Consider the following 72,089-nt stretch of genomic DNA (forward strand, 5'->3'; position numbering starts at 1 on the left):
CAATCACAGACTGCCTCATCCATTTCGACCAATCCGATCCGTCATCGCTGTCCTTCAGGATTAGAAAACGCTTCGTCATATTCATGTATACAGCATGACATCAGTGTGATGTAATCCAGGGGGTCCTGGGTGCATTTAAACCCTTTCTTTTTTTTACCGTCTCCTCATTTCAAACAGCACTTTCCACTAAAGCAAACTGTTGATCACCGAAGTAACTTCGTTCATTTTTCATAAAGTGATATTCTTCAGACTCAAAGTGTCCATTAAGAAGGAGCGACTACTTTTGTCAGGATACTGAAAATTAAAAACGGGACCGGCCGCCTTGTAAATCAGATAATCTATCATCGCCCTGACAGAAGATCCCTTTTCACAAGTGTTTGTGAAAGTCTGTCTGTTTCTTTTTTTTTTTTTTTTTTTTTTTTCCTAAACTTCATCCAGGTTTTGATCTGTTTAACAGTGCGCTCGCCTCTCACACTCTCCCGCCAAAGTAACGAGCTGTGAATTTACCGCATCAGAAGTATAAAAGCAAACGTCCATCATGAGCAATCATTTCGACGATCAGCCGACCCAATACTACCAGGGCACAGACCTCGGGGAAGAAGAGGAGGAGATGCCAGCTACAGAGAAAGACCTCGCCGAAGACGCGCCGTGGAAGAAGATCCAGCAGAACACCTTCACCAGATGGTGCAATGAACATCTCAAATGCATCAATAAGAGCCTCACTGACCTCCAGAAAGACTTGAGCGATGGCCTTAAACTCATCGGCCTTCTGGAGGTCCTCAGTCAGAAGAAAATGTACAGAAAACATCACGTCAAACCAAACTTCCGACAGATGAAACTGGAGAATGTGTCGGTGGCGCTGGAGTTTCTGGACAGAGAACGCATCAAACTCGTGTCTATAGGTAAGATCGGATTGAACTGGTTAAACAGGAATGATCTTGAATCTTACAATAACGTTTTAAGTAAAAATAAAGAAATAAATAAATAAAGACTCATAATTGTACTTGCAGATATCATCTCTCTGTACTAATTAATGCAATCACTGTATATGAAATATTGGAAGAAGGAAAGTCTTTCTAATGATCCAATTATTCGGTTTCTACTCCAAACCATTGTCGAGCTTGTGTCGAGATGTAATTATTGAAATGTGGCCTGATATTTATTCATTTAAATGCTTCTCTTTTTACTTTAGTACATAAATCTTAAAATGTGTTTCTGGGACAAAGGGACTCAAAATGATGGAGCAGGTCATATGTAAGAGTTACCAATTTTGGAGACACTATAGCTTTCATTAATAACATCAACAGACAATATAACATTAAAAAGAGCTTAAAATATGGAATACCTTTTTACAAATATCATTAAACATTGATCCAGATACAGTGTAAAATAGGTAAAATCTTTTATCTGGTAAAATAAAAAGTGCTTTACATGGGTACAACGGGGCTAAATGCACACCTTATGGAAAATGTGCTTTTTAAAGCAGCCTATATCAAGATTGAAAAAACAAACAAACATGACTTTTTTATTGATTATTGATGGAACAATATAATTAGTTTGAAATTAAATCAGAATGGAAATTTCTTTTTTTTTTTACGTGGGGTAAATAAAGGTAATATTGTGTAAATATAGGGACTATAATTATAGAACAACATATTTCAACTTAGGCAAATACATTTGAGACAGCAACATGCTTTTTTATGTATCAAATTAAGATAATGCTTATTCAAAATAACTACTTCAGAAAAGGGTGCACCATTTCCTGTTCATTTTAAACACTTTTGGCATTTCATAACATCTCAATTATTCTATAAACAAATGAATCTACATTGTGATTGGATCAGTCAGCGTGAGCCCACTTTGAACATTTTTCACAACAAATCTATTCCCCCCACTTAAGAAAAACAGTGTGTTTAATAGCAGCCTTTAGCCCCTGCAACAGGGGAGCTTTTTACCCCAAATACTATCCTTTCACTTATTGGACAATTATTGAAACACTTTTGATTTAATCACCTTGAACAAAACTGAAAATGATAAGTATTTTGTCTAAAAATAAATGTGATAATTTCAGGGATTCACATTAGCTACATAAATTAGCAATATTTAAAAAAGTATTAAATAATAGATCAAATGACCTCAAAATCAAACTTTAGACATTGCACAAAATAATTTCATGAAACAGAAATATTTTGCAGTGCATAGTGACACACAGGTGTTTAGGAAAGACCTGCGGTAGTTTTTGTTGCTGTTTAGTATTTTGGGAGAAAATCAAATGAAATGTGCCTTTTACCCCAGGGAGCCTCCTTGTACCCTACTATCTAGATTAATTGGTTTAAGTCAAGGTTAAAATATTATTATTATTAGGGCTTTTTCAAATTAATTTCATGACTTGATTATACATTATAAATCAAACTTTTTGCAAATATCATTATTTTCTAAAAAGGACTAAAATAAAATAATGAAATATAAATAAAACATAATAATTCAAATCATTATAAGTAAAATATGTAGGGCCTATAATAAATATACATAATAATTAATAAATGGAATATAATTATTTATTTATTATAATATATTAAATACAATAATTCAGATAATTTCCCATATTTCCAAATCACTTAACGTAAGCCTACACTTGACATTTTGCAACTGAGTTCGGCAATCTGTGACACGTTCTTGCGCTCTGTCAAATGACCTTTCTCTATTGTTAGGTTTACTGAATCCTCCCTTGTTTATATTACTCAAAAATGCATTTAACCAAGTGAACATAATTGACCCTTCGTTAAGCTCCGTCCCCCTTAGTTATGGTTGCTCGCTCTCTGACAAGTTCTGCAGAATGAATATTTGGAATGAATGGGAGATTGCCATGAACGACATGGTTTTTGGCAAAATATTCTCATAAACGGAATGGATAATATTTGTTCGTGGGCTGGTATGAAGAGTGATATTGTAATGCATATTTATCTGAAGTTTTTTGTGAAAGAAATGGTTAAATTACTCAGTAATTTGATTAAAAACTGTGGAGACTGAATCAGAATCAAGGCAAACGATTTGAAAAGAGAAAAAGTTCAGTTAATAGCGAGTACACATCTAATAACATTAGCGTAAGTGAACAGAGCTGTTTATAACGTCTCATTACACACTCATTTTGATGCTGTGAACTGTTTTACTATCGCTTTTACTCTGACTTGAATCAGTACATAAATGAATTAACTTCATTTATTAGCTTTAATTTACGTTGGAGCAAATGTAGGTGTTGTTGCAGATGTTATGCTCATTTGGGAAGGGCTGACAGTTTAATCCAGAACATGCTCTTCTCCAGATTTATTTAAAGATTATTAAAAAAAGAAAGAAAGAAAAACACTGCGAGTATCCTCTCTGGGTAACTCATGTCACTGTTACAGTTGACCTGGCAACAACACGCTTTACATTTTTTTTTTATTATTTTGATAAAATCCTGCTTAAAAGTACTCAAACACACATCACTCCCATAGGCTTTCATTGGAAAATAGCAAACACGTGTCAGAGTAATGGCGGCAGGGCAACAGTTGCTAAGACAGGATTGGTCTGAAGCACTTTTAAGGTGGGGCTTATTGAAGGGTCAAGTTAAAGGTGCACTCAGCGATTCCTGAGAAACATTGTTAATATTCGAACTTAACTGCCAAAACAAACACACCCCTCCCTTCAGTGCTCCTTTGGAAGCTCCACCCCCCCAGATTCTTACAGTAACACATACAAAACCACAGTGACCGAAGATAAATCTTCGTGGCTATAAAACCCTGTGCAAACATTGTGTGGAAAATACCATTAGACAATTAGAGCGAACAACAACACAGCAAGTAATGTAAATAACATTAGCTATGTAGTGGGTTAGCAAACTTTTGCTACAGTAAGTTGCTGCTGCTAAGATAAATTGTAGAGTTACTTTGACTAATTATGTTGGCTTTACCCAATTCAGTTACCCAATTCTATACACGAAGTGTTTGTGTTAAGATTACATAGTAATTTTAAGTTAAGAAAACTAATTCCGAACACGTGGAACCACTGTACACGATTGAATCAGGTTCAGCCAAAGAGTTTCTTTTTTGAGACAAGTTTTTTGGAGGAGGCTGTGTCAAGTTAAAGTAGTTGAAACGTGTCTCGACGCCCCTGCATTGTGCTTCGTACAGCTGTCAAGAGTGTATTATGTGTGACTGGTTCTCATTCATTGTTGAGGCGGGCTGACTGCCCCCTACTGACACGGCTCGTAAAAACACATGCATATCAAGCTTAGAGATCAAGCCTATGGTAGGAAAAAACACATTTTATTACAGAATTTACATAAGGGTCTGGGGGCATGATTAATTGTTTTTTTTTTTTTTTTTTTAATTTTATTATTTTAAATTTGTACATGTTATTATTTATATAATTAATTGCACTAAATGACCACATTAAATTGGCAGCCCTGATTATTATATATAATTTAATTTATATTTAATGTTTAATATGAATCAGTCATTATATTGGTCAGATCAAACACCACCAGATCATCACCGATCCTCCACCTGGTTGTCTAATGGTTAGACAGAGTCCTGGAGAGGCCTTCAAACCACAGTGTCTCGCACCCACTGTGAAATTTGGTGGAGGATCGTGATGATCTGAGGGTGCTTCAGCAAGGCTTTGCGCCAGGAGTGGCATAAAGTCACCCAACAGCAATGTGAATGACGGGTAGAGAGCATGCCAAGACACACAAGTTCCTAAGTTAAAACATTAGTATTGTGTTGTTTAAAAATGAATATGAACTTGTAGAATAAAGTACTGACAAAAAATAATTTTACTCAAAAACATTCTTTTATATATATATATATATATATATATATATATATATATATATATATATATATATATATATATATATATATACTGTATATATCAATAATATTATATATGGCTTTTGAATAGTTTGCAGTTTATTAGTGACTAATGGATGTGATGTAATTAGTTGAGCGTGAATACCTAGTAAATAGACTTCTGGCCATCTTAAATGCATAGAAATATTAACTTCTGACAAGCAGCAACAGCACTGAATTGGGTGTTATAGTTTAGTATTTTAGTGGTTATGTTTAGAACTGCTTTAATAGATGTTTAACAGTGCTCTGTGTGAAGCACTAGAGTGTGATGGTGTTCAGGGGAGTATTGGCTCTTAAACAGATATGCGTCTGGCTGTCAGTGTTGATGATGTTAAAGCAAAATGGGGCTTAAGAGTGTTTCAGTCATTAAATTATATCTCTCTACTGGTCTACAAATGGTTTATTTCTAAACGTTTTTTTCTGTAGTATTTCAACCCATTTAATCCCACCATTTTAATTTGTGGCCAAAATGTAGCTTTAAATTTGAAGGAACAATGAAACATTTGTGTCCATCTAATCTCATTGTCATGCTCTTGTAAGGAATCTCCATTACATTTTGTGGCTGGCTGACAGATAACAAAAAAAGTACTTTGAAGTACCCTGGAGTGTATAAATACTGTGGTGTATCAAAAGTAATCTTTGAGTACAATGGTATATTAAAATGCCATAGTTTAGCCACAGAACTGTTTTTGTAAATGCAATCTGCTAAATTTATGTTGACACCCCAGTTTTTTAATCTTTGCCATCTCTGAATGGTGGGTTAGTTAAACCAAGCATTAATTCGAAGAGTTGCAATAATGAAATTGATTAATGTTATTTGCAATAGCCATATAAGTTCATTAAAAACCTTTTGCTAAATCAACGCTTCTATGATTGTCTTTGTCCTGTGCAGACAGCAAAGCCATTGTAGATGGAAACCTGAAGCTGATTCTGGGTCTCATCTGGACACTCATTCTGCATTATTCCATCTCCATGCCCATGTGGGATGATGAGGATGAAGAAGAGGTTAAGAAACTCACTCCCAAGCAAAGACTGCTGGGCTGGATCCAGAACAAGGTTCCTCAGCTGCCTATTAACAACTTCAACAAGGACTGGAGGGATGGCAAGGCCCTGGGTGCCCTGGTGGACAATTGTTCCCCTGGTAAATACACATGCTGACATAATGAGATGGAGCTGTTTGCTTGGTTTTTGTCTGACTTTGGGTAGTTGTGCTTGGTTAGGGATGCATAACAAAGTCAATTTTAAAATATATCATAAACCTTTTTTCCCCCTCTATATTAATTCCTAAAACTTTCAAGCTAGACCCACTAACTCTGGTTTATCACTACTAAGTAATTTCAGGCTAAATTTAATCCTTCAGCCATATTTATTAACTTTTATTTATTAATTATATATTTTATAATATAATATACAGTATATTGACAGAGTAGTAATGCAAAATAATTAATTTTGAGTTTCAGTCAAAATATCACAACAAATTTTCAATGTATGATTGATAATTCAGTAAAATGAAAAAGCAAGGATATAAATTATGTAATAAAGTATAATAAATTATATAATAAATAGTAAAATAATAAATTTGTATATACAGTCGGGCAAAAGTGTGAATACATTTGTATCTAAAGGTTTGAATAGCTCAATCCATGAAGAAAACATGGTAACACTTTACATTAATGTTGGGATAAAGGGGTGCATTATTGACTAGTTATTAATTCACAAATACATTATAAATCATCAAAATGTGGCTATAACAGCATGTAAAGGTCACTGTCATGCAATACCTGCCAAATAATGAGCCATGTTACCTCAGGTGTTATAAATCTTTAATAACACTTATTCAACATTTGTAAGTATATTTGTCTACTTTGTGACATAAATAATGAATTCTGGCAATTTATGTTTTTAATTTATATAAGTATGAACAAGTGTATTTATTAAGCATTTATAACATACAAGTAAAATGCTCACTGTTCGGCAAGTATTTGATGAATGTTTCATGATTTATAATGCATTTGTAAATGACTTATTAGTCATTTATAAACCCCTTTATAAACTCTTATTATTGTTGTGTTGTCATTAGCTGGAAAAGTGTTCTTATGGTAACAATACACATTCTTTTTTTTTTCTTTCTTTTTTTTTTATGGTGGTGGGGCATGAAGTATTTCATGTGACTGCTGTGTGCATTTTCCATTTCCCTTTTTGATAAGTAGCACCTAATAAACAAGCACATTTTTTTTTTTTCTAGAGAAAATAGTTTTTCTAAAAAATTATGTCCACGTATGTGGACAGTGGGACTAAGTTGTGAAACTGTAAACAATACCAAGCTATAGAAAGTCAGTTTTTTTTGTCATCACATAGTTTATTTATGTGTCCAGGAGTGTTGGTTATTCATGTTTTTGTTACGTTATAGACATTACTGCTGATTTTCTATAAAGCTGAATAATTAATTCTGATTCAAAGTAATGGCCAGCATCATCCAATCACTGCCAACATTATTAAAATAAAACTTAGCATTATAATTTCTGACTGTATGTACTGATTATCACTGAATATCACCCATATCTGCCAAACATGTTGAGTGGTCCAAACATCATCTGCAGACTGAAACTGAACTTTCGGTCGGATTTTAGGAGTTAATGCACTTAGATGCATAGAAAGCTATATGATGTTCCTTTGCTCCCTGTGTAGTGAATGACTTAACCTCCAGTGTGCTGTCACTGATCCCTGAACAGTTTGAAATGCACCTTGTTTTTTTTATAACTCCATATAAAGCCTCTGAAAGCAAAATTTTTCAGCTTTTGCATGAATACATTGATTCTCAATGTGAAAATGCACAGAAAATAAATAGGAATGCATTTACTAATGTTAATGAATAGAACTGTATTGTACAATGATAACAAAATAAAAAATAACAAAATTTATATTAAAATGAAGTGAAATGACCACAGATGTGTTAATGTTGAAAATTATTCAAAATAAGTAACATGTTTTTTTGTTTTTTACTTTTGAAGGAATAATGTCCCAAAATCCATGTCTGTGGACATCATGTTTATCAGCGGGGTGGTGGAAGATTTTTGAATACATTTTTTAAAGCGGCATATCAAACAAAACTAGAGATGCTATTCTTTACATCAAAACAGGTTTCAATGAAAAAACGTAAAAAGGTTTCTTACCAGAGACACTTTTTTTGGCGCTCCGCCCGTAGAAGCACTTCACGGAAAATGAGGCCACGCTGTGTCACGTGACTCGGTATGTTAAAAGTTTAACCCTTAAATGACAGTCTAGAGTGTTGTGAACAGTATTCAGTCGGTTTAAATTCATTTAAATTATGCGTTGCATATAGCAAAGCCAAAATACAATGTCCACACATGTGGACGCTGGATCACACGAGGTTAAATGATTTAATACAGAATGAGGGCTTCATTTACAGTATGTACTGTGGATCATCATGACCTACTTTCACTCTTTGCTCACATAGACACAAACTAAGGAGAAGGGTATTGAACTAAAGTGTTTACTTATGTGTAGCTGACATGAAACAGTCCCCAGGAAACAGTCATGGCCATACAAGGTGCTGCTGGCTTTTGACAAATAGCAGCAATAATGAGGACATACACTGTGTCTGTTATCATTATATATTTATGTTACATTGTAAGTCTCTTCAAACACTTTTTGCAAACAATTTTAAAACAAAATACCAGGTTTATGAAAGGCCTGAAATACCAGTTAATTCCTTAAATGAGGTCATTATCGTTTCAGTACTAGAGTTTCTTGTGAAGAGTGTGCATGTGGCCTAACACCTTATTAAAGTATTATTTGCTCATATCATTTTCCCTCTTCTTGCAGGTCTGTGCCCTGATTGGCAAACTTGGGACCCCAACCAGCCCGTTGACAATGCGCGTGAGGCCATGCAGCAGGCTGATGATTGGCTCGGTGTGCCACAGGTGAACATCCACTTCTTCATCCAGTTTTATCCCCTACGTCAGTCATGGGGAAGTTTGTGTCTGGGTGTGGGTTAGTGTCAAATGTCACAGTGGTTTCTGCACTGACACACAGTGGTGCCTACTCCATTATCTTCGTGGGATAAGTGTGAGATTCCATGGATGGTGTAGCGTGTGTGTCATAAATTCTTGGGGCCGAATTCCCTCCTGACTGTTGAGGGGAGGGGGGAGGGGTCTGGCTCTTGGTAAATCCTGTCCTTGGCCTGTTGAGAGCCAAAATAGTATCTAAAGAGATTGCCACCAAACTGTGATTGTGGAACAAGCGTAATGGTAAAAACAAAATGGTGTAGCTGGAAGTTCAGGGTGTGGCTTGATGTTTATCTCATTGTAAACTCCTCCTGGTTCTGACACATAGATAGATCTGTTTTAAATCTATATTTTTGCTGTTCTCACCACTTTTATTTATAAAAATAGTGGAGAGATGTGTTCGGAAAAAGGCGAAAGCCATATCAGAACGTGAGGTGCCTGCATGTGACAATAAAGTGTTTTATATATGATAAATAATAATATTGTGTGGCAACAATATATTGTCACTTTCTCTGTTCTTTCTAATCATAACTGCTGTTCACATGAATCGCCTTTTGGACATGTAGACATAAATAGATTTACATGTTCTGAAGAAAATATGAGTAGTACTTGCTCATGTAGAAGTTGCCATTAGAATGTTTAGGTGCTGTGGGTGGTTGCCAGGATATTGCTACAGTATGTGGTTGCTAACATGTTCTGAGTGTTTTTAGTGCATTACTATGCAGTTTCATCATGATTACACGGGGAGTTGACATGCTGTTACTGAATATTCCAGTACCCTGACATCGACCCCATTCTGCCATGTTACTGACAAATGTCTCCCATCAGACATTTTTGCATTAGTTCAGTTGTGTTTACCTTTTCTTGTGACCTGTGTTCTCGTCCTGTGTTGAAACCAGGAAGTAATTATTTTCACACAATCAGTAACGAGCACAATTTAAATGTTGCATTTTCCGTTTCAGGTTTAGGGCTTGGGGATAGAGTTAATAAAATGTGCATTCCTCTTTACTGTATTACATAATTTATGTCTTAAAACATCTAACTTTACAGCAGTTGAAGTTCTTTTTAAATTGACATGACATCTAAAAATATGGCACTCCTGCATGGGATGTTGAAAAAAAAACAATAATGCGACACAATGGGGCAACGGTCAAAGATGTCTGTCTAGCCCATGTTTACAACATAGCTCAACTGAAAAACAGCACAGACAGTCCGTCCCAAAATTTGAAACTTAGGACTTGTTTAATCACTAAGTATTAGTACTGGCTTAGCAAGCACCACTAACTGTGTTCCTCATTGTAGACACATCACATTTTTTAATATATAGTATAATGTTTTTTTTTCTTCAGGTGATAGCCCCAGAGGAAATCGTGGATCCAGATGTAGATGAGCATTCAGTGATGACGTACCTCTCTCAGTTTCCTAAAGCTAAACTGAAACCCGGAGCACCTCTCAAGCCAAAACAGCTGAACCCCACAAAGGCCAAGGCCTATGGACCAGGTAAATGAATAACAGCAAGGCTTAGATTCCAGACCTTATAAGAACTGTTTTCTCAAGACAAAACCTAATAAAGCATTTATGAGCTTCACGCAAGTCTGTTTTTCAGCCATTTTGAAAATTGAAGAGAAAAGCCATTTTGCTTTGTATGGATTAAGGCTGTCAATTTAACGTTGTAATACAGTGCAAGTAATGATATATAAAAAAATAACACTTAAAAAAAATACACAATTAATCATGCCTCTTGATCATAAGTAAATTCCATAATGAGGGCTTTTCCTACCAATGGAGTAACTCAAGCTTGAAGTACCACCACTATGTTTTTGCGGGTCGCAGTCCAGCTGTACAGGCAATGTGCATCTGTACAGGCAACAAACAACTGTACTAATACTGATGGACAGAGCACAACAGTATGCAGGGGTCTTCAAAGATTCAAACTGCATTTAACTTCACACAGATGCCTAAAAAAGGCACTCATGGCTAGAGACACTGAAAACCAATAAAACACAATGCAACCACAGTGAGACGCTGCATAAAGTTCTGTCTGCAGGGTGAACATAAAAAACAGCAAAGGAACGCAATAATGCATCCTGCAAAAGCCCTATATTTCTTGTACAGATCAACAGAAATAAAACAAGTAATATAGAAATGATAGAAATAGAAATAAAAACAAGTAATATAGGCCTATTGACTATTATAATTTTTGTATAGTCTAATCCAGGGGTCAGCAACCTTTTTGACATGGAGTGCCATTTTTTTATTTTCCTGGTCAAGGGCTGTGCCGATGTGTACTGACATAACCTTCCAGAGAAGAAACATGACGGCGCAGTCCCGCGGGATGGCGATCGATATGAGTATGCCTGCTGCGTGCTGGCGACTTATATACACCACTACTGTTGTGTTGTCCGAATGAATCAGAATGTGGTGATTCACTATGTTGGAATGAAAAGCTCTCAAAGCTAGAAAGACAGCCAGTAGCTCTAAGCAGTTGACATGCCACACCCGTTTCGCACCTGTCCGGGTGTCAAAAGTCGGGCATCCATCACACACCATGCCCCAAACTGTGTTGGATGCATCTGTGGTCAGCACTTTCCTTCTGAAAATTTGACCCAGCATAACACCCTATTGGTAGAAGGCCGACGCTGTCCATGGTGCTAGAGCAGCCAGTCAGCATGCGCTGAGGCTCCAGGCGCAATGTGGAACATCGCTTGAGTCAGTACTGCAGAGGTCTCATGTGTAACAGACCTAACAGTATGACAGCAGATGCTGCTGCCATAAAACCCAGCATTCTCTGAAATGACTTCAGTGGTAATGTTTATCCAGTTTGAACTGAGACAGACACCGAAGAATGGTCTGTGCGTGCTCGTTCATGAGGTGCACACGCATGCTCACGGAGTCCAGACAAACTCCTAAAAAGGAGATTTACTGTCTGGGGAAAAGTGTGCATTTCGCCCAGTTGACATTACAGATTTTCCATATGGAAAAGCAGAAAGCCTCATTGTTCGCTCAATAGTGCCTCTGATTGGCTAGTAAGAACCAGTCTCTGAGGTGATTCAAAACACGCACTCCGTTCATTTTCAGTGGGGCAAGCGCTGCATCGATACATTCCGTGAACGCACGGGGAGCCAGAGACAGACTGAAATGAAGCACTTTAAATTGATACGCAGTTCCCTCGAACGCGAATCTAAAAAGCCGCCTGTAACGCAGTACAATTGGTACATGAAGTACGCATCCTTCAGATCTATTGACGCAAACCAGTCCTGAGGACAGATGTGTGATAATATCTGTTTCTGAGTTAACATTTTGAATGGGTGCGTTGCAAGCGCCCGATTCAAGCGTCTCAGAACTAGAATGGGCCGAAGTCTGCCTTCCTTCTCTAGAACGAGGAAACAACGGCTGTAAATCCCGCTGTATGTGTCGCAGTCTGGGGCAGACACTATCGTGTTTTTGTTTTGTTTTTGTGAATCTCTGCGCACAACATCAGCACATATTGGTCGGACCACAGATTGCAAAGCGCCGGTGAAGCAAGGTGGCCGGCATACAAACTGAATCGTATGACCCTGCTCGATCGTTTTAAACACCCAGTTCTGACACACCCGTGAGAACTCGCCACGCATTCGCGCAGCAGGACAGCAGGCTTATTAATTAATCTGAAACAACCTCTATCGCATTCTTTGCGAGAAGATTGTGTATTTTGGCTCTAACACCGGCGCGTCTTCGGATGGAACCGTGGAAGACAGAACACCATTGAAACGGGGCGGCCGACATGCAAATTGGATCATATAACCATATTAGATCGTTTTTAGCACTCTGTCGGAAATGCCCGAAAGGGCTCGCCATGCGTACGCGTAATGGGATAGAGGGTAATTTGGTTTGTTCATTGTACGATATAATGCACCACTCACCATTGGTTGTGCATAATGTGTGGGCTTTGAAGTGGGAAAGCTCTTTATTGCGTCTCGTGCATGTGCAACTAGCACTGTACTCTTTTTTGCATTCTTTATTGCATGTGATTGAATGTGAGACACAGAAACAACATATTGAACAACATTTTGAACAACAATATTCCTTTCCCGACAAACAGCAATGGGGAAGAGGGGGATAGCATTGTGTGTCAGGAGTGCTTTTGCTGCGCGGGCGTTTTTTTCCCCCTCGGCACTGAGGCAGCAGGCGTGGGTTTTTAGCCGGGCACTAACCCGAGACAGAATGGGAGCGAGCCGGTTGTGATGAAGTACTGCTCCGTTTTGGCATAAAATATCTCATAGCCTGTGAGTGTTGCTGAGTCGTGAGGTAGCGCTCAGCAAATCTATCCACAGGGTTGCTAAAAAGGCTGGCTGGAGACACTGGAGCATCAAATAGAGCGGCTTTTTCCATGTCACGCATTTCCTTGATGGTCAGCCAGATGTGATGATCCAAAACCACCAGGTTGCTCATTGACTTGCCAATGGCCTGTGCAGTGACTTTCGTGGCTCACAGCGCTAAGTCCATAGCGGTGTGGAGCTCTTTGAATGCCTTTGGATCTTAGCATTGCTTGTTCATTTGCTTGAGGAGCTTAGCTTGGAAAACTTGGAGCACCACCATCCTGTGGAGTGCTTAACCAGCTTGGCCTGCCACTGAGTATGCTTTTCTAGCCAGTGCGGACGTCAGTCGACACGGCTTGAAAGGATGAACGGGGCGTGATTTCCACACCCTGCTACTCGCTGGGCAGAGATGTGCCGTTACTGCCTCTTCCACAGGTGAAGTGATTGTGTATGCACTGCTGTCACATGATTGGCTGATTAGATAATGGCATGGATGATTGTTGGTGCCAAACAGGCTGGTTTGAGTATTTCGGTAACTGCTGTTCTCCTGTAAGCTTTAATCTTGACCCACAGATAAATTTTGAAAACTAAATATTAAAATGTACATCTGATGAACGAAGCAGAGATTGTGTAAAAGAAATGTATCGTTCTGCATAAAACAATTGCAAAACAAAATGCAATTATGTGGTGAATTAAGTTGTACATTTAAGATTTTTTTTTTTTATATTTCCAGTGAGCTAAATTACAAATGTTTTTAAAGTTACGCACAAATATAATGAAGTTGCAATGACGAGCAGCACTATACGGTCACATTTCAGCACTTCACGTTTATGGACGTGTGCTCTCTTAAGTAGCACTTAAAGCGCGCCTTCGCACGTTCATGTTAAGTGTAGTTTTGGGAAACGCACGTAAAAAATAACGAACGTTCGTAAAATTACTCGTAGAAAACGCTCTTAACCGCTAAGATCAATTGTTATTGGGAAACGAGGCCCAGACTGGTTCGAACTGACAAAGTCTACGGTAACTCAGATAACCGCTCTGTACAATTGTGGTGAGAAGAATAGCATCTCAGAATGCTATTCTACGAATAGCATTCCTCTGTCCATGAGGAGGACCTACACAATATTAGGCAGGTGGTTTTAATGTTGTGGCTGATCGGTGTATGTATAATATATATATATATATATATATATATATATATATATATATATATATATATATATATATACACCCATTCACCAGTGAAGCGTCAAGCGGCGAGGCGGAGTAAATGTTCACCAGAACACTCCAGGGGAGTGGAGAGTCTTCTCGTTGCTGTGAAGATCCCGCCCACTGACTCGTATATGTCGACGGTGAAGTAGTAGAGGGCTTCTAGACGAGAGATGAATCGCTGTCTTGAAGGAAGAAAATTCTGAGGAATGGTGTTTGCGTGCCCACTTTTATACTGGACAGCTTCGTGCCTAAAAGTACAGGCTTAAACACCATAGCCAATTTTAGAATTGCCGTTATTGCAGAAAGGTTTCAATTAGGTTGTTTAGAAAAAGTGTACTGATTCATAAGGGAACCTGTCCTTTTGCAGAAAATGAGTTAACACAGTTAATGTCACAGATTTGCTTATTTGATTACTTAACTGATTCACAAAATTGTGTGGAATCTTAAAATTACTAGCACACAAGCAACAGCGAGAGTGGAGCAGGCTATTTTATTTATATAAGTTTTTCGCACCTGCATTCCAATCTACATCTTGATGTAATCCTTCCTCATGATCACGCAGTGTATTTTCATCAGCTGAATGAGAGGCTAAACATTATTAAAGTGTGACGAGACTGTGCTGTGTGTACAAGCCATTCACGCATCACAAGCCGATCAACTATTTAGCCCTTTTCGGTGAATCGCACCTGCAAAATCCTAAAACATTATTTCCAGGTTTAATTTATATTTTGAATAGACTCCGATTTTTGAACTCCATGATGTGGGTTTATGTTTTCTCTTTTAATCATTTAATGTAATTTTGAGAGTTACTATGGTTTAAGGAGGGTGTACCTGTATGCTGGGTTGGAAATCTCAAGAATTAATAGTGGTGATTTCCTTATTACATCACGTGTTGTTCTGAAAGCAAAAAGAAACAAATGAAAATCGGAATGCAGGCTGTCATCCGCACAGCTTGACTGAAGCAAAGCGAGCGCGTTTACTCGCTCGATTAACCGAAAGTGAACCGCTGCCTCCTCGTGATGTGCGAATGGTTTGCACATACCGCACAAGTCTGTTGGGTATACTGCAGTCTTGTCACATTTTAACTTTTTGTTTAGCCTCCCTTTCAGCTCATGAAAACATGCTGCGTGATCTTGAGGAAGGATTACATCAAGATTTAGATTGGAATGCAGGTGCAGAATTTATATAAATAAAATAGTCCACTCATCTCTCGCCGTTGCTGGCGTGCCAGTGATTACCCCTCCACGTGCCAATGCTGGCATGCGTGCCATAGGTTGCCGACCCCTGGTCTAATTAATGCTTTACTCATCTGCCACAATAATGTAATGTCTTTGAACTATCTTTATTATTATATTTATTCTATATATATATAATGATTTTGGTTATTATATATTGATTTCTTCTTTTTCTGGGTCTATTTTGGCAAACACTGACATACAGTATGTTGATTAATTTGATTAAGTAATCAGCATACCAATGTAATTAATTTGATTAAAAATTTTTAATTGATTGACAACCCTATTATGGATACATCTGACTTTCAAGAAACAAAGCAATATTTACATCCTGAAAGGCACTGTATTCTTCATCCATGTAATTGCCCTTAAAAGACTTTTACTACCATCTTCTCAGTTTGGATGCTACAAGTATATTGTTGAAAATTGTTAGTTTGTCTGTTTTCTTGAACAAAGGTGTTGAGACCCAGGGCAACATGGTTTTGAAGATGGCTGTATTTACAGTGGAAACACTGGATGCAGGACTTGGTGAAGTGATTGTATATGTAGAAGACCCAGAGGGTCACACTGAGGAGGTGAGGTATAACAGATGTGATTCTGGAACATTCAATAAATGTGCAACAATGTGTAACAAACCATAAATGACATTTTTTGTATTTTTTTTTTTACTTGAATACATATTTTACATATTTTGTTAGGCTAAAGTAGTCGCCATCAATGATAAGAAAAGGACATTCTCTGTCACCTATGTGCCCAAAGTCGAGGGCCTCCACAAGGTACTCAGTACAAGAACAATGTTGATTTCACAGTGACTTTTTTATTTGGATATAAACCAGTTTGCTTTCATGTTGATGGTTTTGTTCATTTAGTGTTATATATCTCAGGTGAAGGTACTCTTCGCTGGGCAGGACATTGATAAGAGCCCTTTCTTGGTGAACGTGGCGAAAGCTCTGGGTGATCCCAGCAAAGTTCAGGCTCGAGGTCAAGGTTTGGAGCCAGTGGGCAACGTGGCCCATAAGCCAACTTATTTTGACATCTATACAGCAGGTTAGTAGAAAGTGAAAGCTGTGTTTTTTGTCATTAAGAAGGAACACTCACAATTCTAACTCATTCCAGGTGCTGGGGCTGGAAATGTTAGTGTGGTCATTGTTGACCCTCAGAATAAAAACAACACTGTGGAAGTTCTTCTAGAAAACAAGGGTGATAACATCTTCCGTTGCACCTATAAACCTGTGCAGGAGGGGCCGCACACTATCCATGTGAGCTTTGCTGGGCAGCCAATACCCAAGAGCCCCTTCAAAGTGAACATCTCTGAGGGTGAGCAATGATCTTTCTTTCTTACAAATCTCTCTGTTTTTCTCCACTCCATATTAAAACAGTGGGCAAACAGTGAAAAAACGGACAAAGAATATTCCCCCTCCCCCAAAAAACCTTTTTATTTTTATAGCACACCCAAAACCCACTGCTGGGGCTCCGGTGCAGATACTTCCTCATAAAAAGAAAGGTGCGCTGCTGTTCATATTAGCTTTGTCCATGCCTGTGGACCATACCTCTGTGTCTGCACCCCTGTTAGGGGTACAGTGTAACAGCTCAGCTCATTGCTCTTAGCTCAATGCAATGATGATGGGTTTGCTTGTGGCAGCTTGATGCAACCACTTTGAGGCATGATAGGAAAGGTGCAAAACCAAAGTTATGGAGTAAATACTGTATGTGATTGTACTGAAGGAACATAGAGCAACAGAGAATGATTGCATGATATTCAGTGATCGTTCTTTCTGTTGTGGAAAGAGACAGGATATTTCATTTGCATGAGTGTCCTGTTTATGGAGCTAGAACCACGACTAAAGTATTTAAATCTGAATTTTGTTCATTTGAATTCTAGACATGTGACAGTTAACAAAATTGAAGATTTTTATGGCATATTTTATAGATTTGTATTTTTAAACAGCAGATTCTTTATTTAGATTTTTTTTAAGGTGGAATAAGATGTACATTTTCAGATTATAAAATTCTAGGTTAAAATTTTGAAATTAAAAAGAAATTCAAAACTAGAAATACAAATCTCTCAAATTCAGATATCAGAAATTCAGATTGTAAAAAAAACTAGGCCAAAGGTCAATCTTCCGTGTTCCACAGGCAAAAGTAGAGGTTATCAGAATAGTCAAACTTAGCATTTTGGCCAATCACAGAGCCACCAGAATGCTCTGGCAAGGTCCAATGTAATATAGGACTGTATTGAGTAATTATTGAGCCCGTGTTCATTTATAAATATTATTGTTCACTGTTAGTTCATAATGCATTAACTAATGTTAATGTATATAACTTTTAAGGTAAAAATGTATTAGTATATTAAGAAATTAACATTTGCTGAGATGAATAAATGCTGTAAAAAAAATAAAAAATTAAAAAATTTAATTGTAGTTCATGTTAACATAATTTATTCATTTTGTTCATTTTAATTAATGTATACATGAGACTTCTGGTAGCTCTTTAATTGCAAGACATGAATTTGAGAGATTTGTATTTGAAGATCTGAATTCCTTCTTAATCTGAAAATTTTAACCTGTAATTTTAAATTCTGAATATTTACATCTAATTCCACCTCTAAAAAAATCTGCAGTTAAAAAAAATGCTAATTTATAAAATACGTCACAAAAATCTTGAATTTTGTTAATTGTCACATGTCTAGAATTCAAATGAAGTAGTAGAGCAAAGTATTCTCTTTCAAGTAACATTTTGGGCATATCAATGCAAGTATTATTAACTTTTTTGAGTTAACATGAGTCTCCTGTGTGCTGTGTGGAAAAAATAAATAAATGATAGAGTTTTCAGGTTGGTCTGCAAAGCTGCTCACGAGGAACTCTGCATATTGCGTGATCTTACTAACAGTGCTTCAGTTTGTGCATTTGTAACAGTGTGTGCATTTGATATCTATTTATTTAATTTTTTTTCCCCCATCAGCCAGTAATGCCAACACTTGTCGTGCCTCTGGCCGAGGACTGCAGCCTAAAGGTGTCCGGGTTAAGGAGGTGGCAGACTTCACTGTTTTTACCAAAGGAGCAGGAACTGGAGATCTGAAGGTTTCTGTCAAAGGCCCAGGTGAGTTATTTCTAAACTTTATGTCTTTCTTGCTCTTTTCACTCACTGCATTCATTAAAGGTATAGTTCTCCCAAAAATGTACATTCTGTAATCATTATGTATTGAATTTTAATTTTGGGGTAAACTATCCCTTTAATATGGTCACATGTTTCAGGTGGAGCAGAGGTGCCTGTGAAAGTATGTGATGTTGGTGATGGAGTTTACAAGTGTGATTACTGTCCTGTAAAACCTGGAAAATATAATGTAATCATCACATGGGGAGGCCAACCTATCCCACGCAGGTGAGAGCTAGTAGTACAACCTATTTTACCACTCCATTGCACACCTTATTTTGTGTCATAGGTTCCTCTCATATATTATGTTTAGTCTCAGCACTGTCTAAAATGTGTCTGATGTAGCCCATTTGAAGTGGAGGTCAGCACGGAGGTTGGACCACAGAAGGTGCGGGCTTGGGGTCCTGGTCTAGAGACTGGAATGGTTGGCAAACCAGCTGACTTTGTTGTTGAGGCTATTGGCACAGAGGTTGGAACTCTTGGTAAGACTCTTAGACAGAAAAGAATAACAATAATTTATTTAACCCTCATGTTATGTTCAGGTCATTTTTGACCAGTTTAAGTGTTAAAAACTGTGGAAAAATTAATCTTAATTTTGTATTTGGTTAAAATGCCTTTGAATTCTTCACAACAATGAATAAAAAATAAATAAATAAATATATATATATATATATATATATATATATATTAAATTTTTTTTATGATACTAGGTTAGTTTTATGGAATGTCAGGGTGTTTTGCATGGTTACTAGGGCATTACTAGGTGGTTGTGAGGGCATTACTAAATGGTTGCTAGATGGTTGCTTATTGCAAGCCATAAGAGACCATCCCCTATTCTCTATGATATCCTGATCCAACATTTCTATTCTGATCGGACATTTCTATCCTGAAATAAAAATCTTTTAGAAGATAAACCATAATTCTGTTTATTTATTTATTTTTTAATAGATACAATATGTAAGTATTCCAATTATCAGCTTCTTTAAACTCAGAATGAAGAGTTTACTGCATACAGTAGGCTTTACTGTATAGTACCACCACAGACAAGTAGGTGGCGCTCTTTCAGATGAAATGCTATTAGAAAAGCGTGTGTTCAGTGTAAAAAACAAGCATATGTCAATGTTCATGTTTATAGGGGGCCTGGGTAGCTCAGCAAGTAAATACACTGACTACCACACCTGGAGTCGCAAGTTTGAATCCAGGACATGCTGAGTGAATCCAGTCAGACTTCTTAAACAACCAATTGGCCCGGTTGCTAGGGTGCGTAGAGTCACGTTGGGTTAACCTCCTCGTGGTCGCCATAATGTGGTTCTCACTCTCTGTGGGGCACGTGGTGAGTTGTGCGTGGATGCCACAGAGAATAGCGTGAAGCCTCCACATGTGCTAGGTCCCCACGGTAACACGCTCAACAAGCCACGTGATAAGTTGCGCAGATTGACGGTCTCAGATGCGGAGGCAACCTCTGCCACTCAGATTGAGGCAAGTCACTACACCCCCACGAGGAGTTAGGGCACATTGGGAATTGGGCATTCCAAATTGGGGAGAAAAGGGGAGAAAATAAAAAAAATAAAAAATAAAAATGTTTATAATAAAAATGGAGGTGTGCTGTATATTGTATGTACTCAACTGGGGTCATTTTTTTGACCAGAACAGAAAAGTTCACAAACAGAAGGGTTAATGGAACAATGAAGGATGCTAATATTTATATATCTCTATTATTTAAAGGCTTTTCTATCGAGGGCCCATCTCAAGCAAAGATAGAGTGTGATGATAAGGGTGACGGCTCCTGTGATGTACGCTACTGGCCCACTGAACCCGGCGATTATGCAGTTCATGTCATCTGTGATGATGAAGATATCAAAGACAGCCCCTTCATGGCTCACATCCTTCCAGCAGCCAATGATGTCATCCCTAAAAAGGTGATTGACAGATAAAAAAACAAAAATAAGAGGAAGTCATCCTCCTCTTATTTTCTCATTTTTGCTCTTGGTGTTAATGTTATTGATGTTATGGATCTTATGTAAAGGTCAAAGCCTTTGGCCCAGGCCTGGAGCCTTCTGGAGTTATTGTCAATAAACCAACACAATTCTTCATTGATGTGCGAGAAGCTGGCAGAGGCAGTCTGAAGATCTATGCTCAGGTGTGTATGTGTGTGATATGTTCTCCATTCTCAACGTTCTCCATTGGTGATGGTGACAGATTAATGTTAAACATCTGTCAAGCTTGTAGTATTACTTTCAGAGTCACTGGTTGTGTGTTGCTAACACATGCAGCAGGTCACCTTTTTGATGTCAAAGACTTATTACATTTAAACTGCTTAAACCATGGATCATGTGAATTCCAATATTTCTGCAAACTGGCTAGATGGTGACTGACTATGCTTTTCTTTTAGGATGCTGATGGCTGTGTGATTGACATCCAGATTACTGATAAGGGGGATGGCACTTTTGTTTGTCTGTATGTTCCTACCAAGCCAGTGAAACACACCATCATAATTACCTGGGGGGAGGTCAACGTACCCAACAGTCCATTTAGAGTGAGTATCTCTAGTGCTGTATTTCTGTGTTTATGCCTGAAAAGTTGAGGCATCGTTAGGGGTCCAAGCATCAAAGGTATTTGTGCTGATCTTATTCTTCTTCTTCTTTTTCTGCCCTAAAAGTGTCTGGGCAACAAACAATTTCCCCCCACTACTCAAGGTGCATATGTACAGCCCCATCTGTCCCTAGGTGTCGCTATAAGACACACTTTTACATTTTCAATAATATCGTATTAACCGTATGGGCTAATATCAAAATATTTTTTTTTTCTGATTCCCTGAGTCAAGAGGAACAAAATACATGTCTGATTTTATAAAAAAAAAATAATTATAATAATTCGTGTGAATAGGACCAACGGTCTTGGCGAAGTTCGAAAAAGTAGGTTTTTCGGAAAACTCCAAATGACAGAATGCCTATAAAGTAACTAGAGTACTTAGTAATGAAATTACAATTTTGGTAATTTCCTCCACATTTCATAACTGCTTGGACCCCAATAATTGCCGCTTGCAGCTATATTATTCTTTAAATTTCACCTTGTCATTTGGCCATCCTTGTTAATTGTTACCACTTTAAACTTTTTCTTTAGGTTCTTGTTGGTGAAGGCTGTCACCCAGACAAAGTGAAGGTCTATGGGCCTGGAGTTGAGAAAACTGGCTTAAAAGCTAATGAGCCCACCTACTTTACTGTCGACTGCAGTGAAGCTGGCCAAGGTTTGTTTAATGAGCTTAATGAGTTTGACAGGTTTCCCTTTGTAAGGCACAATAAAGTGGTCTAATTGTGGCTTACCATTGTGATTAAATCATAGGTGATGTCAGCATTGGGATCAAGTGTGCATCCGGAGTGGTAGGTCCAGCAGAGGCAGATATTGATTTTGACATTATTAAAAATGACAATGACACCTTCACTGTCAAGTACACACCCCCTGGCCCCGGCCGTTACACCATCATGGTGCTCTTTGCAAACCAGGTAAAGCAATAAATAGTTGAACACATTTTTTAAAATGATATTTTTGAATATATAATGCATTCCATTATATTAAGACCTGAATATGACTTGTGCACATCCAACACTAATTAAACCATTCTTTGATTAACAAAGGAAATCCCAAGCAGCCCATTCAAAGTCAAGGTTGATCCCTCTCATGATGCTGGTAAAGTCAGAGCTGAGGGACCCGGGCTGAACAAGACAGGTGAGTGCAAGGCATTTAATCACAATAAAATACCTTAACTAGAGAGAAATCAATTAGAACTGACTCAGCGCTGCTATACAGGTGTTCAAGTGGACATCCCTGCCCATTTCACCATCTTCACCAAGGGAGCTGGAAATGCTAAACCCGAGGTGCAGTTTAACACTGCTATCAAAGGAGATGCTGTTAAAGACTTTGAGATCATTGATAATCATGACTACTCCTACACTGTGAAATACACCGCCCTTCATCAGGTCAGGGGTCACTACTGTCATCCATTTTATTTGTTCAGAACATAAGTAATGAGCAAGTTGGGAAATGCTACTTTTCACCAAAAATGAATGATTAATCCTCTCCAAATTTAGGGTGAGATGGCTATCATGGTCACTCATGGAGGAGATCCAATACCCAAAAGCCCTTTCAATATCACAGTCACACGTTCAGTGGATCTTGGCAAAGTCAAAGTTCAAGCCTTCAATGAAAGTAAGCACTTGAAAGGAATGGTTCACCCAAAAGTGAAAATTCTGTCATGATTTACTCACGACTTTGACTTCACATTTCCGTAGAACAGAAAAGGAGTTATTTGGCATTATTTTAGAAGGTGTTAGAAGTTTTGGTGGTTGGACATGTTTACAGTCATAAATCATCAAATGGGCACTAAACTGTTGCTTACTGTAATTGCATACTGTATACTAAAACTTTCTATACTCCTGTACTTTATGCAGAGGTGGAAGTTGGGAAGGACCAGGAGTTTATTGTTTTCACAAAAGGTGCAGGTGGAGAGGGGAAGTTAAATGTGAAGATAACCTCACCCTCTGGTAGACCAATACCTTGTAAGCTGGAATCAGACAAGACCAAAGGGGCTACCTGTGTGAAGTACATCCCACCCGAGGAGGGTCTTTACAAGGTGGATGTCAACTATGATGGGAACCCTGTTCCAGGAAGTCCATTCACTGTGGAGGGGCTCATGCCTGCTGATCCCTCAAAGGTAGGATGGGAATAACAGTTCTATTGACTTTGTGAAATGATTGGATGAGCTTTGTAATGTAATGTGACCGGGTTTCCCACCAGGTGTGTGCATATGGGCCAGGACTTAAGGGTGGTACTGTGGGTCAGCCGGCACTGTTCACTATAGACACAAAAGGGGCAGGCGCTGGTGGTTTGGGTCTGACATTGGAAGGCCCCTGTGAGGCTAAGATCGAGTGCCAAGACAATGGCGATGGCACCTGCTCTGTTGCCTACCTGCCTACAGAGGCTGGTGACTACAACATCAATATCCTGTTCGGGGAAGCTCACATTCCTGGTTCACCTTTCAAAGTTGTTGTCAAGCCAGCTCTGGATGCAGGTAAGGTTACAGTGAGTGGTCCAGGACTGGAGAGGGCTAAGGCTGGTGAGGTAGCCAGTTTCACGGTGGACTGCAGCAGAGCTGGAGAGGCTGAACTCACTATAGAGATTTTGTCTGATTCTGGGGCTCAAGCTGAAGTTTGCATCCAAAAGAACAATGATGGAACCTTCTTCGTCACCTACACCCCTCTCTTTCATGGGATGCACACCATCACCATTAAATATGATGGTCAGCAGGTGCCCAAAAGCCCCATACATGTTCAGGTGGAGCCTTCTGTGGACACAAGTGGAATTAAAGTATATGGGCCGGGAGTTGAGACCAGAGGTAATTTTTAGAATCAATCAACATTTACAGGAATAGTTTACCCAAAAATGAAAATTCTGACATTATTTACCCATTTCATATAGTTTCAAATGTGTTTGCCTTTCTTGCGTGGAACACAAAATGACGTCTTTTCAGCATATAATGAAAGTGAATATTAAATCTGGGCTGGCAAGTATTCGATTTGAGAACTGTTTAGAGGTGAAGTATTTAAATTCTGCACTACAAGTGACACCAAATGGAATTACAAAAATAAAGTGTGTTTTCAAACAACTTTGGCCAACACCCCTTAGACTCATCATGCCTTTCGCACTCTCTGATTCCCTATGAACAAATAGGCCATACTAAATGAAAGGTGTTAAGTACTTAATGTCATAATGAACCAGACCACTATAACATAAACACACCGGACAGAAAGCGTTGCAGAGGAATCATATCGTCCGGTAGCATCACTGGATTGAATGGCAGCTGGTGTGCGGGGGATCCAGCGTATGAGGTAGGATGGTTTTCTGGTAACTAGTAAGCGTAACGATACATATTCCGAGTATCTTATGAGTTTATTTGGAGCTCAACTGTAATGAGCTAACTTGTGTAGCAATATCTTGAGTGTAGCTTACCTGTCGAGAAGCAACTCAGCAAGTTGTCATCTCCATCGAACCCCAAAAACTCCCTTAAAGTCTTCCACCTTGTAAATGCATTGCCAACATTAACTCTGGTTTTACGCCATTCTCTTTCTCTGTGTCTTTTAGCAAGTCTTCTAATTTAGGCTTTTAACATCTGTAGGCAAAGCTTAACTTTTCCTCTGGAAGACATCTGCCATGGTTGTAGCCACACCGCAAACTTACGCAATAGGTTTAGATAGAAAGGGTTGGGTGGAGCTGAGTGAGCCCCTCAAAATATAAACATCAATGTTTTGATAGTGCCTGGGTGGCTCAGTGTTTATATTTTTGGGGGAGGTAAACCCACGAATGGTTTACTTATAGTTGTCAATAAACATTAAACTAGGACAATAGAATGTACTGTATTTAAAAAAAATAAAAAATACATACATTTGAGAGTGAAAAGCAACTTTAATTTTGTTCTGTTCACAAAGTGAATCGACTACTTTTACTGTGGTTTTAACAGCCTGATTACATGAATGTAGCAACATTTTTGCAAAATGAGATTGCATGGTTCATTACACATATCACTGCAGTTTTGAGGTGAAATGTCCACTGTGTGGCACTAAAAGCGAGTTAAATGTTCTCCCAAACAGATTTTTAAACATAGTTTTAAATCATCAAAACCAACCTCCCTACCCTAAACCTTAAACCTAAACCTAACCGATAGTGTCAGAAAAACAAATGTGAACAAAAATGTAAAAAAAAAACAAAAAAAAACCCCACAAGCTTCTTTGACATTTTCAGCTCACATGTCAGCTCGTGTGCTCTTCAGGACTCATACCCAGATCCTTTACCTCACAAGTGCAACGCTCTGTCAGTTGAGCTACCACACAATTTGATCACATTTGAACAAGCTTGTAGTTGGTTATGTAATGAAAACGTTAAAATCTATCACCTTACTAGTCATGCACTATTGTAAAGGAGTCATAAGATAGCATTGTGTGAGGAACAGGGCAAAAAGTGTTTATGAACTGATAATCTGCCATTTTACTGTTTGCTGTTCAAACGTAATTGGATTTGTGTGAAAGTAAATAAAAGTCTGTGTTGCAGCACCTTTAGTTTCCATTTCACCAGGAAACTGCCTTAATATTTACAATGACCAACATAAAAATAATTTTTAAAATGTTTGATTATTTTATTTAAAAAATGTAGGTATATTAATGTGATTCAAATGCGATTCAAAGAGACCAGGTTGGGTTTCATGGTGTTTTTTTGTTGTTGTTTTTTTCATGACAGGTCAGAGTCTCTATTCACTTTTATTATCTGGCAAAAAGACATGTGAAGATTTAAATATATATATATATATCATTTTGTGTACTGTAGTAAATTGGTAAATAAACACAGAATTGTAATTTTTGGGTGAATTATTCATTTTATTTTATTTTTCCAATACGAGCTTTGCAAATACCTAATACATAAATACCTAATTGTCTTATTATCCTGTGTTCAGGGGTCCTCAGGGAAGTGACAACACACTTCATTGTGGATGCTCGCGCTCAGACTAAAACCAAAGGAAATCATGTCAAAGTCCATATCATCAATCCATCAGGCGCCAACACGGACGCATACATCACAGATAAGGGTGATGGCACCTATAGAGTGGAGTACACTGCTTTTGAGGATGGTATGCCATTAAAACATTTTTGTAACACTTTACAATAAGGTTCCATTTGTTAACATTAGTTAACGACATTAGTTAACATGAACTAACATTGAACAATACTTTTACAGCATTTATTAATCTTGGTTAATGTTAATTTCAACATATACTAACACATTTTTAAAATCATTAGTTAATGCATTATGGACTAAATTGAAATAACAATGAACAACTGTATTTTTGTTAACTAACATTAATAAAGATGAATAAATGCTGTAAACAATATGTTATTAATTGTTTGTTCATGATACCTCATGCATTAATGTTAACGAATGGAACCTTATTGTAAAGTGTTACCATTTTTTTTTTTTTGAATTAATAGGTTTAAATAATATACTGTATTTAACAGTACAGCGACTTGCAGCTATATTTTATATATTGAAATTGGCATATATACAGATCAAGGCAGTTTTGAGAAGATTATAGGGCTTAGAAGAAGTACTGAATGAGAGTATATGACACATGTAGGGAGAGTTTATAAATAGGTGACATATTGTAAAAAGAGCCCATTAAATAGTTGTGTGTCTGACTAGGGCCCTTTGAACTGTTGGACAGAAATACAGCTTGTATTAATATCAACAACAGCTGCAAGCAGCTCACTGATAAAAAAACAGTCTATTATAAGTACATTCTAGAAGCACTACAGAAGCTATAAGCCAGCAAACTCTGAAGGTTCTTACTCATTGCACAGATGTAATTACAAATGAAATCACAATGATATGTGCACCTTGTAAGCTTGAATCAGACAAGACCAAAGGGGCCACCTGTTTGAAGTACACTTCTTGAATAAATATATTGAACAGCTGTGGAAGTAGGGTTAATATTAAACACAAAGCTTCAAATATCTGTAATTCTTTGCTTTGTTTAGGTTTGCACCTGATCGAGGTCTTTTATGATGATGTTGCTGTTCCCAAGAGCCCCTTCAGGGTATCAGTTTTAGAGGGTTGTGACCCAACACGTGTTCGTGCTTATGGTCCAGGCCTGGAGGGTGGACTTGTCAACAAACCTAACTGCTTCACAGTAGAAACAAGGTGTTATAGATAGATAGATATATAGTGTCTGAAGAGAATCTGCCATATCAGTTCTAAAGTTGTGGGGTTTCTATATCTCACTGTACACCCATTTGTTATGATCATCAGGGGTGCTGGAACAGGAGGTTTGGGTTTGACTATTGAAGGAGTATCAGAAGCCAAAATGTTCTGTAAGGACAACAAGGATGGTAGTTGCAGTGTTGAATATGTGCCTTTCACTCCTGGAGACTACGATGTCAACATCACGTATGGAGGGCAGCCTATTCCAGGTAAAACATTATCTACCTGTTTAATTGTAATGTCTATAACTATCCCTTTTATTTAGGGGTCCAAATACCAAATGTGCTGAAATGTGCTGAGCAAAAAATAAATAAATAAATAAATAAAACAATTATATATATATATATTATTTTTTTTTCCCCCAGATTCCCTGAGTTAAGTGAAACAACACATACTGTATATCTCTGATTTAATTATCATGTATACATCTTTTTCTCTACTTTTTCGAAACTCTAGTTAGTTCTAGACTGATTCATGTCAAATAGTTATCAAATTAATTTTGATTCATCAAATCATTAAGAAGATATACAGTATAGTAGGTTGATAAGTGAATTGGGCCATAGCCAAAAAATTAACTGACTTATATTTTCTAAAAACAAGCCATGGGGCTCTCTAGACAATGCATGCAAAATTTCGGGAGAATTGAACCAACAGTCTAGGAGGAGCTTGAAAAAGTATGTTTTTAGGAAAACTCAAAATGGCAGATGGAATGCCTACAAAGTAACAAGAGTACATTGTAATTAAATTACTTTGCCCCTGACAGATCAATTCTTTCAATTTTGGCAATTTTCCAAACTGCTTGGACCTTCATAATCAGCTTGCCACTGTATACTATAAATGACAGTAAAGTTTTATAGCTGATTTATATTTGGGATTAGAGTGCTGTTTTTTGTTTTGTTTTTTTGCTGCCATTCTCAGGCAGTCCGTTCCGTGTGCCCGTGAAGGATGTAGTTGATGTTACTAAGGTAAAATGCTCAGGACCTGGTCTTGCTAACAGAGTGACAGCACATGTTCCACAAACCTTTACTGTGGACAGCAGCAAGGCAGGACTGGCTCCTCTAGAGGTGCAGCTATATGGCCCAAAAGGTGATTGACACAAATTACACCTTTAGTCCTCCACAAATCTGGTTTCAGTCAGTCTTATTCAATAAATATTTTAGTGAATGGTAGTGCATGCAATGTAGAAGACATTCTGTTCTTGAGTTTTGACTGGTAGTGATCTTGTTCTTGGAAACAGGGGCGCAGGAGCCTATTGTCGTTAAAAACAACCGTGATGGAACACATACTGTCAACTACACTCCTGCACAAGAGGGACTGTACACTGTGTCTGTCAAATACGCCAACCAAGAAGTTCCCAGCAGGTTAGATCACAGAGCTGGACATTTTAGACTCTAGTTATAGTAGTTACCTTTTTTACAACAAAGAGTCATGCTTGTATTTTAATTCCCTTTAATTTTGTGGTTGGAAACAGTCCATTTAAACTCAACTCAGCCCCCTCACATGATGCTAGTAAGGTGCGTGCCAGCGGTCCTGGTCTGGATACTAAAGGAGTGGCTGCCAGTCTACCAGTGGAGTTCACCATTGATGCTCGTGATGCAGGAAAAGGCCTTCTGACAGTTCAAATCCTGGTGAGCTCTCTCTTACCCATTTACTAAATACAGAAAACAACATGGCTAGGCTTGTCCACTACCTTGACCAGCACCAAACCAGCATAAACTTAGACCAGAATTGGAATTCATTCATGTCTTCCATTCAGGATCCAGAGGGAAAGCCAAAGAAAGCCAGCATTCAGGACAACCAAAACGGGACCTACACTGTATCTTATGTGCCAGACATGACTGGCCGCTACACCATCACCATTAAGTATGGTGGAGATAACATTCCATATTCACCTTACAGTGTCCATGCCTTTCCCACCGGTGATGCCAGCAAGTGTCTACTCACAGGTATTTTGTCCAGTATGGTGCTTTGTGTTTGGCTTCATTCATGTCTTTGTTGGCAACTCTGGTTTTACTGAATTTTGTTTGCTTGCCTTTTGTTTCCAGTGTCTGTTGGAGGACATGGTGTTGGTAAGTCATCATGCCATTATTTTTACAACAATAATCTACCGTTGTACACATCAAGCAACGCGTGTTCTTAATGAAGTTCTTCTGTCTTTAACAATGCTGTAATGTGAGCAGAAAGCCTTGGACCCAACATTGAGATGGCAGAGGAGACGGTTATCACAGTGGATGCCAAGGCTGCTGGCAAAGGGAAGGTGACATGTACGGTTCTGACCCCTGATGGCATGGAGCTGGATATGGATGTTATAGAGAATCCTGATGGCACCTTCGACATTTACTACACTGCACCTGAGCCGGGCAAATACGTCATCACAATCCGCTTTGGAGGGAAACATGTTCCCAACAGCCCCTTTCAAGTCATGGTGAGTGACATTACTAAACAGGTGTGTCTATCTGTGTATCACGCCATAATAAAACTATGATAGAACTATTGATGTTAACCTTACCAGCGACAATACAACAGAATAGGATTTTAATGAAACAGTAAGAAGATTCAATATATTCAATGGTCTCATTCATTAACATCAGAAATCGAATGGGGTGTCTCTTAACTGTCAAAGTGGCGCGACATGACATAACAGACACATCCAGTGTAGCATAATTGATTTTAATGGGAGCAGTTAGCTTTTGATGTGTCACACAGCTCACGACCAGTGTAGACAGTGTGCAACATCATGGTCACACTAGGCTTTGAGCAAGCAAAATTATTTTGGACACTGCAGTGGAGAGGATAAGATGTCGTTCTTGATGGCTTCTGGTTTTAATAATTAATAAATCACAAATAATACTATATTCAAAAGGTTAAATGTAGATTTCCTGCAACAATAAAAACATGCAGCGTTTAATGAGCTTCTTTATATTGAGCCATACGAGTTCGCATGCCAAAAATTGACCAAATTTGAACTTTTGTCCAAAGCGGAATTTGAAATTCCAAAAGGGTTTGAATGGGAGTGAACGGAGAACAAATTGCAGTTTTACTGCACCTTAAAGCTGAAGTATGTAACTTTTTCTGTGTTAAAATACTTTCTCCTATCCCAGCTTAATATGCAGAGACAACTAATAAGTAAGCCATTCATATGTTAATTTTCTTGAAAACTGTAAGCACTGTCTTTCTGTAGCTCTATGAAAATGGCTCTGTTTGTTTTAAGCGACCCGCTTAGACCCGCCCCAACAATGTTACTCAACCAATGGCGTGAGTTGGAGGTGGGACTATCTCTTTGTTAGACCAAGGGCAGATGGGGGTGTATTCAGAAAGCTGCTTTGAAAACAATGTTTACTTTTGCAATTCCATTTGGTGGCTCTAGTTGCGCAGAAATTATAAGGAGTCTGTGATTTTTGCATGTGTGTGGTTTGAGTTGGTTCAAAATTTTATCCTATAATAAATTATGATTTCTGCATGAAAACAGTTAAGTCAATAACACACCGTATTGTTTGTCTTTTTCATGTTGTCTCAGGCTACAGATCAGCCTGTTGTCCAGAAAGATGATAGAAAGCCCATGTTTCAACCCCTGAACCTAGTTATCCCCTTCACTGTCCAGCAGGGGGAGCTCAGCGGTAACACCTTGAAACACATTAATTTAGAACAAAACCATTACAACTGTTACATAATGTTTTCTGGACTATACCACATTTGTTTTATTTGCAGGAGAGGTGCGTATGCCATCTGGTAAGACAGCTTGTCCATTCATCAGGGACAACAAAGATGGAACAGTCACGGTGCAGTATCAACCCACAGAGAGAGGTCTGCATGAAATGGACATAAAGTACGATGGCAACCACATCCCAGGTTGGAATGACTTTTGACGTGATTAGACCTTAAAAACCTTAAAGATATATAGTTCGCACTTTATGTGACTTAAGTGTCCAAATACTATCAGGGGCCACTGTAAATTGGGGAAACTCAAGATATCAGTGAAGTTTACAGAATCACGCTTTTAAATGCAATTACATTCACAGGAAGTCCATTGCAGTTCTATGTGGATGTAATGAACAGTGGAATGGTGACAGCTTTCGGTCCTGGTCTGTGCCATGGGACAGTCAACAAATTAGCCACTTTTACTGTTGTTACCAAGAATGCCGGAGAAGGTACTTGTTATGGGTGTTGTTTTGCATTGAAACAAATATATTTTTATAATAATAATAATAAAGTTGAAATGCCAATTAGCCCATTTTGTTCACTTTTCACAGGTGGTCTGTCCCTCGCTGTAGAGGGTCCATCTAAAGCTGAGATCAGTTGCAAGGACAATAAAGACGGCACCTGCACTGTGTCCTACCTGCCCACTGCACCTGGTGATTACAACATCATCGTCAAGTTTGACAGCAGGCACATTCCTGGCAGCCCCTTCACAGCTAAGATCACTGGTATTACATGAAACTGTATTACTTGATGACTGCAACAAAACCTATTCCTAATGAGTATTCTTGCTTTCCAGAAAAGAAAAAAAAACTAAAAAAAAAAACTTAATATGTCTTTCTGTTCACATAGGTGATGATTCACTCCGAAGATCTCAGCTGAATGTTGGCACAGCGGCAGATGTCTCACTGAAGATCACAGAAACAGACCTGAGATATCTGACAGCTAGCATCAAAGCTCCATCAGGAAAGGAGGAACCTTGCCTACTCAAGAGATTGCCCAATCGACACATTGGTGGGCACAAGAGGTCGTACATTGCTTTCTGCCTGTACTAGACTGGCATTGATTCATCTCAGCCTCTTTTCTGTCCTTGCCTTAACAGGTCTCTCCTTCACCCCAAATGAGGTGGGAGAACATGAGGTCAGCGTGAGGAAGAGTGGGAAACATGTGACTAACAGCCCCTTTAAGATTATGGTAGGGCAATCTGAAATTGGGGAGGCCAGCAGGGTCAAGGCATTTGGCAAAGGTCTAGTTGAAGCTCATACCTTTGAATTGGCGGAATTCTTTGTGGACATTAGAAATGCTGGTAAGACGTTTCACTCTTACGCTAGTCTATGCACAATATCAAATTTGAACCAGAAGTAATTCTCTTCACATTGCTGTCTCGGTCCAAAGGTTACGGAGGGCTTGGATTGTCAATCGAGGGTCCAAGTAAAGTGGATATCAATTGTGAGGATGTGGAGGATGGGACGTGTAGAGTGACATACTGTCCCACCGAGCCAGGCAACTACATCATCAACATCAAGTTTGCAGAAAAACACATTCCAGGTTATTTTCTCAGTATTTCAATACTATAAAGAATGTTTAGAGTGCCAAAGGCTTGGAATGCTTCATATTTAATTTGCCTGTCTCACTCCATAGGAAGTCCTTTCACAGTGAAGGTAACAGGAGAAGGAAGGATGAAGGAAAGTATAACAAGGAAGAGGCAGGCTGCCTCTATTGCCTCAGTTGGCAGTGCCTGTGACCTCAACCTTAAAATTCCAGGTGAAAAGAAATATCAGTAAAGTATAAAGTCTGAAAAGAATAGTTCATCCCAAAATTAAAACTGTGTCAATTTACTCACTCTCAAATGCAGTTTTGGGGAAGCTACAGATACAAAGTACTGTAGCTACAAGCTGCTCATAAAGAATTTAGACATTGATTTAGTTATTTATTTTTATACACAATTTACAATCATATTTATTCAAACTACACAATGATCACTCTAAGACTTCATAGATATTACAGTTTCATTTTATGTAAATGCATGATTTTCTGTAAAGCTGCTTTGAAACGATGTGTTCGAAGCACTATAGAAATAAAAATGACTTGACTTTAAATAAATATTCTGTGTCCAATACAAGTCACTAAAAAAAATCGACATTTCTGTCATAATGTTAATACAATAATTTTGACTTATCCCTCCTTTTCTTTCTTTTTTTTTTAAAAGCAAAAATGTGGGTTATAGTGAGGCACTAATACTAGAAGTAAATGGTGCCAATCTGTAAACATTAAAGGAATATTCTAGGTTCCATTCAAGTTTAGCTCAATCGACAGCATTTGTGGCATAATGTTGATTACTCATCCCTCCTTTTCTTTAAAAAAGTTAAAAGGCAGAAATGTGAAGATTATAATTTTATAAAAGCACTTAAATTAATTCTTCTGTTTAAACTTGTGGATTATTTAAGATGTAAATAGTTGGTTTTACAGTCCTTTTAGGGTTTTTGGCATTACGTTGTCATGGCAACAAATGTAAAAAAATTGGATATATCTTTACACAGATGTGGTTAGTAAGTGATTTTATCACAGTGAAATCATGTTAACACACATATTGTATACGTCTTGTGGCTATACTTTTGAAGTAGTGTGTATTTTAACATTTACAGATTGGCTCCCATTCACCTCCACTGTAAGTTCCTCACTGTAACCAAGATTTTTAAGGGATTTTTTTTTTTTTTTAAGAAAATAAGGAACCTGTCGAAATTATTTTTGGTGGTAATCAACATTATGCCACAAATGCTGTCGATTGAGCTTAACTTGTATTGAACCCATAATATTCCTTTAAAATACTTACTGTTACAAAAGTATAGCCACATAACGTAAACAATATGTGTGTTAACATGATTTTACTGTGATAAAATCACTTACTAACCGCATCTGTGTAAAGTTATATTACATTTTACAACTTTGTTACCATGATGACGTAACGCTGATAAACCCTAAAATAACTGTAACAAGGATGATTTAAACAACTTTAATGCTTTCTCCACTATTACAGAGAGGTGAGTTTAGGTGAGCACGTTTGATTACTTCATCGGCTCCATTGCTGCATCCACAATAATGAGACAACAGTGAAGCGTTTTGTCATGCTACAGCGCTACTCATTGGAAAATGTAGCATGTTACTTGAAAAGCAACAATATTGTGAAAATATCAGAGCTACTGTCAGGCTGCTGAAAAATGTTGTTACCTTAGTAGCATCACTGCTTTTAGTCAACACCAAAAACACAATGCTGATGGTTTGAGATGCTGAAAAAAATCGCGATGCAAAGCCAAAGACGTCTGTCTGTCTGATGTAATCATATACAGTGCATCCGGAAAGTATTCACAGCGCTTCACTTTTTCCACATTTTGTTATGTTACAGCCTTATTCCAAAATGGATTAAATTCATTATTTTCCTCAAAATTCTACAAACAATACCCCATAATGACAACGTGAAAGAAGCTTGTTTGAAATCTTTGCAAATTTATTAAAAATAAAAAATGAATAAAATCACATGTACATAAGTATTCACAGCCTTTGCTCAATACTTTGTTGAAGCACCTTTGGCACCAATTACAGCCTCAAGTCTTTTTGAGTATGATGCTACAAGCTTGGCACACCTATTGTTGGGCAGTTTCTCCCATTCTTCTTTGCAGGACCTCTCAAGCTCCATTAGGTTGGATGGGGAGCGTCGGTGCACAGCCATTTTCAGATCTCTCCAGAGATGTTCAATCGGGTTCAAGTCTGGGCTCTGGCTGGGCCACTCAAGGACATTCACAGAGTTGTCCCGTAGCCAATCCTTTGTTATCTTGGCTGTGTGCTTAGGGTCGTTGTCCTGTTGGAAGGTGAACCTTCACCCCAGTCTGAGGTCCAGAGCGCTCTGGAGCAGGTTTTCAACAAGGATGTCTCTGTACATTGCTGCATTCATCTTTCCCTCGATCCTGACTAGTCTCCCAGTTCCTGCCGCTGAAAAACATCCCCCCAGCATGATGCTTCCACCACCATGCTTCACTGTAGGGATGGTATTGGCCAGGTGATGAGCGGTGCCTGGTTTCTTCCAGGCATAAAGCTTGCCATTCCGGCCAAAGAGTTCAATCTTTGTTTCTCATGGTCTGAGAGTCCTTCAGGTGCCTTTTGGCAAACTCCAGGCAGGCTGTCACGTGCCTTTTACTGAGGAGTGTCTTCCGTCTGGCCACTCTACCATACAGGCCTGATTGGTAGAGTGCTGTAGAGATGGTTGTTCTTCTGGAAGATTCTCCTCTCTCCACAGAGAAACGCTGGAGCTCTGTCAGAGTGACCATCGGGTTCTTGGTCACCTCCCTGACTAAGGCCCTTCTCCCCCAATTGCTCAGTTTGGCCGGGCCGCCAGCTCTAGGAAGAGTCCTGGTGGTTCCAAACTTCATCCATTTACGGATGATGGAGGCCACTGTGCTCATTGGGACCTTCAATGCTGCAGACATTTTTCTGTACCCTTCCCCAGATCTGTGCCTCGATACAATCCTGTCTCGGAGGTCTACAGACAGTTCCTTGGACTTCATGGCTTGGTTTATGCTCTGACATGCACTGTTAACTGTGGGACCTTATATAGACAGGTGTGTGCCTTTCCAAATAAAGTCCAATCAATTGAATTTACCACAGGTGGACCCCAATCAAGTTGTAGAAACATCTCAAGGATGATCAGTGGAAACAGGATGCACCTGAGCTCAATTTTGAGTGTCATGGCAAAGGCTGTGAATACTTATGTACATGTGATTTTTTTCGTTTTTTATTTTTAATAAATTTGCAAAGATTTCAAACAAACTTCTTTCACGTTGTCATTATGGGGTATTGTTTGTAGAATTTTGAGGAAAATAATGAATTTAATCCATTTTGGAATAAGGCTGTAACATTACACAATGTGGAAAAAGTGAAGCGCTGTGAATACTTTCCGGATGCACTGTAAATAGCACAAATGAAACGCAAGAATGCAAACTGTCACAGTGCTACATTTCTGAAAGTTCAGAAAACAATAAAACTAATCATGTACTCTGATTCATAGGAAATTGGTTCCAGATGGTGTCAGCACAAGAGCGTCTGACTCGTACCTTCACACGCAGTAGCCACACTTACACACGTACAGAGCGCACCGAAATCAGCAAGACCAATGGAGGTGAGACCAAGCGAGAAGTACATGTCGAGGAGAGCACACAGGTTGGCAGAGACCCTTTCAGAGATGTTTTTGAGTCCTTCCTAGGAAGAGAGCGACTGGGTAGCTTTGGTGCTATGCGACAAGAAGGTAAGCATACAACATATTTACATTTCATTATGTGGTTCTAACTCCTCTTTAAATCATTTTTTGTTTTATTGGTAACCTATGACCCCTTTCCAGGTGACACCGGGATTCAGGGGATGACGGCCCAGGTGACAAACCCTAGTGGAAATGTAGCCGATGCAGAGATCGTTGATAGCGGGGACAGTACCTACCGAGTTCGCTTTGTACCTACTGAAATGGGCTCTCACACCGTCAATGTTAAATACAGGGGTGAACATGTCCCTGGAAGCCCCTTCCAGTTCACTGTCGGGCCCCTTGGGGAAGGAGGTGCCCACAAGGTGCGGGCTGGAGGCACAGGCTTGGAGAGAGCAGTTGCTGGAGTACCAGGTATGTTTGTAATAAAGCTACTCCTCATTTCTGTGCTGAATTATTTTCATAGATTCATTCTCTCATATGCTGCATCTCGATTTTCATTAACTGTAACAGCTGAATTCAGTATTTGGACAAGAGAGGCTGGAGCAGGTGGTTTGTCCATTGCTGTAGAAGGTCCAAGCAAAGCTGAAATCTCTTTTGAAGACAGAAAAGATGGATCCTGTGGGGTTATTTACATAGTGCAAGAACCAGGTAAAGATTAATAGGAACATGCTCTGATTTAACCCTTAAATGCATGTGTGTTTCGCCAAACATTATTACATATTACATGTCTTTAGTGACCCGGCATGCAAATCTATCTCAAATGGATCTACAAAATGCCCAGATACCGTGGTGTAAAAGTTTCAAAGAATTTTCGAGGCAATAAAAATTAAGCAATGTCAAATGTAAATCAAGTCAATCACTGAAATATCAGCATCACCTTGAATAACAATAAGCATGGATTGTATGTATGTTTACATGCATATGGTTTACTGATAATTCACCATTGTTGTGCATAAAATTGTATGATACACATGATACTGTATTTATTTTTATCAATATAGTAAAACAATTTTTTTTTTATTCAAATAAGATTATGAAAATTATGATTTATGGAAGCGCAAATATATCTTGTGACACTATTACATATCTCGGGTCACTTTTTGATAGTTAGAAAGAAATATTAGGTAAATAATTTTGGCCTTTTTACTGTTATACTATTCATAAGAGAAAGGTTTAGGAATACTAAAAAGGTTGGGGGCCAAAAAATGGATGAGGTAAAGGGGGTGGAACAAAGTCCCGGGTCACTAAAGACCTGATCAATGCATTTAAGAGTTAAAATACACTCAGGGGCAAATTCTCTAAACAGTTGTGCCAATTTTGCACATGGTATGTCAGAACAAAAGCCAGCATCTCATTTACTAACCACCTGCTATCCAGTTTAACCAAGGGTACACCATGAATATTTAAATCATTGGCATTCATTTCAGTGCAAATACGGCTCCTCGTGTAAATTCACAAAACTCTGTGCTATTTGCCCAGTGTCGTTAAAGGGATAGTTCACCCAAAATGAAAATTCTCTCATCATTTACTCACCCTTATGCCCAGATGTGTATCACTTTCTTTCTTCTGCAGAACACAAATGAAGATTTTTAGAAGAATATCTCAGGTCTGTAGGTCCGTACAATGCAAGTTAATGGGTGCCAAAATGTTTGCGCCAAAAAAGCACATAAAGGCAGCATAAAAGTAATCCATATGACTCCAGTTTTTTCATCTATATCTTCAGAAGTTAAATAATATACAAATCTGGGATGGCATGAGGGTGAGTAAATGATGAGAGAATTTTCATTTTTGGGTGAACTATCCCTTTAACATTGTGCTACAGCTCATGGATAGCAGCGGAAAACTAAATTTAATTTTAAAGAGATGTTCATGTGCACTTTTCTACTGATCATGGCAGTAGTAACTCATCAAATGAATAATTAAGTGATGGACAAGAGTGTCATTACCAGGCACATATACATGTGTGTAGTGTAGATAAACACACTTTCTGCAAATTGTGCCCAGCATAGATTTTGTGGGCATGTTTGCACCGTTGCCAGATTTGCATTCTTTTAGTGAATTAGGCACTGAAACAAGACAGAAACTGTGAGCAAATAAATGACACTTTCAGAGGCAGCAATTCATTCTTAATGATTTCTCCCCTCAGACATAATTTATTTTTAATCACTGGATTCTCCATTTCTCCTTTCAGGTGACTATGAAGTTTCCATCAAGTTCAATAATGAGCATATCCCAGACAGCCCCTTTATCGTTCCAGTTGCCACATTGTCTGATGATGCACGGCGACTGACTGTTACAAGTCTTCAGGTGAGCTCCAAGTTAATGACAGTAAGGGAAAGCCCCTTTCAAGACTAAAGACTAAAGAAATACAGCTAAAAAGACAGGAAAGCAAAATTCATATTATATTTGCATTGAACACAGGGTAGTAACTACAGCAACAGTGATATGAAAGCTTGCCAGAACAACTCTCCTTTGGGTTATGACTCGTGGCTTATTATCTCACTGAGTTATGTTTGTCCTTGAACTGTAACTGGCTTTTTTTTTACATGGCTGTAATTTTGTCCAGGGCGATGTTGTTAAGCAGGGTTTAAGTGTTCCGAAGTGCACACTGCATAGTAGAGTATGTATGTCTGTATGTATGTATGTATGTATCTATCTGTCTGTCTGTCTGTTTCCGTGTGACACTTCATAGTTCATTTTTCAGACCATACCAATGCAACGGTTTGAAACTTTCATTTTTTCCCAGTTATTTCATGAATGGATAATTGACTGATTCTCTTCTTTTCTTCAATTTGACTTTTTCTAAATTGTGACCACTTTTTGAAGAAACAAATTCTCACCATCTTTTATTTTTTCTTGCAATCTGTGGGCTGTACCATTAGCATGAGGGTGTGGGTTCGGAACAGACTGCTGACTGCATGAACCTCAAGGAGTAGTTTAAAAGGCTAGCCCAGGGGTCAGCACCCTAAGCCCAAAGTATACTTTGATTTTGATGCGAATGCTTAGCGTCTGCATACAGTCGAATGTAAGCCTGTCAAAGTTTACTTCATATGACGGCGCCTGCATACACAGGCGATTGCCGCATATGCACTACGACTGCAATGAGATGCTGGACAATTTCTCTTTAGGAGTTTAGACACATAAAGATGTCTTTTTATTCCTTCAGACTGGAGTTAAACAAATGCAGGTATCTCCTGACCTCCTCACACGCAGGCTCTTGACGTGCACATCCACTTCAGTTGTTTTTACCTTTGTCTCTTGTTGTTTAGCGGCGATTACATCTAGCGTTTCTTCGTGACAACAACACCTCAAATGTGAGTGCTGCCACCTTGTGGACACACTAATTAGTGCAAACATTGCAATTAAGCTTCATATAAAGGACTTAAGACATACTAAAAGATTAATAACCCTAAATTTAAAAGCAATTCAGAAGAGAACACCAGATTTTATTGTGAGTATGCTTTGTAAACTTAGAGGGGGAAAAAAACATCGAAGTGACAGGTGGACTGACACTCAAACCAACACCATCTGGATCGCTAGTTTTGGTCATTTTTACATTGCTTCTTGAGATCAGAAATGGAAAAGAGGCAGTTAGAATCATCATGGTGCCACCCAGTGATTGCCCTGGAAAACTATGGATACTTGTGCAACCCACTGAAAGTGTAAAGACATGCTCTGTGCTCTGCTGGTTGCGCGAATGGTTTGTCCATTCTCTCACTATTGAACGCGTGCCAATAACTACCCCTCTGCGTACCAATGGTGGTGCATGTGTCTTAGGTTGCCGACCCCTGGGCTAGACATTTAAACTACTCCTCAAGGTCCATGAAGTAATCAGTCCATTTCCTAACCCACACCCCCATGCTTATGGTACAGTCCACAGATTGCAAGACACAAAAATGGAAAAATATAAAATTGGTGAGAATTTGTTTATTCAAAACTTTTCTGAAGTCACAATTTAGAAAAAGTAAAACTGAAAAAAAAAAAAAAGGTCAATTATCCAGTCATGAAGTAATCAGGATTGGTTTTTTTTTATGTTTTTTGTTTTTTCTATTTTTGCATTTGGATTGGTATGGTCTGAAAAATGAACTGTGAAGCATTAAACAGACCTTTCTATCTATCTGTTGCATGTTAGTATAGTTGTGCATTTGATAAACTAAATTTGATTACCTCTCTTCCATGTTCCTGTTCTTTCACCACACCTCTTCTTGGTCTAAATGCACCAGTTCAAAAATCAAGTTTGTTTCTTTTCTCTTTCAGGAGAAGGATTTGAAGGTTAACCAGGAAGCGTCATTTGCGGTTCAGAGGAATGGGGCGAGAGGTGTGATAGATGCTAAAGTTCACGCTCCTTCTGGTTTGGGAGAGGAGTGTTATGTCACAGAATTGGATAGTGGTGAGTTGCAGACTTACCAATCAAATATCAATCTGTCTTAAAGGGATAGTTCACCCAAAAATGAAAATTCCCTCATCATTTCCTCACCCTCATGCCATCCCAGATGTATATGACTTTCTTTCTTCTGCTGAACACAATCGAAGATTTTTAGAAGAATTTCTCTGCTCTTTAGGTCCATAAAATGCAAGTGAATGGGTGGCAAAATTTTGAAGCTCCAAAATCCACATAAGGGAAAAATAAAAGTACTTCAGACAACTCTGGTGGTTAAATCCATATATTTTGAAGCAATTTGATAAGTGTGGGTGAGAAACAGAACAATATTTAAGTCCTCTTTTATTTATTTTTTACTATAAATTCTCCTCCCTGCTCAGTCAATTTCCACTTTAACATTCACTTTCACATTCTTCTTCTTCTGTTTTTGGTGATTCACAGTCTTAATGCATATCGCCCCCTAATGGGCAGGGAGGAGAATTTATGAAGAAAAAAAAATGACTTAGGGCATTTTCACACCTAGTTCATTTGAGCACTCCAAGCGCTCTCAAAGCGGTATAACATGTATATGTGAACAACCCAAGTGGTCTCAGTAGGTGGTCTGAGTATGGTCTGTCTGTGGGTCTTTTTGTGGTTCGATTGATTTGAGTGATGTAAAAGCGAAGAGGTACCAGTCCGCTTTCCATTTTATGACATAAGTACCTCGTGGCTTGCCATACATAGTTGCATTACATACTTCATTTTCCTGTCACAATTTACTGTCGAAATATGGGAATTTTAAGCGAATATAGATATACCATGATTACCATGACGTGTTTTTGTGTCTCATATTCCGTTCTTGTATTATTTGAGCACCTAAAATGAACGGACCGGCTGCATTCAGAGCAGAGCAGCGCTTTAAGATGAACCACTTTAAAATGCTCTGATGGGCGTGCTGTCTACGGAGGTTCCTGCCAAACTCCCACGAAAATACAAGAGAGGATTTTTATAGTTTCTCTTTAATTTTATTTGCGCAATGGCAAATGTTCTTGGCTCATGCACACAATGTAACTGACACGTAGGAGGAGATGGTTGCTTACTACATTACTCTCGAGATGATAAAGAAACATATTTTCAAATGCACATAAAATTTCAAATGTTTTCCTTCATGCGAAATAAGGGCTTGTAGGTTTTATCGAAGAGCCTTAACATAATGTGAGAGAGTGAAGAATTTTGGACAGAAATAAAGTATACATTATTACTATTGCATAATGTAATATAATTCGCGGTGTTGTCTGTGTTTCGTAAATGATATAACATACATTTTTTATGAAAAATTCAATATTCTTTAAAGCCTTAAAAGTATTCATATAGCCCCATTTTATTATATGATTTCAAGTTAAATATCAATAAATTACTACTTAAGGTGTGGGCCTATCTGTCATAAGCATATGTACACCTTAAGAAATATAACAATTTGTATAACAATTGCTTATCATAATAATTGCAATTATTTATGAACAATTATTGTCAGCCAAATTTCATAATCGTGACAGCCCTAGCTACAATGGGGTCTGAGTTCTTAAAGAGCTGTGGTGTGAACAACAAGGGGTCTGAGACTACATTAATGTGAAGAGGACCAAAAAAAGAAACTGGGTCCTCTTTTAATTCCACTTACATTGTGAACACCAAAAGCACTGAGGTAATTTGCGCCTGGTTCCCTTTCTGGTTCACTTTAACTGAACTGGGTTTGGTTAACTTAAAATGTACTATATGTGAAACCACCCTTAAATATACTGATCTGTTTCTCACCCACACCTATCATATCATGTCTGAAGATGGATTTAAACAAGTGGATTTTGGAGTTTCAAAATGTTGGCACCCATTCACTTGCATTATGAGGACCAACAGAGCTGAAATATTCTTCTAAATATCTTAATTTGTATTCTGCAGAAAAAAGAAAGTCATACACATCTGGGAAGAATTTTCATTGGCTGAACTATTCCTTTAAGAACACTGGTTATTCCCTGTAATGTTTTCAAAAACAATTTTATTTATTTTTTATTTTTTATAACTTACTTTAATTAAACATTTACATAGTAACTTAGGTTTTTGTTCAGTGATATGGAAATAAACTATATACTGCCTTCTAAAGCCACTTTTTTATTCCCTAATCAATGCTGTACTTGTCTGCAACAATGATGTAATGTATTTTAATTAACTAAATTATTAAATTTATGATATCTTTTATGATTATTTAAATGACAATTATCTTCCTATGCAAATATATGCAATTTATCTGCATATAATGTAATTCATTCGATTATTTTTATTTTATTTTTTTAAATCAATAGAAAAATTTAGGTAACTTATAACAACTTCAGCCGACAAAAACTTTTGCATTAGGACAGTTACTCTAATGCAAATTTTAAATGATGGTAATAAAAAGGCAAAATAATTTTTACAGTGTACTTTGTTATTCTGTTCTAGGATAATATTGGCAATAATTAATTGTGCCAACATAACAATTTCCTTATTTTCATAGACAAAAGTGCGATTCGCTTCATACCACGTGAGAATGGTGTTCATTCCATTGATGTGAAGTTCAATGGAAGCCATATCCCCGGTAGTCCATTCAGAGTCCGTGTTGGAGAAGTAGAAAATGTAGGAGACCCAGGCATGGTGTCTGCTATTGGTCCAGGACTTGAGGGTGGCCGCACAGGTATTGGTCCACTGTAAAATTATGTTTGATAAAAAATACAAAAAGTAATATAAAATGTGAAACATGTAATATACTGTATGTAAAATGTAATCATCATTAAATGTACAGTAAATCCAATTGTAACCACCTGTTCCTGTTGTCCTGTAGGGATCCCATCTGAGTTCATCGTCAGTACATGCAAGGCTGGTTCAGGTGCCTTATCTGTTACTATTGATGGTCCCTCAAAGGTGAAGATGGACTGCACTGAATGTCCAGAGGGTTACAAAATATCTTATACACCTATGGCACCTGGCAACTATCTTATATCCATCAAATATGGTGGACCGCAGCACATTGTTGGCAGCCCCTTCAAAGCAAAGGTTACAGGTAGAATGTACACAAATTTATTTTTCTAAATTAAACTTCATTAATGCTTTTAATTGAGACTAAATTAGATGAAATGAAAAATGAAAGTAAACCTAAACGAATGAAGAATTAAAATAAAATTAATTAAAAATGACTGAAGACAGTGTTTAACAGCTGCTCTTGATTTCTCTTTTCTGTGTTAAACAATCCCACTGACACAGCTGTGTTTCTGCAGATTGTGTAAACTTGTGTAATTGCTTGGAGAGTTATGACTATGCTTCTTGACCAGTCTGGCCATCTGTTTTAGGTATGCGTCTGTCTGGAGGCCATAGTTTACATGAAACTTCATCAGTCATTGTGGAGACTGTTACTAAAACATCCAAGCTGGCTGGAGCTTACAGCTCTTTGTCCAGCTCCAAGTCAACATCAGATGCCAGTAAAGTTGTATGCCATGGTGCAGGCCTCTCTAAAGCATCTGTGGGTCAGAAGAACAACTTTACCATTGATTGCAGTAAAGCAGGTAAAATAAACAAGTCAATAATGGTTTGGGACCAACAAAATTGTCTCGGTTACATACGCAACCTCGGTTCCCTGAGACAAAGGGAACGAGACATTGCGTTCTCCTAAGTCATATGGGAAGTGTACTTCTACACAACCTAGTTTAAATCTCTCTACAATAACGGCAATATTCTAATACTGGCTATGGTGATTGAGCCCGGCCATTTTAGGTGTGAAACTGATCGCTTTAAAAGCAGGCGCGCAAACACCATTCCTCAGACTTTTCTGACTGAGGGACAATGAGCGCATTGCTCGCACCTCAAAGAACTTTGACTTTTGTAGTGCGGTTAGCATTCGCAATGTCTCATTCCCTTCGTCTCAGGGAACCAAGGTTACGTACGTAACCGAGATGTTCCCTTACGACTCAGTACACTTGACATTGCATTCTGCTAATGCATATGGGGAACAGAATCCCATCACATCGCACTACACAACATAACCTTCCCAGAGAGGAAACATGATGCCGCAGTCTCGCGGGACACCGACCGAAAGTGAAAATAAAAAGTGCTTGTGACTTTATGGTAAATTACGATGGCCTGAATGCAGGCGGTTGTGTAAAATGATGGGGAGCCCGTACTTAAAGGGAGGGGCATAAGTATATGTTTGGCAAACGAAATAGCAAGCGCTCTAAACAAAGAGTACTTGTGAAGAGAGAGACGTTACGTCTAGGTTGTAAAACCTTGCGAATGTGTTTTGAGAAGACCATCCTGCTGCAAAACATATGTTTTGTAAAGACACAGTGTTCGTCCATGCCCATGAGGAGGCCATGCCTCTAGTTGAGTGTGCTTTAACACCAATTGGGCAAATCTTACCCTGCGACTTATAAGCCAGGGCAATCTCATCAACGATCCAGTGAGAAAGTCTTTGCTTTGGGATGGACATTCATTTGTGCATCCTCCATAGCACACAAAGGGCTGATCAGACAGTCTGAATTGGTGGGTGCGTTCAACATATGCATGTAGCACCTGCACATGGCATAACAAATGCAAGGATTGTTCCTCATCTGAATTAAATGGAGGAGGGAAGAAGGCTTGAAGGTGAATCACCTGCGCTCTAAAGGGTGTGGTTAGAACCTTAGCAATATGGTATGTTCATAACATGATATAATGTGCCGCTAACCATTGGGAAGTGGTTGCGCATAATGTCAGGCTTTGAAGAGGGAAAGCTCTTTATTGAAAAAGTGTGAGCATCTCGTGCATGTGCAACGAGCACTGTAATCTTTTTGTAATCTTTGTAATTCATTACATGATATAATGCGCCGCTCACCATTGGGAAGTGATTGTGCAAAATATGTGGGCTTTGAAGAGGGAAAGTCCTTACAGAGTGGGAGCGAACCGGTTGTGAGTGTGAGCGTCTTGTGCGAGCACAGTACTCTTTTTACAATCTTTGTATGTTCATACATGATATAATGCGCCACTCACCATTGGGAAGCGGTTGTGCATAATGTTTGGGCTTTGAAGTGGAAAAGCCCTTACAGAGTGGGAGCGAGCCGGTTGTGATGAAGTACTGCTCCGTTTTGGCATAAAATGTGTCATAGCCTGTGATTGATGCTGAGTCGTGACGTAGTGCTCAGCAAAAAAGTCTCCGAAAAGGCCAGCTGGAGCCACCAGAGCATCAAAAAGAGCAGCTTTTCCCACGTCACGCATTTCCATGAGGGTCAGCCAGTGGCCTGTGCAGTGACTTTCGTGGCTCGCAGCGCTAAGTCCATAGTGGTGCGGACCTTGGTCATAGCCTTGCTCGTCCATTTGTTTGAGGAGCTTATATTAGAAAACTTGGTGCACCGTCATCAAGTGGAGTGCTGAACCAATTTGGCCCGCCACTGAGTATGCTCTTCCAGCCAGTGCGGACGTTAGTTGACACAGCTTAGAAAGATGAATGGGGCGTGAGTTCCACGCCCTGCTACTTGGGCAGAGATGTGCCACTACCGCCTCTTTCAGGGGGGGTAGTTGGGCATAACTCTTGTCTTCCCTGTGGTCCAGTTTATTGAGAAGAGTGGAATCGCTGTGCGAGCGAGCTGAATTGGGTGTGCGCCAGGATTTTGTCAGTTCATTATGAACTTCCGGGAAGAGCAGGGCAGATCTGCAGAACGCGATCACTTGACTGCATCTGGACTGCACGAACCATTCATCGAGGCAAGGTTTTTCAGGCTTCTCCAGAGATTACTTGAGACCGAGCTCTTCGATCGCCCTTGAAAGGACGCGAAGTATATCCTTTTCAGTGGCGCGTGCACGCACTTCGCCCTCGCTGGGGTAAGTGGCGGCAGCATCATCCTCTGACCACTCGCCTGATGCAGAGAGAGACATAACATCATCATCCCCAGCATCAGAACCGCCAAACATGACAAGGCAGCACGCTCTTACAGAGGGCCGAAGCTCGTCACGCACATACTGTATTGGCATAGGACATGGAGATTTAGGGGCTCACGGGGTGTTGTGTGATCCCTCAGGTGTCACAGATGAGGCGGGTGGAACGGCGCGTGAGGCTGAATCGTCCCTCAGAATGAGGGTGATTCGCGACCGAAGCATCTTGAGACTCATGCCCTTACACTGAGGGCAGTTTGTCCCTATGAGAGCTGTCTCTGCAAAGATTGTAAAAAGAGTACTGTGCTCGCACAAGATGCTCACACTTTTTCAATAAAGAGCTTTCCCTCTTCAAAGCCTGACATTATGTGCAACCACTTCCCAATGGTTAGCGGCACATTATATCATGTTATGAACATACCATATTGCCCTCTGTCCCATTACACGGACGTGTGGCGAGCTTTTACTGACATTCCGACTGGGTGCTAAAAAACGATCAAACGTGGTTATACGATCCAATATGCACGTCAGCCGCCCCGTTTCAACTGTGTTCTGTCTTACACGGTTCCATCCAAAGACACGCCAGTGTTATGAGCTGAAATACACAATCTTCTCGCAAAGAACGCGATAGAGGTTGTTTCATATGAATTAATAAGCCTGCTGTTCCACTGCGCGAATGCGTGGCAAGTCCTCATGGGCGTGTCAGAGCTGGTGTTTACAACAAACGAGCACAATCTGTGGTCGGACCACATAATATGCCAGTGTTGCAACACACACAGCGGGATTTACAGTCGTTATTTCCTCATTCTGGAGAAGGACGGCAGGCTTCGCCCATTCTAGTTCTGAGACGCTTGAATTGCGCGCTCGCGACGCACCCATTCAAAGTGTTAGTTCAGAAACAGATCTTATCCCATATCAGTCCTCAGGACTGATTTGCATCAATAGATCTGAAGGACGCTTACTTCATGTACCAATTGCACTGTGTTACAGGTGGCTTTTTAGATTCACATTTGAGAGAACTGCATATCAATTTAAAGTCCTTCCTGGTAAAGTACCCAGGGGCCTGGGTAGCTCAGTGGTAAAATACGCTGACTACCAGCCCTGGAGTTCGCTAGTTTGCTAGTTCGAATCCCAGGGCATGCTGAGTGACTCCAGCCAGGTCTCCTAAGCAACCAAATTGGCCCGGTTGCAAGGGAGGGTAGAATCACATAGGGTAACCTCCTCGTGGTCCCTATAATGTGGGCACGTGGTGAGTTGGGGCACGTGGTGAGTTGAGCGCGGATGCCGCGGTGGATGGCGTGAAGCCTCCACACACACTATGTCTCCGTGGCAACGCGCTCAACAAGCCACGTGATAAGATGCACGGGTTGATGGTCTCAGATGCGGAGGCAACTGGGATTCATCCTCCGCCACCCAGATTGAGGCGAGTCACTACACTACTGGGAATTGAGTATTCTAAATTGGGTGAAAAATAAAAAAAATAAAAAAATAAAAAGGCCTTCATTTCAGTCGGCTCCCCGCACGTTCACGAAATGTATCGATGTGGCGCTCACCCCATTGAAAATGAACAGTGTGTGTGTGTTTGAATTACAGTGAATGCAGCTCTCATGCTGATCTGATTGCGGGATGTGTCCCTCACATAAGAAAACACTTACGGAACGACATCTTTAAAAAGACGTGAACACGTAAGCAGCTCTTTTACACACACACACACACACACACACACACATACATATGCACAATAACACAATAGCTTATAAGGATACAAAACTCCTGCCGAAGCGCTGCGGGCAATCAGGAAGCTGAAGCGGCCATTCACCAGCGAAGCGTCAAGGCAGAGTAAATGTTTGCCGGAATATTCCTGCCCGCTGACTCGTGTATGTCGACGGCGAAGTAGTAGAGGGCTTCTAGACGTGAGATGAATCGCTGTCGTGAAAGAAGAAATTTCAACCACACCATAGCCAATATTAGAATATTGGTGTTATTGAGAGGTTTCAGCTAGGTCATGTAGAAGGACACTCCCCATATGAGTTAGCAGAACGCAATGTCAAGTGTACTGAGTTGTAAGGGAAACCAAATTACATGAAATGTATAGCATACAGTGTGATCTTTAAATGTTGTTCTTACAGGTACAAACATGCTGATGGTTGGTGTCCATGGTCCCAGAACTCCATGTGAAGATGTGGCTGTTAAACACTTGGGAAACAAGCTTTATAATGTAACCTACACAGTCAAGGAGAAAGGGAACTATGTTGTTATTGTTAAGTGGGGGGATGAAACTGCATCAGGAAGTCCCTTCCATGTGATCGTTCCCTAAAAACCAACTAATACTTTAGATTTCCTAATCAAGGCAAAACACTAAAGAATGGAATAACATTCACTGAATTCAGGAGAAAGAAGAATGTAGCCAAACTTCAGCCAATAAATAAATAAATAAAATAAACCTATTAACTTGTCACTCTCTGAGCAAAGCTTGTTTTTTGACAGCTACACATTGTATAAGCTGCTACACTTTATTTAATGCTAACATGTGTTGCGCAGATGCATTTTAAAATCGATTTTGATGCCACCATGTGCCATTATTTATCATTAAAAGAGTGAAGAGTTTTAATTAATAAAAAAATTGAATGTAGTTAAAGTAATTAGGTATATTGTCTCCAGTGCTTTTATATGCTTTATAGAATTTAATTTTTTTACCTTAACCAACTGTTTGCTAAGTGTTTTAAAAGTTAAATAAAGACTAAACCAAATTGTGTCATTTTTTTCACAGTCAATGGTAATGGAGTACTATGTAAATTATGTTGATAAATAGTACAGTATATTAGCTTTAGTTCTGAAAACATTAAAGGTGTTTTCCTACTGGGAACATACACATACACACACGTTGGTACTCCTATCATTACGAGGAATCTCCATAGACATAATGATTTTTATACTGTACAAACTATATATTCTATCCCCTAACCCCCTAAGCCTAACCCTCACAGAAACCTTTTGCCATTTTTACATAAAAAACAAAACAAACAAAAAATTGTTTACTATGTTTTAAAGCCTGTTGAATTACAGGTACATTAGGGGTGTCCATGGCCATATCCACCATTGAGGTCACCGAGGTCCAGACCTCGGAAATTTTTCCTAGGTGTATATAATAAAAGTTGTGAAATAATTGCCTAATAATAACTCTTCTTTGGTGCTGCAAAGATATTCTACAATGCCAAGACTTTCTCATCTGACTCTCTCATCTGATCACTGGCGTCATTGCTTGTGTGTGGGTGGGTGGAGTGGATGATCTTGTCGCGTTACTACAAAATCTTTACTCAACACGGTGGTTCTTTGATTATGTCAACAAATGTCTCGGTTATGTATGTAACCTCGGTTCCCTGAGACGAAGGGAACAAGACATTGACAGTGGCTTTGAAAGACCGGGACCAAACTCCAGACATGAATTGTCAATTGATAGTGCATGTAAGTCACCGATCTGTTTTACTGAGGCCAGAGCCAGCAGTAGTGGGGTCTTAATAGAGAGCATGCGCAAATCAACAGAGTCCAAAAGTTCAAAGCGGGGCCCTGTGAGCGCTTTTAGGACCAAAGTTAGGTCCCAAGTCGGGACTGTAGCCGGCCGTGGTGGATTAAATCGTCTTGCTCCTCAAAGGAACTTTATAATTAAATCATGTTTGCCTATAGTGGTGCCGGCTTCAGGTGCGTGATACACAGCTATAGTCGCCACATAAACTTTGAGCATTGACAGAGTGAGTCCTGTGTCTAATCGCTCTTGAAGAAATATGAGAATTTCATGTATGGGGTGGTTTACTGGGTCTTTGCCATGTGAAAGACACCAATCAGTGAACACATTCCATTTTAGCGCGTAGAGGTGTCTTGTGGACGGCGCTCTGGCCTGTAAAATGGTGTTCATGACTGAATGTGTCAGTTCTGGCGCATTTAGAGTATGCTGTTCAAAGGCCACACGTGTAGGCTTCGCAGCTCTGGCTTGGGATGCTACTGTTGTGTTGTCCAAATGAATCAGAATGTGGTGATTCACAAGATCGGAATGAAAAGCTCTCAAAGCTAGAAAGACATTCAGTAGCTCTAGACATGCCACGGCTGTTTCGTACCTGTTTCCAGGTATCGAAAGTCGGCGTCCATTACACACCATGGCCCAACCTGTGTTGGATGCATTTGTGGTCAGCACATTCTTTCTGAAAACTTGACCCAGCATAACACCCTGTTGGTAGAAGACTGCTGCTGTACATGGTGCAAGAGCAGCCAGACTGTGGTGAGTCACCACGATGCACATAAAAATGAAATTATTTCAGTGGTAATGTTTTTTCAGGTTGAACTGAAACAGACACCGGAGAATGGTCTGTACACGCTTGTTTTTTTACTGGCTGGGGAAAAGTGTGCTTTTCACCCAGTTGACATTAGACCAGATTTTCCATATGGCAAAGCAGCAAGTCTCTGTGTTCGCTTAGTAGTGCCTCTGATTGGCTCGTAATAACCAATCGCTGAGGTAATTCAAAACACGCACACCGTTCATTTTCAGTGGGGTGAACGCTGCATCGATACATTTCATGAATGTGCGGGGAGCCAGAGACAGTCTGAAATGAAGGACTTTAAATTGATATGCAGTTCCATCGAACACGAATCTAAAAAGCCACCTGTAACGCAGTGCAACTGATACATGAAGTACGCGTCCTTCAGATCTATTGACGGAAATCAGTCCTGAGGACTGATGTGGGATAAGATCTGTTTCTGAGTTAACACTTTGAATGGGCGCATCGCAAGCGCACGATTCAAGCGTCTCAGAACTAGAATGGGCGGAGCCTGCCGTCCTTCTCCAGAACGAGGAAATAACGGCTGTAAATCCAGCTGTGTGTGTTGCAACACTGGCATATCATGTGGTCGGACCACAGATTGTGCCCGATCATTGTAAACACCAGTGACACGCCCATGAGGACTTGCCACGCATTCGCGCAGCGGAACAGCAGGCTTATTAATTCATATGAAACAACCTTTATCACGTTCTTTGCAAGAAGATTGTGAATTTCAGCTCGTAACACTGCCGCTTCTTCGGATGGAACAGTGGAAGACAGATCACAGTTGAAACAGGGCGGCCGACATGCATATTGGATCGTATAACCATGTTTGATCGTTTTTTAGCAATCAGTCGGAATGTCAGTAAAAGCTCGCCACATGTCCGTGTTATGGGACAGAGGGAAATATGGTATGTTCATAACATGATATAATGTGCCGCTAACCATTGGGAACTGGTTGCGCATAATGTCAGGCTTTAAAGAGGGAAAGCTCTTTATTGAAAAAGTGTGAGCATCTTGTGCGAGCACTGTACTCTTTTTACAATCTTTGTATGTTCATACATGATATAATGCGCCGCTCCCCATTGGGAAGCGGTTGTGCATAATATTTGGGCTTTGAAGTGGAAAAGCCCTTACAGAGTGGGAGCGAGCCGGTTGTGATGAAGTACTGCTCTGTTGTGGCATAAAATGTGTCATAGCCTGTGATTGTTGCTGAGTCGTGACATAGTGCTCAGCAAATCTATTCACAGAGTCTCCGAAAAGGCCAGCTGGAGACACCGGAGCATCAAAAAGAGCAGCTTTTCCCATGTCACGCATTTCCATGAGGGTCAGCCAGATCTGACGATCCAAAAACACCAGGTTGCTCATTGACTTGCAAATAGGCTGTGCAGTGACTTTTGTGGCTCACAGCGCTAAGTCCTTAGTGGTGCGGAGCTCTTTGAATGTCTCTGGTTCGTAGCCTTGCTCATCCATTTGTTTGAGGAGCTTAGCTTGGAAAACTTGGTGCTCCGTCATCACGTGGAATGCTGAACCAGTTTGGCCAGCCGCTGAGTATGCTCTTCTAGCCAGTGCAGACATTAGTTGACATGGCTTAGAAAAATGAATGGGGCGTGAGTTCCACGCCCTGCTACTCGCTGGGCAGAGATGTGACACTATTGCCTAATTCAGGTGGGGGGGGGGTAGATGGGCATAACTCTTGTCTTCCCTGTGGTCCAGTTTATTGAGGAGAGTGGAATCGCTGTACGAGCGAGCTGAATTGGGTGTGCGCCAGGATTTTGTCAGTTCATTATGAACTTCTGGGAAGAGCGGGGCAGATCTGCGGAAAGTGATCACTTGACTGCGTCTGGACTGCACGAACCATTCATCAAGGCAAGGTTTTTCAGGTTTCTCCAGAGATTGCTCGGTCTCGAGTAAGTGTCAGTGGCGCATGCATGCCCTTCGCCCTTGCTGGGGGAAGGGGCGGCAGCGTTATCCACTGACCACTCGCCTGATGCAGCGAGAGACATAACATCATCATCCCCAGTGTCAGAAATGCCGAACGTGAAGAGGCAGCATGCTCCTACAGAGGGCCGAAGCTCGTCACGCACATACTGTATTGGCATAGGACATGGAGATTTAGGGGCTCACGGGGTGTGTGCCGGCACGAGGTCCACCTCAATTTCATCCTGCTCGACCTGACGGCCCCACCGTGCCTCCTTGTGTGATCCCTCAGGTGTCACAGAAGAGGCGGGTGAATGCAGCTCTCATGCTGATCTGACTGCGGGATGTGTCCCTCGCATAAGAAAACACTTACGGAACGACATCTTTAAAAAGACGCAAACGCGTAAGTGGCTCGTTTAGTTTTACATATATATATAAATATTATATAATTAATTACACATATATAGTGAAATTATTATTCTTTTTTTCACATATCCCAGCTAAGCTGGGGTCAGACATGATATAGTGCCCCTGGGGCAGATAGGGTCAAAGGCCTTGCTCAAGGGCCCAACAGTGGCATCTTGGCAGTACTGGGGCTTGAACCCCTGACCTTCTGATCAGTAACCCAGAGCCTTAACCGCTGAGCCACCACTGCCCCTATATATGGGTGCGCGCATGCACGCACACACGCAATAGCTTATAAGGATACAAAACTCCTGCCGAAGCGCTGCGGGGAATCAGGAAGCTGAAGCGGCCCGTTCACCAGTGAAGCGTCAAGGCAGAGTAAATGTTCGCTGGAACACTGCAGGGGAGCAGAGAGTCTTCTCGTTGCCATTTAGATCCCTCCCGCTGACTCGTGTATGTCGACGGCAAAGTAGTAGAGGGCTTCCAGACAAGAGATGAATTGCTGTCTTGAAAGAAGAAAATTCAACTACACCATAGCCAATATTAGAATATTGGTGTTATTGTAGAGAGGTTTCAGCTAGGTTGTGTAGAAGGACTCTCCCCATATGCATTAGCAGAATGCATTGTCAAGTGTACTGAGCTGTAAGGGAAACCAAATTACATGAAATGGATAGCGTACAGTGTGATCACTAAATGTTGTTCTTACAGGTACAAACATGCTGATGGTTGGTGTCCATGGTCCCAGAACTCCATGTGAATATGTGGCTGTTGGCCGTACCCACCATTGAGGTCATCGAGGTCCGGACCTCTGCATTTTTTCCTAGGTGTATATAATAAAAGTTGTGAAATAATTGCCTAATAATAACTCTTCTTTAGTGCTGCAAAGATATTGTACAACGCCAAGACAACCGACTTTCTCATCTGATCACTGGCGTCATTGCTTGTGTGTGGGTGGGTGGAGTGGATGATCTTGTCGCGTTACTACAAAATCTTTACTCAACACGGTGGTTCTTTGATTATGTTAACAAATGTCTCAGTTACGTATGTAACCTCGGATCCCTATCTATCACTCACTCGACGCTGTGTCGATGTAGTGACACTAGGGGTTGCATTTGGGACCCTCAAACATCTCTGATATTTGAGAAAAAGCCAATGAAAATTGTCGAGTAGAATTTGCATGCCACTGCCCCGGACATATGGGTATAAAAGGAGCCGGCTTGCAACCACTCATTCAGATTTGTTCTTCGGAGCCGAGCGGTGTCTATGTACTCCACTGCTTTTCCATTCACCTCTAAAAAAAGAGCATTTTAAGCTGTTGGATATATGGTGCATTGCAGCAGGTTCTCCCCCTCTCACACAGATAAGTGCAGAGAACGCCCCTGGGCACTTCGACAGCCACACTAAGAGAGTATATCTAAAAGAGTATATTCCTCTAAAAGAGTGAGCACTGATGGAAAGCGTCTTTTTAAAGATGCCTTTCCGTCTGTGTTTAGTTCCTGGATGCAGTCGATATCTCTCCGCTTCTGACAGCCAAGATTGCTGCCTCACGTATTTGGGCCATAGCCACGCGGAGACAGCGTTCGTGGATGGGTCATGTTCTCACTGCGAGAACATGACCATGGCAACGTTTCGGTCGCAGCTTTCCTTCTTCAGAGGGTTCATACCCACTCTTTCAAAAAAAGAGCGGTTTCCTCACTCCCTGGGTCATACACTTGGTGTTTACGGCCGTCGTTCTCATGACAGCCATACATCAAACATTTCAGTAAATCAAACGGTGTTTACTGCCTCGGGAGGAGGCAGACCCAGCCTTGTTGTTAGTTAGTTTCACTTGAGTGAATTAGCAAATGCAATACCCTTTACATTGGTAAAGAGAGAAGAGTGTTAGCTTTTAAGTTTAACTATTTTTATTATTATTATTATTATTATTATTATTATACATAATTAAAATGCATTTTCCTTACCAGGAAATTATGCATGTGATGACATTATACAGAGAATTTTTAATTACTGTAAAAGTCACAGTGTCAGAATATCACAGAAAATAAAGCCTTCAAAATCATAATTTTTAGAAAATATCCTATTATCCTAAATATTACCCTCATGCTGAGAACACAATTCAACCTTTCAGTTAAAATGTTCCTACAATTTCTTCTTGAGTCTTGCTTGGATGTATGCCAGTTTGTTTTATTGTGTTCATTTGTTTACCTAATAGCCGTAGGGCAAGTGAGAAGAGAACAAGAGGAGATTGAAGCAGAAACGCAAGTAATAGAAGCACAAATAAATAGGAAAATTAGAGAAACAGAAAAATTAATACAAGACACAGATAAGTTGGTGAGAAATAGAAGTAGACTATTGGACAACAGGGAGAGAGAAAGTGAAGAGGAGTCATCATTTGATGGAGGAAGGTGGGCACAGGGAAGAAAAAGAGGAAGACTTAGACCATTGGTCCCCAACTCCCCATTTATTTAAAGGTACGCAGGGACAGTATGTGCCTTGGGCTACACAGGACCTTGAGGGGCTGGTCTCTCGCCTCACTGATATCCACAAGGGGGCTGGGAAGTAGATTAGAGAGTTTGAAGAACAAACAATTGGCAGACTTTTAGCTGTGGGGGACATTAAAGCACTCCTGGCAACAATTGTAGGAGGAGCAAAGATGGAAGAAGTCCTTCAAGAATCTGATATGGACAGAGCTGTGGACTCTTATTACATGGATGGAACTGTTTTTGATGCATACCGCCCAGCAGTGTGGCAGGCAATGTGTGCTGAGTAGGCAACAGCCCTTTCGAGGTCCATCTCAAGGCCCAGTAAACCCTTGGGGAGGTCCAAATCAAGGATGTTAGGGATGCCCAGAGAATTCTACAAGGGAGATTCAGCTTCCAATTTTAACAACCAATGCTGATCAAGAACCTATGCTGCAGGTTAAAATAGAGGGAAAAATTACACCCATGCTAGTAGACACAGGAGCGGTTTATACGTGTGTAAACTCAAATTATGCCTCACATCTCCCCTTGTCTGGAAAATTTGCAAAGACAATAGGATTCTCGGGACCAATGCAGTTAATTCCTATGACCGCTCCAGTTTGTCTACAAACTAAAAACAAAAGTGCAACCATACCTATCCTGGTATCAAATCAGACTCCCGTTAATTTGTTAGGGAGAGATGCATTATGTAAATTGGGACTTCAAATTTGGTGTTCCCCAGAGGGAGTGTATATAGACTTACAGGGAATAAGAACTCAAATGATGATTTCTGAGCCAAGAGCAAATGTGTACTGGATAGGACAGATAGAAAATGATGTGAGACAGACAATTAATAAATGGGGAAAGTTTATTGAAGCACAGATTCCTGAAGCACAGTTGCCAAAATCAGAATTTCACTGTACAATGATATATGATCCTGAGAGAGATGCAAAAATAGAAAAGAAATGGTAGGAAGAAACTGAAAGACAAAAAAAAATCTTACATCGTAATAGGTAAACAAGGAGCAGCTTTGAATATCACTGAGAGTGAATTTGTAAAAAATTGGTTTAATGTAACAGATTCTGCTCCACATGTATGCTTATATGTAGGGAAAAATTGGAAAGCAAAAGATTTAGGGCCAATGATGAAAAAGGCTGAACAGTGCCAATGGGAACCAATAGTAAATCCATTGATTTTTCATTCTGTTGACAAAAATTACATAAAATTTTTGTGTGGAACTATATTGATGGGTACTCCTCAGGAAGTAGTCATTAATAACAAAAATACAAATGCAGATGATAACAACACACAAATTGGTAGAGTTTATTGATGCTGAACTGTTTAAGGAAGTGGAGTGTCAGGTACCTACTGAGTTATGGTCTCAGCATGACACAGATGTAGGACTGGTAAATTCAGCCAGCCCAATAAGAATACAACTTAAGCCAGGTGCACACCTGCCAAGAAAATTGCAGTACCCTTTGTGGCCTGAGGCTGAAACAGGCATAAAACACACTATTGAAGGTCTAGTGAAAGCAGGAGTATTAATGGAAACAAACTGTAATGTAATGTACTGTAATACTCCAATTTTGCCTGTGATCAAAGCAAACAAATCTTAATGCAGCCTCATTCATGACCTACGAGCAATCAGTGATATAGTAGAGGATTGGCCAGCTGATGTTCCATACCCCCACACGCTGCTGATATATGTCCCTCCTGATGCCAAATACTTTACTGTGATTGATTTATGCTCCGCATTTTTCAGTGTTCCGGTGGCAGAGGAAAGTAGACACTTGTTTGCATTCACATATGCTGGTAAACAGTATACTTATACTAGAATGCTGCAGGGATTTAAACACTCGCCACATATATTAAATCAGGTTCTCAAGGCTGATTTACAAGACCTAATGATAGACAGTACTCTGCTGCAGTATGTAGATGATTTGATGATTTGTTCCACATCATCTGAACAATGCCATAGAGATTCTATTAAAGTACTTACTAAATTAGCTCAAGAAGGTCACAAGGCATCCAAAACAAAACTACAGTATTGCCAGCCACAGGTTGAATATTTAGGACGATTGATCTCATATGGCACAAAAGCTATAGCGCCAAATCAATTAGAAGGCATAAGTAAAACACCATTGCCACAAACAGTAGGACAGATGATGACTTTCCTAGGAATGACTGGCTTCAGTTCTGATTGGATAAAGGAATATGCAGTAAAAACAGCTCCACTGAGAGAAATCAAGAGACAAGCAGGACTGCAAAATTTAAGTACTCTACTAAGATGGAATACAGATGCGTTGCTAGCATTTGAGTCTATAAAGAAAGAACTACAAAGGGTACCTGCCCTCTGTAATCCCAACTACACTATACCATTTCACCTGTATGTGGCAAACAGAGCTGATGGTTATGCATCAGCTGTATTGATGCAAGAGACCTGCAGTGGTAGGAAAAAAACAACCCATACCTTACTATATCACTAAGCTGGACTACGTAGTGCAAGGTTACCCACCATGTTACCAACAAGGCCTTGCAGTTGTATATTACGCATATGAGAAAGCATCTACATTAACCATGGGATACCCAGCAACCATTTATATGCATCACAAAATTGTAGAGTTACTAGAACAAGGAAAATTTGTTCTGACTCAAGCCTGCATTCTAGCATATTCATCATTACTTACGGATCCAGATGTTACCATTAAGCAATGTAATACAGTTAATCCAGCTGAATTGATTCCTTTGGCTTATGAAGGTGAGCCACATGATTGTGTAGCTAATTCATTGGCATTCACTAGGCTACGGCCAGATCTTGAGTCTACGCCAATCTCTGAGGCAGAAGTCACTTACTTTGTAAATGGTTCTAGTTTTAGAGATTATTTGGGAAATCATACAGGATATTCAGTTGTAAAGAAAGACATGGAGGAATGTGTGCCTGTGTACAGCCTTGCTCTGCTCAATTAGCAGAATTAAAAGCTCTCACGACTGCGTGTCAATTAGCAAATGGACAAACAGCAAATATTTTCACTGATTCAGCTTATGCTCATGGTGTATGTTATCTGTCTGGAGCAGTGTGGAAGCAGAGAGGCTTCAAAAAGAGTGATGGAACTCCAATTCAACATGCTGAACAGATAGGTCAATTAATTTCTGCTATGATGCTACCAAAAAGATTAGCAGTCATCAAATGTCAGGCTCATAAAAAAGGAAATGACTATGTCATTAAGGGTAACAACAAAGCAGATTTGGAAGCTAAAAAAGCATAAGGATGGCAGGTAGCAATATTAGCTCCAATAGTTCTTATAGAACCACAACCTCAGTTGGATGATATTATTCGAATTCAACAACAAGCAGGTCCTTATGAACACTCCATGTGGCACCAAAGAGGAGCCACGAAAGACACACAAGATATTTGGCACTCACATGAAGGACAGATAGTTGCACCAACCTCACTTTTAAACATTCTCATTCCAGATGCGCATGGTTTTGACCATTGCGCAAGGGGGGAAGTGATAAGGAAAATTAAACAGCAAGGATATTGGTCTCCATACTTACATGCAATAATAGATGATTTTCTGTCCACATGTGAAGTTTGTGCCAAAAACAATGTTAGGAAAGGAACAGCGACACCAATAGGCCACAAATACCAATAGGACCATTCAAGCACCTGGTGATGGATTATGTGGACATGATAAAGCGAGTACAAGGCAAAAGGTATATGCTTGTGGTAATAGACAGATTTAGCAGATGGATAGAAGCAATACCATCAGCAGATTAGGGGGCAGGAACAGTAATTACATTTCTAACAAGAGAAGTAATCCCTAAATTTGGAATACCATCAGAAATAAGTTCAGATAATGGATCAGCATTCATTCAAAATACTGTAAAATAAGTATTGCAGCAATTGAGAATAAAACAGAGACTAGGGTGTGTTTATCACCCACAATCACAAGGGATGGTAGAAAGGGTAAATGATACCCTCAAGGCGAAACTTAACAAAATATGTGAAAGTACTAAACTTAACTGAATTGATGGTTTACCTCTTGCACTAATGATCTGTCGCATGCAAACTAACAGAAGCACGCACTTAACACCGCATGAGATGCTTACGGGTCAACCCATGCCTGTGCCATATTGCAGAGGTCCCTACAAAAGACCCCCTCTAGAGCAATTGCAAATGGAACTGAGGTTTTATATGAAGAAACTAACTGCAATACATAAAGCTATCTATTTACAGGAAAAGAGAAAGGAGCCCAAAGAGGAGACAGAGACATCTTGTCAAGTCATCCCAGGTGACCAAGTATATTTGAGGGTATTCAGGAGAAAGTGGAATGAGCCCAGGAGAGAGGGGCCCTATAAAGTGGTGACAGCTACTCCAACAGCAGTCCAAGTGGAAGGAAGCACCACCTGGTATCATCTAAACCACTACACAAGAGTTCCCAGAGTAAGAAGGAAAGAGAAGGAGAGAGACTTGAAACAGATGATATGGAAGAAAGTGAGGAGAGACCAGAGACACAGGATGAAATAGTGCAGAATGTCAAAAGCTCAGAAAGAGGCGCACAAGGAGCTGAGCAAAGCAGAGAGAATCAAGAGAGTGGAAGGAATGAGTCCAATAGCATGTCTGATGATCATCACATACCTACTGCATCTGATACTACAAGCTCAAGCCACAATCAATAGTAATGAGAAAATTAACAAATTAGATTAACAAATTAGAATTAGCGCAAAATAATGAATGGTACGAATGGGCATTACTGCCTACTGTGCTCCAAATCACCCTTAAACAAGGTAATAGTAGTTCCAAATCCACATGACTATCGAAAATGTGCTGAATTTAACAGAAACATTTGTCATCTAAAAAAGCATTTTAGACCCTACTGCTCAGCTGAGTGTTTGGCTTTTTCGGGTAATTCTATCCTTAAGGATCAGTTTAATAAACCACATTGGGGAGATTGGTGTAGATATTGGGATATAAAAGAAAAAAATTAAAATAAAAGAAGATGGTACAACATAGATTATAGCCAAGAATATGAGTGCTATAGTAAGCCTGAAGGAACTCATGATTTGGGAGAATTCAAGGGAAGGTGTGCTACTATTTGGTACTTAGACAAAAAAAATGCTTGGCAATCAAATGTACCTGTAAGAGCCCCATTACAGTAAGAAAGGGAATGAAAATATATCCAGAAGAATGTGAAAATCAAACTATAACATTACCTTCAATAGAATTATATGAAGATCAGACAATAGGGGTAGCAGACTTCTTTTGGGTCTGTGGAAAAGAATGACTTATGGCCTCCTTACCACAAGGATGGAAAGGAATATGTGATAGAGTACGACTGATCCAGGAAATTACCATGACACAGTGGGAATTAGGACAATTCATGAAGGAAGATAAGAATAGAACTAAGAGAGCTTATAAAACAGACCCTAATGTGTATATAGATTCAATTGGTCAACCCAGGGGTATACCTAATGAATTTAAGAATAGAGATGAAGTCAAAGCAGGGTTTGAATCAATATTCATTTGGATCACACAAAATAAAAACACAGAATGGATCAATTATATTTACTATAATCAACATAGGTTTATTAATTACACTGATGATGCTTTATCTGCATTAGGAGAACAAGTACATGAAACAAGTAGAATGAAATAGCAAAATAGGCAGGCTCTTAATTGGTTATTGGCAGACAAAGGGGTTGTATGTTTTATGTTTGGAGATCAATGTAGTACTTTTATACCAAATAATACTGCTCCGGGAGGAACATTTAGTGAAGCCATGATTAAATTAAAAAAAACGTAAGATCCGAAGTTAAAGCAAATGCTGGAAGAGATAATCAAATGTGGGAATGGTTCGATCTAAAGATAGGAGCATGGGAAGCATGGTTTGCTAAATTGGGAATGTTTTGGGAATTGCAATAATGATAGGAGGGCTATTGTTTTGTTGTGAACTTCCTTTATTGAGGTCACTAGTTATCAAAGCCACAGTTAAGCAAATGGAAATGCTATGATGTCAAGATAATGGGAAAGTGATTTTAGAGGGTAACCAAAGTGCATATTATCAGGATTGGCTTTATAAACCAAATTGGGATTCACAAACATTGGATGAGGATTCAAGTACCTCAAATTAAAATGAAGAAGATAAATAAAGATGAGCCACACCCTGGGTGTAAGTGCTTGCCTAACCTCTCCCCAAAGGGTGACCCTCTACGATGTGCAAAGTATCTGGGTTGAAGATATCTACACTATAAAAAAGAACTCTTAATATTATGATGAATATTTTGTTGATATACTCTACATAACTGTGACAACCACGGGCAAGGTTAAACCAATTGCAAGCTCATGCTTATAACATGCTTATATGTTTCATTTATTGAATGAATGCATAGAGACAGAATCTTTTACTCCATTCTTAATCAAACTTGAATAGAGATGTTTGGTTCTGAAATCTCCACCGGAGTGCGGTTGCATAATCTGGTCATTGGTAGTGAAGCTGTGTGACTTAACTTAGTCACTAGATAGCATAACTGAGGTGACTGAATTATGAAACTGCACTCTGGGTAAAGACAGTGAAGGTAGGACTTAAGTAAGTCATTTTATTCTACAATTATTTCTTCTGGTCAAGCATGTATCTTACTGTGCATGTCTGTGTAGAGGCCTGTGCTCACATATGGTAAACTGAGTTTTCTGTTTTGACACTAGAGAACATATATGGTGAGGCCCCTCAAATAGATGTTTCCTGTCCACTCCTTAAAAAACAGACTGTAGTCACAAAACAAAATGATAGATAACAGTGACATGTATTAGCCACACCTTGTTAGATCATATATAAGTGGGAAGAAACCCAGTTGCATGAGTTCCTCTGCAGATGACTCTGCTTTTCTATCTCTGGTAATAAAGTCTATCTTCTGGCACCAAAACCCCAAGACTTGAGAGTAATTCTTCACAGAGGCGGCAGAAGCCACCATACCAGTCAGACGCAGCTGAAGTAGGCCTACTAAACTGCCTGAGAAAAACATGTTGTCTTAAATATCTGCCGTGATATAAGGTTCTGTCAGGCTATATGTCAGTATCGTTATTCTGATGTTAACCTGAATTGCTTCAAAACAATTTTGAATAATGTCAAGACATTATTCCAGTTGTAGTCAAATTCTGAAGGGATTCTTGATATCTTAAATACTGTTGCCATTGCAATGCATTAAATATTATCATTCCTTTTTGTGCATATTCACATGTTTTGAGGTATTTGGCAAGCTTGGTTTTAATTTTTATATAAATAAAATCTAATAAAAATATCAACTGAAATGTAAAAATAATAGAAAACCATCCATAAATGTAACCCAGTTCTGAGTGGCAATTACAAGAAATGTCCAATAGAGGGCATCCAAGCTCCATTGTTGAATGATTCCCAACATAACACTTCAGTGGAGAATGGGCTGCTCCTTGCTGCAAGTTCATGAGTTTGAACCCTTGTCCAGTCGAATCCCATAGAAAAATGCAAAGCAAACAAATGTGTCCCCACTCAAGATATACATCCACTGAGGTGTGGATGCAATCTTTTTTTAATTAAAATATATCGTTTTATATGGACGAATTAGAACGTTTAATGTCTAATGCAATGAGCGGATTAATTACCACTAGACCACACAGTCAGACACCTTTAAACCGGTGCTGATTGATGTACTTTTCCACTAACTTACAATATCTCATGACTGACAGTAGCACACATAGAGATGAAGTTGTCAATTGTATTGTTAATTATTTATTTTAGAACTTGAATTGATCATCAAGAATGACTTTTTATCAAAGCAGCCATTTAAAATAATCTTTTGCTAGTGCTCATTGTTGCTGTGCGACTTCAAACGCTGTGTTTCATGAGCATGACATTGTTATTTTGCTAGCCATCATAAACGGATCTTTAACTCAGTGTTTCTCAATTGGTGGGTCCGGACTGGGTCGCGGACAGCAGGGAAAGAACAATGCCATGGTTCTCCCATTGAAGTTTTTCAGTGGCCGCCCAAGTGATAGCCTATTTAGGACTGCAGAGGCAAATTGAATGATAATCTCGCAGCTAAAGGCTTCTCATCTGCACTGCGATATTTTCGCTGTGCGATTAAAGCTTTCGCGCGAGTGTAACGGAACTAGCTAACGCTTATGATCTGCTCTGCTCTCTGGCACTCGCGCAACAACCGTGCTTGTCTTGATTTTGCAGTGCACAGACCTCAAAACTGATGAGATCAATTTCAATTCTAGTGAGACTTTTCTAGTTTAAAGCGTTACGGATAAACTCAAGTCAAACCTCTCAAGCAGTAGGAAGCCTTGACATGCCAAACAGCACTGAGGAAAAGAGCAACACTGTGCTATGCGCTCAAAATAATTTTTTCATATATTTTTTTCACCTTTACAAAATTGTTTTATGATTTTACATCAGTAAAAGTAACTAATATATTTTTTACAAATGTTATAGTTTCATATGAAATAATTCTATAGGTAGAATCTATTACACATAATTTTTATATCAACAGTGGCAGTTGTAGTAAAAATTTAAATGTGTTTAGGCTAGTATTTTTTTCAGATATACTATAGTTTATTATTATTATATATTATTATAGACTAGCAACATTCACCTAACCATGGTAATGAGGAGCCTTTCCTCCTGTGTAGGCTAATATGTATATTCTGTTTGAATGATTTTTGAAATTAGGAAACAAACGGCATAATAATGGGCTCATTTAAACAAATATGCTTTTTATTTTTTTAAAAGAGGGGAAAGAAAACTTCCTGTAGCTTTTGTCAACAACAAAAATAATTTAATTAATGCATGCCCTTATACTTGAAAACCATGAACAATACTATGCAAGATTAAAGGAAATGCGACCCAGGATACATTAAATGTGTAATGTGTAATGATGTGTAAACCATGTTGTGTAAATCAGATGTTTATTGTAATTGTCATACTACTATGTTGCTTGGAACCGCACCCAAGACTTTCACCCACTGTTGCACTTGTGTATATGGTTGAGTGACAGTAAAGGGATTTGATTTGATTTGAAATACAGGTTACATTTTTACTATGGTGGGTCGCCACTTGAAAGTAAAATCTGGGTTCCGAAGCAAAACCAGTTCAGAACCACTGCTTCAACTTTATATGTCGTTCTTTTGATGAACACAGTTAACTGAATAACACAGATACAGATACTTAGACTATACAAAACAGACTGCGCATATGCAAGAAGTTGACGAAAGAGGGAACCATCTAGACACGACCGATTTTGCAATCTAGCCAATTCAACCAGTCTCTGCATTATTTGTGGTAGCTTGCCATTTTTATAATTCCCACAAATTTTCTGCCAAAAAAACCCCCCCGCAAATCTGAGGGATTCCCATCGCTTTCCTTCAAGTTTGACAGCAGCCAAACTGAAGCAGTCGCAACATTTCCAAATATACAGCAGCTGTTTGTATAATCTACATATTAACGGTGTATCCTTCTAAACATTTACGGCACCACAGACAGCACAAACATCACAGCTCGCGTTTAATCTTCACCCTGCGTGCTGAGAATGAGACACAAAAACCCGCATTTATACAAAGAATCCCTAACATTCACTTTAAATCCCCATTAGTTGTGTAATAAAATGTGATTAGAATTTGAAGTGTTATTAATACAGTAGGAGAGAGTGGGGCACAAACTAACTCTTTTTGGTAAATGACTTTTGTGCTCATATAAAAAAATTACATTTGTTAATTTAATTTAAAGCCGGTTTATGGATAAATAAAAATGGTAAATAACTTCATTACAATATAATCTTTAGATTTCTGAATGGTGATATTTAGACAACATTATGCCAAGTCATCGAAGATGCTAAATTGCGAACAGATTTTCAAATATCGAACGGTGTTGCCATGGCGATTCACTAAATTAATGGCAAAAACAGGCAAAAAGGAAGCGTCTCATATCTTCTGCATGCATTGTGTGATTTAGATCAAAATTGAGTTGTATGTTTTTTCTTGCAGCCTAATCACATGGATGTGGCTATTGTTGGTCACGGTCTTAGTGCCACCAACTGGCAGCAGGAAGTGTGGCACTTATAACAGACTTTGAAAAAGTTCTCTTACATTTACCCAAATTACTTAAATTGTTTAAACACTGCTGATGGAAAATTTTGTGAAGTTGTAGTCAAACTGGAATGATGACATATATCTATTACTCATTGTATGATTAGGGTCCAAATTTTAATGAAGCAGCCCTCACGCTACATTTCACCTACACCTAAGAAAATCGGTAGGCATATGTAACATGTCAACACGTACAAAAAAGTCTAAATTCAACAGTAAGTCAGCCATTTTGATTTTTTGCTCAGTTTTTGCCATTTTCAGGCCTTGTACTTTAACGAACTCCTCCTAGAGATTTCATCGGATCGACATCATATTCGGTCAGTCTAATCTAAAGGCCTTGGAAATTCTAAATTGCGAAGCTTTTGAGTTTTCACTGCACGGCGCGGCCGTGGCGGTCTGACAATGTTGGATGTTTCGCCATGAAACAGGAAGTTGTTATAACTCATACATACAATGTCCAATCTGCACGAAACGTCACATGTTTGACAATAGTCCCGGCCTGAACACATCTACGTGCCAATTTTCAGTTATAGTCATAGCGCCACCTACTGACAACAGCTAATTCCAGGTCTCGTACTTTAACAAACTCCTCTCAGAGATTTAATCAGATCAACATCATATTCAGTCAGTATAATCCAGTGGCCTTGGTGATGTTAAATTGCGAAGCTTTTGAGTTTTCTTTGAATGTCATGTCCGTGGCAGCCTGACAAATTTCGATGTTTCGCCATCAAACAGGAAGTTGTTGTAACTCAAACATACAATGTCCAATCTGCCCCAAACTTCACATGTTTGATAACAGTCCAAGTCTGAATACACCTATGTGCCAATATTCAGTTACAGTCATAGCGCCACCTACTGGCAACAGGAAGTGACATGTTTGATGTATAGTTATAAAATGATTGATATTTCATTTGATGTCATTTATTTTCTCTAGCTTCAGTAATACATTGAGAAATCACAGATTAGGTGCAAGTGTTTTAAATGTTGAGTTATGAACAAATATACACCATAAAAATCATGGTCGCCACAGGGAGTTGGCACAGCAGCCCCAACGTGCACCAGGGTGCGAGGGCCCGTTTATCGTTGCTTGTAGCTTTAATTATTATTATTATCTGTAATTTTATTTTTAACACATTCACCCGTTTATAAGGCATTCGTCATGCTTGAAAGAAACTTGGCACACATATCAGACCTGCGTAAAATCAAAAAGTTATGTAGTGTTTAGGTTTGGGTGTGGCCGAGAAGCTCTACAGCGCCTCCAAACGCAGGCAATGGTTGGGATGAAGTTGCTCAGATGTGCACATGATTTGGTATGGTTACTGCTCTCATCATGGTAGACAAAGTTCACTTGGTTGTACTTGACTCCGCCCAACAGGAAGTCAGCCATGTTGGATGGAATGTGAGATTTTCACATTTTCCCGCGGTGTTTTGAGGGACTTACGAGGGCTGAAAACTTATGAAAGTTTACACATACATTTGTCTTAGGACATCTTTTGATTTGCTATTGCAATTCAGCATTGACATGCCTCATCGGTTCCACAGTGCCCCCTAGTTCATAAATGCTTATTACTTTTTCAAAACTCTTGAATCATGGCACCCCAAAGTTTGGCAAGATTTTAGAATTCTTTTGTCATTTGTCTTGGGTGTAGCCAGTGGACTCCATAGCACCCCCTAACATTTCGAATGAGTTTATCGCTATGGTTGCCACAGAGTTTGTCTGATATTCACAAATATTGGTGAGAATATTGTTCTCACCATGACAGACATATTTCCCATTGGCTTGTATTAGCTCCGCCCAACAGGAAGTTGGCCATTTTGGTTTGTTTGAAAAATTCATGCTCTGGAATTCGAAACATTCCTCCTAGAGATTTCAAGTTACAGTTACCAAATGTGGGCGACATCATTCCAAGACACTGACAATGCTAAATTGCTAAAGGATTTTTGATATATCGAATGGTGTTGCCATGGCGATGCGATAAATTAGCATAAAAAAATTGTAATAAGGAAATGTCTCATATCTTCTGCTTTCATTTTTTTGATTTACATCAAAATTGACCCAAATGTTTGTTCTTGCAGTCTGATCACATTGATGTGGCTATTATGGGTCACGGTCGTAGCGCCACCAACTGGTTGAAGGAAGTGCATCACTTTTAACAGACTTTGAAAAATCCCTCTTATTTTTTTACCTGAATTGCTTCAAAATGTTTTAGAATAATGTCAAGACAGTGCAGATTTACAATTCTGAAGGGATTCTTGATATCTTAAATACTGTTGCCATGGCAACGCATTAAATGTCATCATTCATTTTTGTGTATTTTTACATGTTTTTAGGTATTTAGCATGCTTTAATTTTTAAGTTTATTGTTTATAAACATATTTCTTATTCTTTATATAAACAAAATATAATAAGAATATAAACTGAAATATAAAAATACTAGAATATACTGCCATTTGTCTAACCCAGCCCTGAGCGGATATTTCAAGAAATGTCCAATAGAGGTCAGCCAAGCTCCACTGTTGAATGATTCCCAAACACTCAGTGACTCACTCTGTTTCAGGCCTGGTTCTATGGGGTGCTTGAGGTTTCTAAGCATCCTCAAACGTACCTTAGAGCACCCTCAATTGCAGACCAGGGCAAACTACTGCCCGCGGGTTGAATTATCATGTACGTTTTTTATTAGATTTTTCATTTATCTGGCTTTGGGACCTATCGTGCATCTACACGCTTGTAATATGCTCAGGGTTGCCAGATGATAGATGAAACACCCCAAGCAGAGATTTATACTTGCACAAATAGGAAATATTTTGCCTTTTGTCATACATAATTTATGCAATCTGGCAACCTTGCATGCAAGTGCGGTCTCTTTCTCTCTCAATAAATGAATAAACATAATACTTAGCCCTCAATAGTGCCAGTGGCGATTTTAGGGGGTGGCCTGTGGTAGCCTGGGCCACCCCTGAAATCTCATTGGCCACCCTGTGGCCACCCCAGAACTGATTGGTAGTTCATCATGTTCATCAACACAAGAACGAAGAACCAATAGAAACACCTCAGGTCATTTGTTGACATAGAGCCACACTGACCCAGGGTCAGTTTTATATTTCTGATCATTATAGTAGTGGTGGGACTGAAGCTGTGTGAGCTGATCTTTGATCAGTTGGGGGAGGGGCAGGCCGCGGGTGGCCAGGCAGGTACCGCAGGTCGCGGGCAGCGGGCGCCAGGTCTGGAGTATAATGGTCGGTCAGAAGCACGAAGCTGACACGAGCTAGCGTCTACCTCCAACTTCCAATGAGTTGACGACGTCGATTTGTGGTCAAAAAGAAAGCTGTTATTTGAGAGGACTGTTCATCTAATCTAACGTTTAATTTATCCCGAATTTCCATGTGAATGTGAAAACATTTTTTCATTGTTACAGTTGCTAGGTTAAAGAGTAAGCTAGACCCTACACCACATTCAGCATGTTATCTTTATATTGACATGAAATATGAAGTGCCATGTTTTCTGATTTAATGACGGAGGTGTGTAAAGCGTTTTACAGATGTATATGTTCAATAGCTAAAGTTATATATATGGCTAACCTGTGTGTGAAATGGAAGGGTTTGTGTTGTGACTGTACTTTAAATCTTTACATGAGTTATTTATGAGCTCTTTATGTGTATTATTGGTCAGTCAGACCAATAAAATCTTCAAAGTTTTTATACCTTATTTGACATTTTAAATATGCAGAGACAGGGCAAATTGCACTTAAATGCCACAAATGATTTGACTAACTGTTTTATTTGGTAATATTCAAAGTAATTGAAGCTATCAGAACATGTGGAAAATAAACCTGAGTAGACACTGTAAATAGAGTTTAGTTTTTTACTGTATTCAGAGCTCAATCTGCAATTTTGGGGTTTCCAGACAGACACCTATAAGCCCTCGTAGCCAATTTCACACACTGATTTGTAGCCAATTTAACAATATTTCTGCTGGACAGCGCAGTTATAGCTAATAAATGAATGAATAATTAATTGAATGATTGATTGAATTGCGCCTCAATCAGTTATCACCTGTATTTGTATCTTTTTATGATTATACACTATACCTGATGTTATACGCAGATTAATTCTCTACAATGAGAATAGCTCTTAAAAATGTGTAACTGACATTTCCTAAACAATTACTGATTTAAAAATGGATGTTATGTTAAAATAACCAGAGATTCCCAGAAACTGTAATTAGGTTGAAATAGAACAGGAATAGAAAACTGTCAAATATCAAAACAACAGTCTGATATTGAATACAAACAATTCAGTGAATGCTAACATGAGTTTAAGAATTCATTTATTCTACATGTGTAGATGCTGAAGCAAAGCAATGCGATATTTACACATTTTGATCATGTGCCATTCATAAAGGTTCTCCCGGTATCGCCACCCCACACTAGGTCTGTGCCCCATCTTGGCCACCCCAGTAAAAATGTCCTGGATACGCCACTGAATAGTGCAATATTATGCTCAAAGAAAAGTGTGATGCAGCAAGTCCTTGTCCATTCGTGAGTAAGCATGTGCTGTTTAGCGCCAAGTCTGTGAGCAAACCTTTCAGTGAAGAACTTTAGTAAAATTCCAATAGATCTTTGCATCATTTGCAAACGGAGGGGACACGCGAGCAAAACCAAGTGAGAGGAATACTTTGTTTTTTGTGTTATTTGTGAAATTCTGAAGTCCCTCACACTTGTATGCGAATGTTACTCTGGCAGTAATCATTTAATAGTGTCATGCAGCCTGTTATATTCAGTTGTGTGCTCAATGGGATGCCAAACACAGGGATCCCGCGGGTCCTTAAAATGTCTTAAAGTCTTAAATTTACTTTTTAAAATGTAAGGCCATAAAAAAGTCTTAAATATTTTAAATTACAAGAAGTCTTAAATTTCATTTGCTGAGGTCTTTCATTTTGGGGCGTGAATAACAGCAGAATATGCGCTAGTCATAATCATCTCTCTCTCTCTCTCTCTCTCTCTCTCTCTCTCTCTCTCTCTCTCTCTCTCTCTCTCTCTCTCTCATGCATTTAATTTAGCAGCTGACGCTTGAGTTTAGTGTGAGCGCGCACTGGGAAGCGCATTTTTACTGAATTTATGATGTTACACATGTATAAACCTTCAGAAACCCGTTAGTCAGAAATGCAAATGCCGTTATTATGCCTCTCTGTAAGCAAGCGATGTACTGTAGCTCCTGCTTATAATCGACAAAGCTGTCAACATTGCAATTTGCAAGCGCTCAAGGTTGGAGCGTCTTTTGATGCCTTTCAAATCATGGCGCTTCCTTATTTCAGATTACCTTTGACAAGAATTGTAAAGCTAACAGAACTACTCAGCTGCAGTTACACCTGTTATATCTTTCATCTTATATCTGTCATCTCACGTTACGTGCCATTCACATGCTTGAATGCGTTTGTTGTTGCACTAAAATTACACGCAGCGCCACAAAAGAGCAAAACGTATGTGTCTCAACTCGAGACATTTAACGGTTTAAGCTCTTTTAAACTTGACATGGCAACTAAGCCATCAAAGACGTCTATCTAGTGCACGTTTACATTGAAATCATTTATAAAACAGCACAAACCGCACACATTTATTTATATGAGCCTATTATTATACAGTTTGTTTCCTAATATCAAACATCATTCAAATAGAACATACATATTACACAGGAGGAAAGGCTCCTCATTACCATGGTTAGGTCAATGTAGCTAGTCTAATAGTAATAATAATAATAATAATAATAATAATAATAAATTATAGTATTTATGAAGTACTAGTCAAAACACATTTGGAAACTTTAACTACAACTGCCACTGTTGAAATTAAAATGAGGTCTAATATGTAACCAGGGGTGGACTGGGAAGAGAAATCGGCCCGGAATTTTACATAGAAACTGGCCCAAAAGTTGTTGAGCGGTGGGGGGGTGGCGGGGTCTCTGTCCTTTTCTGCATATCGCTGCCCCCTTCGGTATATCGCGGCACCATTTTGTGGCCAGTTCTGCATAACGCG

The 72,089-nt window shown here is 39.2% G+C and overlaps 1 protein-coding gene across 1 annotated transcript; it reads left to right on the forward strand.

Annotated features, from left to right (window-relative positions):
* The first annotated feature begins 497 nt into the window (after positions 1–497).
* On the forward strand, positions 498–49,596 carry flnca (filamin C, gamma a (actin binding protein 280)). The gene is made up of 47 exons (XM_051692092.1): positions 498–902; positions 5,782–6,030; positions 8,736–8,833; positions 10,267–10,417; positions 16,119–16,237; positions 16,361–16,438; positions 16,547–16,709; positions 16,779–16,979; positions 18,624–18,761; positions 18,917–19,043; positions 19,161–19,297; positions 20,541–20,734; positions 20,842–20,955; positions 21,208–21,351; positions 21,939–22,062; positions 22,158–22,318; positions 22,451–22,541; positions 22,623–22,792; positions 22,904–23,021; positions 23,264–23,526; positions 23,610–24,207; positions 26,317–26,490; positions 27,395–27,557; positions 27,666–27,826; positions 28,536–28,703; positions 28,855–28,978; positions 29,089–29,245; positions 29,374–29,563; positions 29,663–29,686; positions 29,798–30,042; positions 31,135–31,234; positions 31,326–31,466; positions 31,637–31,765; positions 31,868–32,041; positions 32,166–32,327; positions 32,416–32,619; positions 32,709–32,861; positions 32,955–33,077; positions 36,373–36,609; positions 36,703–36,972; positions 37,072–37,209; positions 38,753–38,868; positions 40,819–40,951; positions 43,467–43,643; positions 43,791–44,009; positions 44,296–44,508; positions 48,976–49,596. Exons 1-47 carry the CDS (start codon positions 539–541, stop codon positions 49,161–49,163), a joined length of 8,085 nt encoding a protein of 2,694 aa, XP_051548052.1. The 5' UTR covers positions 498–538; the 3' UTR covers positions 49,164–49,596.
* The last annotated feature ends 22,493 nt before the right edge of the window (positions 49,597–72,089 follow it).

The sequence above is a fragment of the Myxocyprinus asiaticus genome, chromosome 48, assembly GCF_019703515.2.
Source record: "Myxocyprinus asiaticus isolate MX2 ecotype Aquarium Trade chromosome 48, UBuf_Myxa_2, whole genome shotgun sequence".
NCBI lineage: Eukaryota > Metazoa > Chordata > Actinopteri > Cypriniformes > Catostomidae > Myxocyprinus > Myxocyprinus asiaticus.

What these genes read in the sequence shown, in the direction of transcription:
- flnca (XM_051692092.1), top strand. Translation starts at nt 539, where the DNA reads ATGAGCAATCATTTCGACGATCAGCCGACCCAATACTACCAGGGCACA. An exon ending in CAAAGTGAACATCTCTGAGG is followed by an intron (nt 16,980 to 18,623) that starts GTGAGCAATGAT and finishes TTCCCCCATCAG; the next exon opens with CCAGTAATGCCAACACTTGT. An exon ending in TGCCTGCTGATCCCTCAAAG is followed by an intron (nt 23,527 to 23,609) that starts GTAGGATGGGAA and finishes GTTTCCCACCAG; the next exon opens with GTGTGTGCATATGGGCCAGG.